The sequence below is a fragment of the Enoplosus armatus genome, chromosome 8 (assembly GCF_043641665.1).
Source record: "Enoplosus armatus isolate fEnoArm2 chromosome 8, fEnoArm2.hap1, whole genome shotgun sequence".
Classification (NCBI taxonomy): Eukaryota; Metazoa; Chordata; class Actinopteri; order Centrarchiformes; family Enoplosidae; genus Enoplosus; species Enoplosus armatus.
This window is the reverse complement of record NC_092187.1, coordinates 23,169,985-23,221,881: the sequence shown is the minus strand read 5'-3', so window position 1 is coordinate 23,221,881 and position 51,897 is coordinate 23,169,985. Positions and strand designations below refer to the sequence as shown.

General features: G+C 40.3%; 4 protein-coding genes across 4 annotated transcripts; all 4 read left to right on the top strand.

The window, feature by feature from the left end:
* Positions 1 to 4,188: 4,188 nt before the first annotated feature.
* On the top strand, positions 4,189 to 14,420 carry marchf9 (membrane-associated ring finger (C3HC4) 9). The gene is made up of 4 exons (XM_070909916.1): positions 4,189 to 4,521; positions 11,462 to 11,617; positions 13,207 to 13,399; positions 14,089 to 14,420. The coding sequence occupies exons 1-4, from the start codon at positions 4,189 to 4,191 to the stop codon at positions 14,418 to 14,420; spliced, it is 1,014 nt and encodes a 337-aa protein (XP_070766017.1).
* Positions 14,421 to 17,558: 3,138 nt separating this feature from the next.
* On the top strand, positions 17,559 to 31,047 carry LOC139288592 (natural resistance-associated macrophage protein 2-like). Its single transcript, XM_070909914.1, has 16 exons — positions 17,559 to 17,643; positions 19,234 to 19,323; positions 19,984 to 20,135; positions 20,337 to 20,459; positions 22,557 to 22,676; positions 23,648 to 23,754; positions 23,853 to 23,923; positions 24,030 to 24,097; positions 25,334 to 25,489; positions 25,597 to 25,755; positions 25,875 to 25,961; positions 26,312 to 26,431; positions 26,769 to 26,918; positions 27,781 to 27,854; positions 27,945 to 28,098; positions 28,918 to 31,047. Exons 1-16 carry the CDS (start codon positions 17,622 to 17,624, stop codon positions 29,023 to 29,025), a joined length of 1,761 nt encoding a protein of 586 aa, XP_070766015.1. The 5' UTR covers positions 17,559 to 17,621; the 3' UTR covers positions 29,026 to 31,047.
* A 2,357-nt stretch (positions 31,048 to 33,404) lies between these two features.
* ctdsp2 (CTD (carboxy-terminal domain, RNA polymerase II, polypeptide A) small phosphatase 2) lies at positions 33,405 to 43,004 on the top strand. Its single transcript, XM_070910324.1, has 7 exons — positions 33,405 to 34,009; positions 36,565 to 36,728; positions 38,017 to 38,118; positions 38,579 to 38,635; positions 39,289 to 39,381; positions 40,258 to 40,443; positions 41,192 to 43,004. Exons 1-7 carry the CDS (start codon positions 33,949 to 33,951, stop codon positions 41,315 to 41,317), a joined length of 789 nt encoding a protein of 262 aa, XP_070766425.1. The 5' UTR covers positions 33,405 to 33,948; the 3' UTR covers positions 41,318 to 43,004.
* Positions 43,005 to 44,324: 1,320 nt separating this feature from the next.
* tegt (testis enhanced gene transcript (BAX inhibitor 1)) lies at positions 44,325 to 51,182 on the top strand. The gene is made up of 10 exons (XM_070910129.1): positions 44,325 to 44,390; positions 45,379 to 45,483; positions 45,586 to 45,694; positions 46,993 to 47,113; positions 47,236 to 47,284; positions 47,484 to 47,581; positions 47,732 to 47,811; positions 47,921 to 48,021; positions 48,222 to 48,297; positions 49,957 to 51,182. The coding sequence occupies exons 2-10, from the start codon at positions 45,428 to 45,430 to the stop codon at positions 49,978 to 49,980; spliced, it is 714 nt and encodes a 237-aa protein (XP_070766230.1). The 5' UTR covers positions 44,325 to 44,390; positions 45,379 to 45,427; the 3' UTR covers positions 49,981 to 51,182.
* The last annotated feature ends 715 nt before the right edge of the window (positions 51,183 to 51,897 follow it).

Genomic DNA, 51,897 nt, shown 5'->3' with positions numbered 1-51,897 from the left:
TGTTCATTTTTTTTTCTGTAAGTACATTTACAAGCGAACTTTGTTAGCAGTGACTTCACACGGTGTAGCCAGGAGCCAGCTGCAGTCAGGTTACCGGTATAGCTCCACCCGCTCGTCCAAATATGGTCACTTCTGGTTCCAAAAGATGGCAACAGCCATCACAGTGGCTACATCCACCTCTTTTATACAGTCTATACATTAGTACATTAAAGGTAATGATTACAGTTGAAATAACAGTTAGCTTAAAGTAATGGATAAACAGTTGAAATCAACTAAACGTAATGTGAACAGTTGAAATATTTAGCTAAAATAATGTACAAACAGTTCAAACTGTTAGCCTTAAGTACAAGATAAACAGCTGAAAGAGACACATAGACTGAAATAAGTAAAAATAACTGATAAATGGTTGAAATGTCCAGCATCTGTAAATCCAACTGCTTAAAATATTGAAACAATATCCACTTATATATAATTAATAGTGTTAAATAACATCCAGCTTTAAATCCATTCAACGGAATATATTTAGAACATGACGGGTGGTGTTCGATAAGGGTTATTTGAGCTCATTTGATAGCGTCGTGGAGGTACGTCAGTGTAGCTGATGAGCAAAATGCTTTTAAAAGAAGAAATGGAGGAAGAGAAAGGGAGAGGACGGGGTGAGATATTCAGCTTTACACAACATTAAACATAAATGTGTCTTCCTGGTGAGCAGACGTGAAATCTTTGTCCTGTAAATCTGGGAGGAAGCAGGATGTTCAGTCCTTTGGATTTTTACCAACATCATTACATACAGACTTTTTTTTTTAATGATCACCTCATTAGCATTTACCACCCCCCCACCCCCCCCCCCCCCACACACACACACACACACACACACACACAGACACACAGAATCATCATAAAATAACCCTCCCACACAATGTACCATCATATATTGCAGAACAGTTTATTCCCAAGGTGTGTACTAATGTATGTTGGTCACATCACGTCTGTTAGTCTTGACAGACAAACAAATTGAGTTGCTGTTTGGTTTTTTTATGTCATTAATTGTTAATGATTTGCATAAGAATGAGGTGAGCAGAATAAGCTTTGTTGCCCTGCTGTTATGATGGTCAAAAGTCTGGGCTGCTCTTATTGCCCCCTGCTTAATCATTACCAACTACATACAGTATATGTATGTACATATATATTTATAAGGGAACGATGGCGTGATATCCGAGGTATGGCACTGCATCTCAAATCAAGTGTTATGCTTAAAATAAATCCATATCTGTAACAAGCAGAGTGTGAAAAATCAATCAAGATCAATGTGACAGGGGATTTTGTGGGAAGTGTTGCTATGGTGGAGTGTGAGAGAGAGAGAGAGAGAGGCAATATGGCAGCTTCTTCTTCTTCTTCTTCTCTGTAAACTGCAGATTAAAGTGACCTCTGGACCTGCGCCTCTGATGTTTCCCTAATTACCTTGTCTCGCCATTCTGATAAACGGCTCCGAGACAGTTTCCTCCTCTGCTGTTTACAGCTTCGTGTACTGACACGGTGACGCTGGCGGAGCTCATGCTGAACTTTTAGTTTTGTTTTTACTGTGCGGACATGTTTTTGGACAGGAACACAGGGGCTTGAGTGATGACTGGAAGACAAGGGGTGCACCGATCTGACACCCCCTCCCCCGCTGTAATATTAGAATGTGAAAATACTCCATTAAGAATTAAAACGCATCAAAATCTGACTTAAGTAAGAGTACACAAGTATATTTAGCAAAGTGTACGTGAAGTATCTGAAGAAAAAGTACTCATTATGCAGAAAAATGGCCCCTGTTTTATTAATTCATGAGTAATAATAATCTAATGATATAATATATGAGTATAACAGTCACAGGGGACTTTTACCTTTGATACTTTTAAGTACTTTTTCCTGATTATATTTATATTTTACTTGTTACAGAGTATTTTACAGTGTGGTATTATAAAAGACCAAGAAAAGACCATTTTAAAGGGTAAGACTTGTAAAGTACAAGTACCTCAAATTTGTGCTTAAGTACAGTAGTTGAGTACTCAGTTACATTCCACCACTGGTTGCTGGTCGAGGTGGAGCTGATGAGGTCCCAATCAGGAATGACCTGATATAAACAATAAGTAAACAAGCCCAAGAATCTGACCAAGTGTATTAAAGGAATTAAAGGAATAGCTTTATATTTTTAGAAAGACACTTATTTCGCTTTCTTGCTGAGAGTTAGATGAGAGAATGATACCACTCTCATATCTGTCCTTTAAACGTGAAGCTACAGCCAGGAGACAGTTAGCTTAGCTTAGCATAAAGACTGGTCTGGACCCCAAACAAACAACATATAATATGTTAACGAGCTGTAGAGGTTCTGGTAGGCTGATGTTGTCGTCTTTAGACAGAGCCAGGCTAGCTGTTTCCCCGTTTCCAGTCTTTATGCTAAGCTAAGCTAAGTGTCTCCTGGCTGTAGCTTCATATAAACCTTACAAAAATGAGAGAAGTATCAATCTCCTCATGTTGCTCTCAGCGAGAATAGAAAGGAGGATTTATTACAGGACTTGTGCGTTTGTACATTGTTGTACTTTAGTAAAAGATCTGAGTACTTCTTCCATCACTGCCTGGAAGCAAAACGTAATTGATAACTGCTCTCACACACAACATCACACAGACATTTTCCTGCACACACACACACACACACACACATTAACAGGGAGGTCCAGTTCGTACTTCGCGGGCTCCCAGTTCATGTGGCCGCAGGGCGCACGTCAGCAGAGGGGAGCTCAGCACCCTGGACAGCGGCGGCTGGTCAATAATAAAGCAGCCAGAGCTCCTTCCCTGCCCAGCTGCTGGGAGCACGGGGAGAGGCACATCAGCCATCGGAGACGGATGGATGAGAAAAATAGCGACTTGTTTACAGGGTCATCTCCTTCTTCTTCTTCTTCTTCTTCTTCTACTTCTCCTTCTCCCTATTCCGGAAGTAGCTGCTGCGTTGGTTCAATCTCCAAGCCGACCATTTCGAGGAGGAAAATCAGCGCCAGCAGTATCATCACCACCATCTATCTGATCCAATAATCAATGCCATTACTGCTGTGTAATTGCTCTCGGATGCGAAGACATCTCCATGCGCCTTCCCCCCGTTTTTTCTCTCTAATTAGAAAAATCGCAGGGTGCCTTTTTTTTCTATTATTCTGCCTCTCTTTGACATTTCAGCGCGCCGTATTTTTTGGCTCACAAATGAAATGCTGATGGACATCGAGCGACGATGGGAAACACGGGGCTTTCGGGTGTTTTGTGTTGCCGCGTTTCCAGCATAGGCTTCTTCTGAAGAAAGAAAAAATGCAAATGAAAAGGATTGTGGTTTTGATCTCGACGTGGATTGTCGGGGTGAGTGGCGCGGATTCTTCGTGGATCAACCAGAGGCTTTTCAAAACGGAGATGAAATAGAGAGAGAGAGGGGGGAAGGAAAAGAAAATGGACCATGATCTGACGCTTGGGATGCTACATTGAGGGACAATAAAAAGAAAAATACAGACATATTATAATCACATCCGAATCAAACTTCCATTTCATCTCCCGCACCCTTTTTTCTTTTTGGATTATGATTCTTGACAAGAGTCCCAGATGTGACTGTATGGATGGCATGTCGTTGTTTTTTACATCCCATCTTCTATTTCCTGGCTCTGTGTTGCTCTCTCTTCCACTCGTCCACTCTCTCGCAGTCTTCTGCTTTGGGTAGCAAAAACATGTAGGCTATTTTTTTTTTTTTTTTTTGCTGCAAGCCCATCTGAAAAAAAAAGAGAGAGAGGTGAAGAAAGAATGGACCGTGGAAATCATAAAAAAACATACAAGTTGTAATGTTTTCTGGGGTGCGGTGGAAGAGGCATCTAGACAGCGTTTGCTGAGTTGTTTTGAGTAATGAATATTGAAAGAGTGTGTCGGCCAGCTAAAAGGGAAAATCTTTCATCCGCATTGGCTTAGACACACATGCCATCAGTGGGGCGAGAGCCTTTATTTCTCTGGATTTCCAATTAATAAGCTGGTTGTGGCATTACTGAAAATACTACAATAAAAAAAGAACATGTATGAATAATAATAATAATAATAATAATAATAATAGAAGGAGAGGAGAAAAGACAAAAACACTTCATTTATTTATTTCAGTCTGGCGGATTCTGTATGTAGCCAAACATGTTCAAATATCGGATCCGCATGTTTTTTAATGAACTGAAAGTCCTGGTGTTTATGCGATCCGATTCGAGACAGTCCGGTTCAGACACAGATAGACGGTCCACCACCATGCGAGGTCTGGGGATGGGCGGCTGCGGTTGGCCGCCTTTCGTCGACTGCCATTCCCGGGATGACGAGGAGGAGTACTACGGCAGCGACCCGCGGCCCCGGAGCCTGGCGTTTGAGGACAAGGAGCCCAAGCTGCAAGTGAGCCTGGACGCCGTGTCTCTGGCCAGCACCGCCAGCAGCCTGCGGACCCCCCAGTGCCGGATCTGTTTCCAAGGCCCAGAGCAGGTAGACATGCAGCAGTGATGCCACGTCCTGTGTGGATGGCAGGCAGGCAGGCAGGCAGACAGACAGACAGACAGCGTGTTTGTTTCTCATTTCTGTGCTTTTAAATGTTCTGCTCAGAGCCTTTGTGGTGCTGTGGAGAGCCATTTCACCATGCATGAATTGTTCCAGCACAGCAGGATTTTAGGATGTTCTTATTTTGGAACAATCACTCTTGGTTCTGTGTTGTAATCTGCCATTTTGATTTTTTTGTTATACAGCAAATCACAAAGGATCTCTGATTCAGTGGAGCTACTACAACCATCCTGTCCTACATCTCTCTCTCTGTCTCTGTCTCCCACCCACCTTCCCCTCAACTGCCTCCCTTGAAAAAAAAAGGCTGAAGCCTAGATTGTAATCATGTAAAGATAGTCAAATCAGTTATTTATATAGTCCAAAATCACAGATTTGCCTCAGAGGGCTACAATCTGCTCAGCATAGGACGCTTTGTCCCTACACCCTCGATTTAGAGGCAAATATTGTCCCTTTTTGTCCTGAAAAGATGTTTGCTCAGTGATCTGGTTGTCTAAATAACACTGTTTTCAAAGCTAAGCTAATCAGCGGTGGAGAGGCAGCAGTTCCCACACAACTGAAATCCGGCCAGCATAGCAACAAAGAAAGTTAGCCAATTAGGTCTGCAGGATGACAAATAGAGTGAGAGGGACTGAATATGCATGAGTCACAATCATTTTGTAAATGTAAATCAAACTGTCCTCCATCTGCATGTGTCACAGAACAGGATGATCGACTATTGATCTTGTGACGATCACTGTTCCTGGCCAGACAATGGTGTTGACTGTGACGATAAATGACAAGTTAAATGAATTTGTCACCCTTTTTTTTATTTTATCTCATTTTTTTTGTCCTATCTATTTTCTCTCTCCGGTGCTTGTTTTTTTTTTTCTTTTTTCCCTCCGGAGCCCAAACAAAACAATAAGTAGTGCATCTCTTTGGTCTGTGGCCAAATGTGGATCTCACCAGATGTGCAGAAACCTGCGCCGCCTGGCTCAGCAGGTAGTCCTGAAGCCTGAGATAATTAGAAACACTGTAAATCCTGTAGGAGCACAGATGGATATTACCATTTAGTCACTTCCCTAAGATAGGCGTATAGTGTTATTACAGCCCATGTGCTAATTTATGACATCTGCCTTAGAGTTTCTATTGTGAGACATAGTAAACTGGAGAGCCACAGGACACAGTATAAAACAGTTCAGGCTTGTTTTGGATACAAAGTCATTTGATGTTACAGACAGGGATCAACCCCAGGTTGCTATCTTGCCCACTCAAACATCTTCCTTTAATAAAAGGTTGATGTTTTGGGCTTTCGGGCTCTCCGGCAAGGTGACTCATCGTGCAACATGGCTCTGAGCTGCCTCTTTTAGCTACAGACAAAGAGCAAGCAAACAAAGCACTGAGGGAAAACCCTGAGACTACACTACTACATCAGCTCCTCACTCTGATATTAGCTTGTTGGTTTTTTTTTTTTTGCCTCCGCAGCACTCAATCTTCTGTGCAAAGGTAAAAGTGCTTTATACCTCCTTGGGTGCAGGGTGGGGGGAGCACGCGTTTGCCATTTTATTGTTATTTCATTATTCAAGCAGGTCACAACAGGGGATGGGATCATGTCGCTGTCAGCGGGCCAATTACCTACAGACATAATCACCTTGCTCTGTGGGCCGCATTGAGTATGAATCCTTATTAACTGTCTGTCAAAGGCGTCAGTGTGTGCCATGGTACAGTAGCTGGGCCACTGATTCCACTTAACACTGTCTGGATTCACAGCGCCTGCTGGAGGGGCTGGCAGTGTTAGGTTTGCGTGGAAATACAGGCATGTTAGAGTGAGGAGTGAGTAGGGGGGGGGGCGGAGGAGGTGGAGGAGGCGGTGGTGATCACCCCTGCCTGCCCTTTTCCCTTGTAGTGCCCAACAGCGTGTTTCCACAGTGACACACAGTCTGGAGATCAGGGGGCACTTCCACACCGAATTTTTTTAATCTAAAGGTTACAGCTGAGGAGGAACACCATTTTCTTAGTCATAGAAGTGACACACCAAATTAACACCTTCATGCTCTGTGAAGTGGCCTTGAGGGACAAACCCACGCCAGATCATCCAAGCAGGAACAGTGTGTGTTTGTGTGTGGTGGGCAGCATTTATGTTTGTTGGAACAGCGCCTACTTGTTGTTAAAGGATACGTATCATTTTCTTATTGTCAACAAATCCCATGAAAACACCAAAAACCAACAATGTGGTTCCTACTGAAGATGTAAATCTTTAAAAAAAGAAAAAAAAAAACGGCTGACAAATGTATAATTTGATTTTTTGAAAAGGCTAAATAATTTCCTTAAACAGCCACTGTAGTTTTTATCAAACGTTACTCACACAGGAGTGAACAGTGAATTTGTTGGGGACTATTTTCAGCTGCGGATTAATACGCGTTGATCCTACTAACAAGTATCTGTAAGTCTGTGTATCCTGATACATCTAACTCCTTTGTGCCATCCAAAAACACAAGTCCTCCAAATGAAACGACAAAACACGTCGTTCTGATCCGATGCAACTATCAACAGGACGACATCATTTGTCTGTGCCTTCAAGAAACGTTACAAGTCACTGTTTTATGATGTGACGACGCTACGGTTGAGGTTAGAAAAACCTTTTGATTTGGGTTCAAACAAGCTCTTCGTTAAGATTAGGGGACTTTCGTTGACTGTCAGTAGGAAACGTTACATGAACAGCGACCTCCAGTGTTAAAGCTGCGACCTCCTCCCTCTGTGGACTTTGTGGCTCTATAATAATGTCGCCTCACTTCCTCCTTTGCTCCCATCATAATTACTACGCCCACTAGAAGGTCTTGTCATATCGTTTTTTGGGGGCATTTGGGAGGACAGCCTCTAAAACCCAGTAAAGAGGCACGCTGTTGCACTGGGTGACGTGTTCCTGGAGAATCTGGAGACTGTAGTTTGCTTTGACTCAATCCCACGTTCACCGTCCTGCTGCTGTAAATACTCACCAGAGCACCAAATGTGTATTAATCCACTGCTTAAAATAGTTCACGGTTTACTCCTGTTTGAGTAATGTTTTATAAAAACTGCAGGGACCAGCTGGAAATGTTTTAGCCTTTTTATTAAAAAAAATAATTAAACTATATATTTGTGAGCTATTTTTAAAGATTTACGTCTCAGTAGGAGCCACATTGTTGTTTTTGTTTTTTTCATAGGATTTGTTAGAAAAACTCCAGCTTCATCCTTGCTAAGGTAACTTAAAAGTGAGATGTTGCTTTACAGTCGACTTCACTGTTTGCTGAAACGCAGTATAACTCTACATGCTCTAGTTTTATTTGAGCGTGAGTACATCCTGCTGGTCCAGATGTGACCTTTATGTCTCTTTCTGTGTTTTTTTTTACTCTGTGTGTTGCCTTCAGGTACAGAGATTGACTCTCAAATGGGAGAACCAGCAAATGTAAAAAGAGACATTACACACGCACACACAAAAATACAAAAAAATATGTTTTACTTACATCTTTATTGATTTATTAAAGTTGGATTTGATCGAGTTAATTTGATTCAGTTAGGTTACTTTTTATTTGCCTCCCAGGATCTTCAATAGGAAGTATTACTGTAAAACATATAATATAAAAACCATATCAATTCATTATTAGTATTACCATCTGTGATAAGCATGCAACACTGATTCTGGTGACTTTCATGTTTCTACTTTATGCTTCTCTTTGCATCGAGAATATTGACCTCATTTTTTTTTTTTTTTTACTGCATCAAACTCAAAACAAGGCTGATTTTCTGAAGGTTTGTTTTGTTCAGTCATTATTAGACTTCCGTACATCAAAAACAACCTGTGATCATGAGCAGGTTGATCAATATTTGTTCACATCAAACAATGTTCCCTCAGAGTTATTATTATTGGGATGAATTCAGGAGTCACTTTGAAGAATTGGGAATGCAAATAACACAAGCTTTTATATATATATATATATATATATACATATATGTATATATGTATATATATATATATACACTATATTTTATTACTTAATAGAGATTATTGGATGCATATGCAGAGAAAATCCTTTGGGTGCCGTGTGGCTCTAAAATATGTGTCTCTCGTTCATCACTAATGGAGCAGCTCTTGATTTTAGCTTGAAATGAGACGTAAATTTGGACAAAATTATCGGCCATCACACGTATCACATTTTCTGCTTTAAACAGCCTCTGTTCCAGGTAATGGTTTAAAATCATAATCACAGCTTTTAAAGGTCTTTGTTTATATTTTGTTCTAGTTGATCATGACATTAACGTTCAAGCCTGGAAATGTTTCCTCGCAACACACACTTCTCAGCAACAGCTTGACATTTTAGAAATGTTTGCTTTCATATGTTTTTTTATTTAGTTTGGCATATGCTTCTGACCTTCTCTGTGTTATCTTTATAATGTCAGCAGGCAAGTTATTTTAAAGTTTATGAGTGGCATGTGGCTCATCTGCTAAACCCAATCTTTTATGCGGTGGGACGCTCACTTGAAGTCTTTTATTATAAGTGGGAAGGTCAAACGAGCCAGATGGGGCAACGACAGAGTGCAGACGGACAGAAAAAAACACTTGAAGCATCACTTGTGTCAACGCAGTTCTCTGGTGCTTAAAACCTTTATTGATCAAACAGGTAAATCTCTGGCACGTTTCTGTGAACGTACTCTGATTCACATCTCTGAGTCACAGTTTGTAACTGAAAGATCTGGAAACCGAGCAAACAGACATCATCTCCTTTTAGTCAAACTACTAATTTTATTCTGAATGATGATTACAGTAACAACACTGCTAGTAAGCTAACAGTTAGTTTTGATTGGTGTTTATGGCAAATTTACGTTTTCCCCCTACTTTCCCCTCATTCATATTCCCTGTTCTGTCACTCTACATTGTCTCTGCTGCATCTGCTGAAGCCTAGCTAAGATACGCTAAGCTAAGCTAAGCTAGCAGTTCAAATGGCTGCATTTGAATTTTGTGTTGGATGAATGTTCAAGCTAAAATAATGTTATAAAATAGGGGCGTTAAGTTGCTCTTTAAAGGAATAGTTTGATATTTTGGAAAATAGTCTTTCATGTCAAGAGATAGATGATAAGTGTGATGCGCAAAATATAAAGCTACAGCCAGCAGCTGGTTAGCTTAGCAAGATTGAATGTGGTATTACTGAGTGTTATGTATTTCTTTGCCGGTCACAGTGACTTCCTGGAGTTTTGTCAAAGCGACAAGATATACAGTAACATAGCGGTGCTGGTAGGCAGGTTTTGATACCTTTGGCACAGTGCCGGGCTAGCTGTTTCCCCCTGCTTTCAGTCTTTATGCTAAGCTAAGCTAACTGTCACCTGGCTCCAGACAGATATGAGAGTGGTATCGATCATCTCATCTAACTCTCATAATTTCCTAAAATATCCAAATTTAAATTTACATTTTCGTCAGGAAATTTGATGCATATTTTATACTGTAGTCCAGTTTACAAACAGTTAATGCTTTTTAAAATCACAACCGTTGAATTTAACACTACTGAAGTGAACTCTCCCACCTACCCGACAGTCAGTATGTATATTTGATGTCTTCCGTGTCTGTTTGGGTCGGCTGAGAGATGTAAGTTTATGATGAGGTCGGCTGAGCTCTCTCGGAGTCTGCATGACTCTTCATCAGGCTTCATCAGCTCATCGCTCCTTCACCTGCCCGCCCTTGAAGCCCCAACGCTCCCTGCAGAGCGCTAACACGCCCCTTCGCCAAATGGCCCCCGCGTCAAGCTGTGCCCATTCATTGATTTACCAGTGATTCATACTGATATTCTTCCCCAACGCTGTTGTTTTAAAAGCTTTCATTCAATTGTGACGCATGTGTTTGGAGGACGTGGCAGGGGTCTGAAGGCTTTTTTAACTTTTTTTTGAGAAATGACATGAGACCTTGGGAGACGTCTGATGCACACATGCAAATTTTAAGCCTTCTGACAAAATGGATGTTTGACGTTGAGTGGTGATGACAGCCTGAATGTGGTCATCCTTAATGTGGCGAATATGCCAACAGGCTTCAGGTGCTGGTGTGGTGCTGAAGAGACAGGTTTGGTCCAAAAGTCACACTGTGAAAATTATTAGGAGGGGAAGGGGTGGTCAGAAAAGAAGGAGGATATTGTAAATTATATTTTTAGTCTGTCTCTTTTGGGAGAACTTGGGAGATTCTCTCTTACCCAGCATTTATATTGTATTTCAACCATCCTTTGTGAGATTTATTTAAACACTCTATATCTCGTTTGTTTAATCCGTACAAAAATCAATCAATAATTATTAATTATAAATTGTGGTTTTTCAGGGGGCTATGTGTCGGGCTATTTCCTTGCAAGATATAACGTCTTAATTAGTGAGCTTTAAAGGTGCTGGTAGGCAAGTTTTTTAACTGGTGGACAGAGCCAGGCTAGCTGTTTCCAGTCTTTATGCTAAGCTAAGCTAACTGCTGGTAGCTTTATTTCACAAAACAATATGAGCGTAATCGATCTTCTCATCTGACTCGACTGAGCGATTAAGCGTATTTCCTAAATGCCTGAACTATTCCTTTAAAGAAGTCGTACCAGTTCAATACTGTTATATTATTTATAACAAAGAAAATATTAATAATTCTGGTGAAACATTAAGTTCAGCCCTCCTCCCCTCTCCAATAATTTCCCTACAGTTCCTCAGGACAAACACAATCTCTTGACCATGTATTTTAAAGCAGCACCAAGGATAAACTCTCTGTTTGTGTTCTTACCTGCGGGTCTCGCTAATAAACACGATCCATGTATTTCACCAGCAGAAATTAGATCAAAATACATTTTTGATGTTGTTTTTCAGTGAATTCATTACGCTGTGTTTTCCCTCGTCTGTCCTGCAGGGTGAGCTGTTGAGCCCCTGCCGCTGTGACGGCTCGGTGCGCTGCACCCACCAGCCCTGCCTCATCCGCTGGATCAGCGAGAGGGGCTCCTGGAGCTGCGAGCTCTGCTACTTCAAGTACCAGGTCCTGGCCATCAGCACCAAGAACCCTCTGCAGGTAACATGGAGGGAATCTGCAGCACAAACACACCAACTAGTCTGACGAGGAGTTACAGGTTTTAGCAAAAAGAAAAACTAATTTTGGGGTAAAACGAGGCTTCAGCACTCCCCTCTTGAATTGCAGAATTTGAAAGCTGCTCCAGCTCTGATACTGTGCCCGATCAGATGGATCTGACTCAAGCTGCTCATGTGATTCAACTTACTAACAGGCCAGCACGGCCTGGCTCAGTTCAGTTTGGTTTGGCTCAGCCTCCTCATCGAGTTCCTTACAAAAAAACGCATGTCCAACTTTTTTGATTCAGGGTATTGGATAAAAAAAACATCACGTAAACAAGACGGAGATAGTATGTGAATACGTAAACCCCTTCTTGACATGCAGGTAAACGCTGTCATGCTCTGTGAGGTGTAGCTTTTAAAATGAGTGAGTCAGGCAGGAAGATGTTACTGCATGAAAATATATATTTATACCGCTGCTGACAACATACAACATACAAACGCTGTTGCATCGGACCCAACACTCTTTGCTAGAACAAATCTTGGGCCGTCGCTGTGGTGTGAGGACTGTTTGCCATATTGTGCTGACACATTTTCCCTCTGCGTCACTGTCCTTCTGCCCTCCTTTTCAGAGGCAGCCAATGGCTCTAAAACCTATTCAGGAGATGCCATATATGTGTGTGTGTGTGTGTGTTTGTTTATCTGACATATTTGTTAATGTGTGTTTACATCATGTACTTTTATATGTAGATTTCTCTCTCTGGTGGAAAGTGGTACATTTACTCAAGTATTTTACTTATGTACAATTTTGAGGAACTCTGACGTCCATTTTATGCTTCTTTACAATTCTACTCCTCTACATTTCAGACAAATGTTGTACTTTTTACTCCACTGCATTTATCAGATATAATTACTACTTACTTTACAGATTAAGATTTTACAATTCATTGTCAAAGATTAAACTAGGTGTTCCCAACCTTTTTTGGCCTATTTTGGCTGCACATTTAAGATCACTTTTGTTTTTTCTTCTTGCCTCTCCCATTAATCATCTCACGACCCCTCAGATTAATCTTGTGGCCCTTTGGAGGGGCCCGACCTCTATGTTGTGAACCACTGGACTGAACTGCCTAACTGCTCATAAAGTAGTTTAAACTAGCTCTACCAAACTAGCTCCAATTACTAATATTTTCAGTGATTTACAGGCGTACATTCAATGAAAAGGCACAAAAATGAGTTGGATAAATAGACTGTATTATACTTTTATTTCTTACATTCTTCTGCTCTATTTGTGTGTATAAATAGTGAAACAATGATTTTTACAACCTTGAACGATTGTAGAATAATATTTTGAGTCATAAGCACAAACGATTTGTACATTTTAATAGGCGCTCGTGTCATTTTTCTTGTATTTTGGGTCCCTGACAGCTTTATACTTTGTTAAATTGACTATAAAAAGATTTATAGGCGAGTTTGTGCTGAAAAATTGAATTGAATGCAACAGAGTATGTTAAATTGTTGTGTTGGTAGTTTTACGTGACTAAAGGATCTCAGTACTTCTTCCACCACTGATTTAGTTGTTTTCCTCCTTCCCAGTGGCAGGCCATCTCTCTGACGGTGATAGAGAAGGTGCAGATAGCAGCCATTATTCTGGGTTCCCTTTTCCTCATCGCCAGCATCTCCTGGCTCATCTGGTCCTCCCTCAGCCCCTCGGCCAAGTGGCAACGTCAGGACCTGCTCTTCCAAATCTGCTACGGCATGTACGGCTTCATGGATATCGTCTGCATAGGTAAAGGACAAAGTGGAGACCAAAATGTGCTGCAGTTAAAGACACATTTTATAAGAATTTCACATGAAAAGATGGACGTAGTAGAAGGCTTAAGAGACAGAGAACAAAGGGATGCATTATGCAACAAGAAGAGTAGCAAAGAAATGAGGATGTGCTCTGCAACAGCACAAAAATATATTAATAAACATAGGTTGCATTATGCAATGACAAACTAACACTGATAAAAAACATGTATTCAGTTCACATTCTGTTGGTGGTTAAGGTCATACATGAAAACACAGAAACTAAACTAAACAAGCAGATGGTGCATAGGTTGGAGAAGACAGCTACACCGAACGCAAAGCAAATTCTGATGATGTCGCAGAGAAGAAGAGATTCTGTTTTCTAGGAGCAACCTGCTCGACTGTTCTTGTGGTAATAGTGAGTTGCCAGTGTAAGACAACGCTGAGAACAGATGGCATCAGATATCTGCACTGTGATTATTGCCAACTGTCTATTCTCATCCACAGGCGAGGAGATAAAAGTTCCTACCTATGATGCTGAGATTGCAGCTCGTGGGGCCTTTTAGCATAATATTTGATGTAAAGCAGTGGGAATTCACTGGCTTTCATGCACTGTCCTTCACCCTGCTTCTTTTTCTTCTTCTTCTTCTTCTTCTTCTTCTTCTTCTTCTTCTTCTTTCTGCCCAGGCCTCATCATCCATGAGGGATCGTCAGTGTATCGAATCTTCAAACGCTGGCAGGCTGTCAATCAGCAGTGGAAAGTACTGAACTATGAGAAATCAAAGGACTTGGGCGACCCGTTGAGTTCGAGCAGCAAGACGGGGGCTCGCGGCTCTCGCGGTAACCCTCACGGTCTGGCCAGCAGCAGCAGTGGGCGACAGAGCAGGAGGTTAAGAACTATTCTGAACCACCACTGTGGATACACCATCTTGCACATCCTGAGCCAACTGCGGCCCAACGACCCGCGGATCAGCGCCGCCGCCAACCGGGAGGTGGTGATGAGGGTCACCACCGTATGAGTCGGCCCAGGCACGTGTGATGGGAGAGACCTCGTCTTTGTGTCCAGATGTAAATGAGAGGACGGACTTATGGACCTAACATTAAACACTAAAGACTCATGTGGGCAGCAGGAGTCCTGCGAGGAGCTGAGAGATGCACCGACAGACAGCACACACTTGAGGATTTCTCCTCTTGTTTCGTACAACGAAAGGAAGCCAGATGCTCCTTTTCAATAATTAAAGAACTGATGAAAATAAACGAAAAAGCATTAAAAGACATCACACATGACATGTGAGGGGTGGGGGGTGGGGTGGGGGGAGTGTAAACACGCTTTATAACCGAATCCAAGACGATGAGACGTTTTTTTCCAGTTCAATATCAGGATGCACAGAGACATTTTCCTTTGATTTGATCCTCTTGGTTTGGTTTGTATCTATTCTTTTTTTGGTTGTTTTTTTTTACTCACTTTGATTTTGTACGGATGTATGATTTTGGAAGAAATCATGTAACTCCATACATGCCAAGCATTTCCAGACAACTATGTATAATGATCTTTAAATTTCTACAAGCTAACCGATGCTGGTAAATAGACCGAAAACTGAAACAAACAAACAAACACGAGGGGAAACACAGAGGTGACAACTGAACAATAAGTCATTACAAGTTAAAAAAGAAAAAAAAGAAAAAGAAAAAAAGAATACAATAAGATTTCAGTGACACTTAACCTTTCTGCAATAAAGAGACATATGTACATTTCACAGGGAATTTTGCATGGGTATATAATTTTATTCTTCATCACATAACATAAGCACATGACAAATTTGCTCTATTTCGAATGGTGCTTGCCAAAATAAACACTTTAAAAACATCTGATTTCATTGCACCAACTTTTTGTCAACATGACAAATGGCAGTGTGTTACAGCTCTTTCAGCTAAAATACAGATTGTTGCTGCTGTGTGCTGATTCAGATTTGATAATAAGTAAACTATTGGATTAAAAACGGGGATCAGATGATCTCTTACTATTCAGTCTCGCTCAGTCTCTTCTTTACCCCACCTGTGGCTTAAAGCATGCATGGCCTCATTGAGTGTGTCGTTGTTTTCTGGTGTAAATGTAGTGACGTAATATTGTTTTAGGGAAATACAACTAGAGATCTTTTATTTTAAATACGTTCTTTCATTTATTAACTTATTTAAACTGGCTGAAACTGATAAGGAATCACAGTCCTGATAGACATTATTTGATCAGAGTAGAGCTGCAAGGAACAGTCAATTCATCAGTTAACACAATTAATTGGTGACTATTTTGATAATCAATGAATCGTCCTTTTCATGCAACAAACTCAAACCATTCTCTGGTTGCAGCTTCTCCAATGTGATGGTTTGCTGCGGTTTCTCTGTTAAATATCTTTGTAAGCTGAATATTTTGGACAAAACAAGATATTTGTAGACGCCATTTTGGGAAACTGTGATGGACTTTTTTCCACTAATTTCTGAAATTTTATAGGAAAATGATTAATCAGTCAATTGGGAAAATATTTGGCCGATAATGAAAATAATCGCAGAACTAGATCGGAGTCACATTTGCAGCTTTTGTAGTTTGGACAGAATATTTTTTAGATTCCTTTTCCCAAAATAATTATTACATTGCTGTGATAACTTACAGGAGGAAGTGACGCAGATACCACAAAGTAAAAATCTGCTGAAAAAGAAGTAGAAGTATCAAATATTGTAGTTTAGCGCGTCGCTAACATTTGCTAGTTAGCACTAAACACAAAGTAGAGCCGAGGCTGATGGGAATGTCATTAGTTTTTCAGGTATTCAGGATCACCAGTTGTTACAGTTCGTCCTCTAACACTATATGAAGGTGTGAACCAGATTTAATGGCGATCCATCCAGTCGTTGTTGAGACATTTCACTCAAAACCACAAATGTTAACCTCATAGTGTCAGATTCATCATCTGGGATTAAAATTAGTGAAAACTTTGACCTCATGGTGGCGCTACAGGAAGATTCACTGGGCATCATCCTGAGGGGAACATGAATGTCTGCACAAAATTTCATGGCAGTCAGTCCAACAGTTGTTTATATATTTCAGTCTGGACGAACTGATGGACGGACACTGACCTCCATAGAGCTGAATTCCATTTAGCTGCTTCAGTTTCAGGGTCCTGTTATTGTGCACGCTGTCACGACTTACTGGGATGCTTTGTTAATCTTATTAGTAACACCTGTGATTTTCCTGCTATGAATGCGTGCTGTGAAAAAGGCATATACATACATCCAGAGTTAGAGGAGGAAGACTGAACTCTACAAGGAGCTGGGAGCCGCAGGTGAAATCCTGCATTTGGTTTGTGGCTTTGTTTAATTTAAACCCTGACAGGAATGTGCATCTGAAGCTCCTCCTGGGTGGAAATCAGTCAGTATTTGTCTCCACCCAGTGGCAGCTCCTGCTCTGGTCACCAACTCCCAATGAAACCATTTTATTTTTTTGTGAGACATAACAACAAAACACACCTTTCTGCTGCTAGAGGGCGGGAAAAACACCTTTCTTTGTAGTTTTTTTAGTTGCATGAATATCTTATTATCTCTCCCTCTGGCCCATATAGAGGGATATATAATATAGATCATATTTGGAACAGCATCTTATCTAGAATGGCTTTTCCCCAGATACAAACTTTATTTTGAAACTTGAAGCCGAAAACTAATCCTGTTTTATATCCTGAGATTTTTATTTGGAAAGAAAAAGACCAAAAACCTTATACAGAACATATAAACATATACTTCCGGTTTTACTAAAAAAAAAAAAAACAACCTGTCTTAAGTGCGTTTTATTTTGATAGTCTGTAACTCTTCAGTCCGGTTTCCTCCGCATCCGGGATCAGCTCTGGCTGTTCCGCTGTAGTTTAACGGGGTCACGTGACAGAAACAGGACCTTCAGCAGGTTCATTTGTTAAACATTAGCTGCCTTTGTCCTCAGGTGGTTTCCCTCCGCCTCCTCCTTCCTTACCGGACCGGTGAGTCAACACCTTCGCGCGGAGGGACGATGTCCAACCTGCCGGATGTTCCTGCTCTCCATAAACTTCACCGGAATCAACAGGGAAGCGAGGAGAGAAGAAAATGAACCATATAATCATATAACCGGGATGTAGCGCACTTCTGCTGCTTGTTTCCTCTCAAGTTTCAGAAGTTTTTACAAAGTTTTTACTGAAGAGAAGAAGATGTTTTCCTTCCTGCTGGCAGGTGAGTTCATTAAAGCAAAGTGATGCAATCTGTTTATCTTCACATGTGTATTATCTAATGTTTCCTCATATGATCCCTGATTCTTTGTTAAAACATTTAAAGTACATTTACTCAGGTAGGCCTACTGTACTCAACGTTAAGTACAAGTATTTCCATTTTCTGCTACTTTATTCTTCTACTCTACAACAATTCAGAGGGAAATGTACTTTTTACTCCACTACCTGTATTTAATACATTCAGTGACTTTGCAGATTCAGATTAATAATACAAAATATAATAAGCAAATAAATGATGATGTATTAATATGGATAAAGATAAAACTTTATTGATCCCTTTGTCACAAGCTGCCCCGCAGACATTAGCTCCTCCTGTAGCAGCTGCATGAACACATGAATGCATCAGTAATTATGATCAGTAATATCATATTTATCATTCTGAAACAGGCCATTCTGCATAATGAGTACTTTTACTTTTGGTGCTTTAAGTATATTTTGATTCTAATACTTTTACATGAGAACTTTATTTAATGCAGGACTTGAAGTTTTTTTTTTTATAGTGAAACAAAGTTCATACTGACCTCATCATGCTTAATGGCATTTATCATTTACTGTGTTATGATAATATAATACCCTCATAAAAGTCTCACAGGAACCTGTGGTGGAATGTAACAAAGTACATTTACCCAAGCATGGTACTTCAGTACAAATTTGAGGTAGTTGTATTTAACTTTAGTATACTTCTACTTCACGACATCTCTGAGGGAAATATTGTTGTATTGTTATATTATTGTATTTTTTACTTCACTACGTTTATTTAACAGCTTTAGTTACTTTACAAATCAAGATTTTTGTTTGTAAGATGATGTTTGTTATAAATTAAACGACCCGACAGTTTATACAAGAACAGCTGACACAGTTGGTCGATTGACAGAAAATTAATTGGCCACTATTTAGATAATTTAGTCATTTTTCATGCAAACTTCACAAATATGAGGATTTGCTGTTTTTCCTTTTAATTATTTTAATTTACTTTTAATATTTTTGAGTTTTGAAGTGTTGGTTGGATAAAACAAACATTGTGAAGGAATTTGTAAAGTACTCATTATGCAGAACGGCCCTTTTCAGAATCATATATATTATATTATCGGGTTATGATTAGTGACGCATTAATGTGTACATCACTTTATATACTGCTGGGTGGCTTAATGCATAAAAATACATTTATCTGGTGAATATCTGTTCTATTAATAATCTGAATCTGCAAAGTTACCAGTAACTAAAGCTGCCAAATGAATATAAAACAACATCAAATGGAAATACTCAAGTAAAGTACAAGTGCTTTAAAATTGTACACTGTCATCGCATGTGGAATTAAAAGACACCAAATATTGCAGAGGTTAAACATGAACAGGACTACTTACATATAACATTACTTTGCAACTAACAAACTGTTCACTGTTCATTTTCCATTAATCTGCTGATTGTTTTCCCTATTAATTAATCGATTAATCTGGTTTGTGTCCAGAGAAATGTGTGCTTTGTGATCATGTAAGTGGCTGTGATCCCTGTATAATTACTGTTTTGCTTCCAGTCAGAGACCCCCCTCCTGAGAGCATCCGCATCTCCTCTCTGCCTCCCAGTGTTCCCACAGATCAGGAGCCACAACAAACTGGAGGACAAGGTGACGATGTTTGTTTTGTACACAGTTTTCTGTACGACGAATGTGTCGGGGGACAGTGAAGCAACACGCTCGTCTTTTTCCTTTAAAACAGGACAAGCCGACATTCATTATCTTACTAATAAATCATCAGTCTGCTCTCACTCAGCGGCTGCTCAACAACTATCAGATGGATTTCCATGAAATGTTGCGTATATGTTAACAGGGACCAGAGGATGAATCCTGATGTTTCCTCTAGCGCCACCAGCAGCTCAAAGTGTTCTGCTTTGTTTTGATTAGCACAACAGTTTTATACAGTAATTCGTGGTTCCCAGATATCTTGACAACTATCGGATAGACTGCCGAGAAATTCTTTACATTTTTGTGCCATCATCAGGTCAATATTTTAGTTTATGACAAATACCTTTAAAAATCTATCTATCTATCTGCAAATTAGCTCAACTGTGCAGGAAAAATCATTTAGACATCTAGACGGGAGCTTTTCTTGCAGACACATCATTTCAGCATTAAAACAAGTGTTTAAATGAGTGACTTTGACTGCAAGTGAACAGTTTACAATGCGGTCGCTGTCATCAGATGTAGTCTATACCTGTCAGGAACTGTGTGACTTTACCGCAGCATATGATTCCAATGACCGTCTCCATGTTTGTGTCATATGTTCAGCAGGTGACGTGGTGGAAGAGAAAGCGGTGATCTCGACCACACACACACACAGAGTCTCAGCTCCTTCGGTCTTCCTCCAGAAACAGGATAATGAACCTGTTTCTAGTACTTACTTTGACCAGAGGGTCCCTGTTCCCGAGGAGGACAGTGAGGTAATCCATGAGTCCATGAGAAGTGGAAAAACCTATACTGACATTTCCAAAAATTGTATACAGTGAAAGTGTATCGCTGTGAAACTGAGAGTGTTTCCAGTATAGACCACTGTTTGTTTTTTGTTGAACTGGTAACCAGCAGCATGCAGTCCATTATGTCTGACATTATTATGTTACAGCTTGTATTTCTCTCTCCTGTAGAGGGGGTTTAGTCTCCGTAAGCTGTGGGCCTTCACTGGGCCGGGGTTTCTGATGAGCATAGCCTACCTGGACCCAGGTAACATTGAGTCTGACCTGCAGTCTGGTGCTAAGGCTGGCTTCAAGGTAACTATTACTTTCATTACTGATTACTTTCTCGCTTAATCGAGTCATTGTTTGAACGACAAAATGTCAAAAGGTGACGTCTTCAGATAGCTTGTTTTGCCCGACCAACAGTCCAAAACCAAGAGGTTTAGTTTATGATCACAAAGAAGTAGAAAATCATCACAACTAAGAAGCTGGAACTGTTTTTATCCAAAAAATGAGTTAAACAAACTATCGATTTTCAAAATAGTTGTCATCTCTTTACTGGCAGACATGCAGCATCCATCTTACTCTGCCGTTTGTACTCTTTTTCACCACGAAGTCAACTCTACACTCTCTCAAAATGTCTGGACACTAGAGAGTCTCACTGTGCTGCAGGTCAAAGTTTAACAAGGCTGAACTTTGACTGCAAAAACCGGTAACACATTCTTTAATTCGTTAGTCTTAAGGGCTTCAAATGAAGTGAATGAGAGGTGGAGTGAATATTCACAGAGCGTGACCGAGCCCTGAGCCTGAAGCCCGACTGTCGATCCAGTGTGCTGTAATTATTTTCAGGTTTTTGATACACGCATCCTGCTGCCAGTCAGAAACACGCTGAAATACCTGATATTCATAATATATTGTTAGGATGGATTTTGGAACAATAAAAGCATATTTACAAACCAGAAAATTTTGGAGATAAAAATTATATTAATGTGGATGTGACGAGCAAACAGAAACATTTATGGTTGATTTCATTCAGCTAAAGCAGTCTGGTTTGAAAAGATAGTAAAAGAAACTGTTCCAGAGAATATCTAGTCTTATATTGATGTATCATCGAGCTCAGCAGACAAACAGAGAGACGAGCATGTGGGTGGAAGCATAACCTCCCTGGCAGCATGATATAAGAATAAAACTGCACTTCCTTTATCATTTTTAGATTTTCCACAAAAAAAAGCTCTGAAGTGTGTTGTAAAAGGGGAAGTAGATGCAGCATCAGATTTTCAGTTTGTGAAACGATGATCGCAAATTAATGCAACGTCTGAAATTGTAAATCAGAGTCCGTAAACCTGCGAAAAAGCTCTGTGAGAAGTGAACATTCGTGAATGTGTAGAAGAAGTTTGAGTAAATTTACGTAAATTATATTGACGGTTACACAAAGACTCTGATTTTTAAATCGTCTTTGTGTGAAAATGATTTATGTTGAACAAGCTATTATGTCATGGTTGCGACGTCGTATGACAAAATCAACATAAATACAAGTCAATGAGCTGTATGATTGGATATATCAGCGTTTAAAATGATCAATCACAGGGAGTCCTTTCAGTCTCCTCCAGTTCTTCTTATTTACATATTTTTTCTTTTTCTGGTGTCGGACAACAGATTGAGTGTGAAATAGTGATTTGATTGCGTTTCATAAACACGACATGTGAACCAGCAGTAAAATCATTATTTTAAAATCACAGTCAACAGAGATCCAAGTTAATGACAGCAGCTCTTTGTGACACAGAGATGTGGACTCAACAGCAGGACTCAGGAGGGGGAGCAGTTGAAAGCAATCAATCGTTTACCTGGTAACAAGTTCAAGGCAACAGGTAATCAGTGAGTGAGGGGAAACAAAGCAGGCACGGAGGCTAATGGCAAACGAAGACTAATGAGGGAATGGGGAACTGGTGACTGGAATGGCGGGAACACACTGAGGGCACCTGCAGGGCATCTTCAAGTATCTTTAATAACAGGCGATGTTAATGACTGGAAGAACAGACTGTGACTATGAACAGGGGGCGGCGTCGTGACTCTCTTCTGTGCATTTGGCTATATTTACATTTAAAACTCCCTCACTGAGCAAGTTACATCATTGTTTTGTAAAACACCAAACTGGCATTTTAGGATTTATTCACCCTGTAAACTGTTTTGTAAACTCTCGTCTTTTGGATGAACAAAAAAAAACAAGCACTATTTCAGTCTGGATGGAGGGCTGAAACAGAGAGAAAGGGAGGTTTGTAAGGGATGATTTACAACCACAAATGTTGAAACTCTTTGTGAACATCATTTCATAATCTCAAAGTCATACTGACCCTTATTCGGGCTCATGGAACGGCTGATTAACAGATGATGCCTCTGTTCTCGTCCCGTCAGCTCCTCTGGGTGCTGCTGGGAGCCACCATCATCGGCCTGCTGCTGCAGCGGCTGGCGGCTCGGCTGGGCGTCGTCACGGGGATGCACCTGGCTGAAGTCTGCAACCGCCAGTACCACACTGTGAGATAACAGTGATGAATTATCTACACTGACACTCACTGTGTTCCCTGTTTTCATCGGCGATTGGCTCTCGCTTCCCAAACACAGAGTGCGGCGAGAGTTGTCTCAGCAGCTGTGGAGAAGTGGTCGCCCTTTTGCTGTCTCAGTAGCTGTAATCTTGGATTATATGGTCAGAAAATTTAATTATGAGCCTCTGATAGTTATCAGAACTGGGAGGAAATGTGGAATAATCATGTTTCTGCTTCCCTGATGCCTAAAGAGGAAAAGCAACTGTTAACCACATGGCTAAAAATCATGTGTCCTTTTGTTCTCTGAAGCATGCCTACTGTGTTTCTGCTGGACACATTTTAAGAGGCTGCAGTACATGTGAGATGAAAATATGTAGGGAGCTGCATGAATGAAAGAATTTCTTAAAGCCGGAGAACGTAACTTTGTCTCCCCCTTCTGGCGCTTGGCTCCAGGTTTTTCCCCTTTTTTCACACCACAGTATATCCCTATAACTGGGATAGAGATAAGGTTGAAAAACGGCGAAATGGTTCTGTAAGTTTGCACCTGTTCACTTAATTTCATGTGTTTAAAGGGCCCAGAGGTGCAGGCACAAGGATTCAGATGTTTGTCTTTTGGACTGCCAGTCAGTGTTTAAAGTCATGGGTCAAGTTTCTTAAAGGTTAGACTTTGGGGACTAATGCAGTGCACGTGTGGACTATAATATCTCAATGATTATTATCTAATGTCAGTACTGATACTTCAGAGCTAGAATGGGCCTGTATCCTCAAACAGTCGTCATTGATACAGTTATCAATACACAGTAAAATGTGCCAAAAGTTCAGTGGACCTTCTTATGGAAACCCAGTATTCATGTTAAACTCAGATGTCATTCTCCGGCCCTGAAAATGCGTGTTTTAATTTCCATCTAAACACTTCCACCACACCACTGAGCAGTCGTAAACTGACCTGTGTCGTCTGTCCAGGTGCCTCGTATCATCCTGTGGTTGATGGTGGAGCTGGCGATCATCGGCTCAGACATGCAGGAGGTCATCGGCTGTGCCATCGCTTTCAACCTTCTCTCCTCTGGCAGGTGAACAGACACGACATCCATTTAATGGCCGCTCGGGCGGAATCACTGTTTGATGAGTGCTTTAAAATGTGTGTGTGTGTGTGTGTGTTCACCCATAGGATCCCACTGTGGGGTGGTGTCCTCATCACCATCATCGACACGTTTGTCTTCCTCTTCTTAGACAAGTATGGTAGGTTGTGGCCTCCTCACGTGTTTTACATTAAAGTTTTCAAATTACAGTGAAATATGTCACCACAACAACAATGAATAAAACCTCCTCATTTCTTTCTCTGCAGGTCTGAGGAAGCTGGAAGCCTTCTTTGGTTTGCTCATCACCATCATGGCCATCACCTTTGGATATGAGGTACATACATTTACGTGACTGAGTATTTGTAAAACATGTTTCCTAGACGTTTCTCCCACTCGTCAGTCAGCTTGTTATAACATCTAACTGAATAAAAACAACACAATATGACAGACAGTGTAAAGATCCTATTTGCGCTCCCATAATGTACAAAAATCAGACATGTTGGAAATAAAATGGTGTGCATCTCTATATCTGAGCTCACTGCTGAACTACAACATGCTGCCAAAAGTAATAATGATAAAAATAAACTTAAAGCACTATAAAAGCACTTTTCTTAATAAGGTTATAAAGTGCTTTACAGAAGAAGAAAAAAACAGCAGATTAGAACAAAAAAACAACACAGAGATCATAAAACACGGCGGATAAAATAAAGTTAATTAAATGTAAAGAGTGTTGAGTGTTAAGAGTGGGATGATAAAACCCAACAACAAATTAAATATTCATAAACACTTTCCTATAAAAGAAAGGTTTAAGAAGGGATTTAAAAGACGCTGATGATGTAGCTCAGTAGAGTCCTCCACAGTCTGGGGGCTCTAACAGCGAAGGCCCCGTCACCTCCGCTCTCTGTCTAGGAACAACCAGCAGAGCCACATCCACCGATCTGAGGGAACGCCCAGGCACTTAGGGAGTCAATAAATCTTTTTATGTAATTTGGAGCAAGGCCATTTAATGCTTTAAAAGGGATCAGTAGAATTTTTAAAATCATCGTCAATACTGAACATACAGGCAGCCGGTCACGTGTTCACATCTCTGCACCAGATGGAGTCGGTGAAGGGAGCTCTGCCTGATACCAATATAAAGTGCATAAATAAACAAATGCATGTATGTAACATGCTGTGCAGGCTAAAATAATCCTGCTCATTCTCATGCAGCTAATTTGGTTCTTTGAAAGCAGCTTGAGGATTGATTTAATAATCCTGGATGAAGTTATATTGAATAACAGTGCGCCCTTATTTTGAAGTAAAGGCAAAATGAAGAGAGAGTTGTCATCATTCATATGATTGGCTGATCGTGTGATTGCAGTTACATGAGGTATGTGTGTTGGGAAGCCTCCCAGCATGCACTGGGGCAACAGATTCACGGACATAAGTCTCATGTTATGTGTTCCTGCATTGTTACAGGTGTCATTTTGTTCTACACTGTGACTCCTGGTTACGCTGATTGATTCCTTATTGATTCCTTCTCATTTGCATATCATAAATGTCTGCCCATGCACCGCCTCCTCTCTGCCAGTATGTGACGGTGAGTCCAGACCAAGGCCAGCTGCTGAAGGGGATGTTCGTGCCGTACTGCGAGGGCTGCGGCCCTGTTCAGCTGACTCAGGCCGTCGGCATCGTGGGAGCCGTCATCATGCCTCACAACATTTACCTCCACTCTGCTCTTGTCAAGGTGCGTTCAACTGCTGGATCAATAGATAATAATAAAACATTTAAATCAGCCGCATGAAACGGTACGATTGTATCAGCAAGTCATAACGTGTCCAAATGTTCCCTCAGTCTCGAGAAGTGGACCGGTCGAACAGGAAAGAAGTAAAAGAGGCCAACAAATATTTCTTCATTGAGGCGAGCGTGGCGCTGTTCGTCTCTTTCCTCATCAATGTGTTTGTGGTGGCTGTTTTCGCCGAGGCTTTCTACGGACGCTCAAACAAAGAGGTGGTGAGTATCTCTGCAGCCGCTCTGATAATATTAACGAGGAGGCATCTTTTGGAAGCGGGGAAATGTGTGTTTTCGTCGGCTGCTGTGCTACAGATGTGTGTGTTTTATTTTTATTCCAGCACAACGTCTGCAATCAGACAGGAAGTCCTCATTCACATCTATTCCCTCTGAACAATGAAACTCTAGAGGTGGACATCTACATAGGGGTACGTTTAAAGCCGTTACTCCGCCACTATTACTACAGCACTGTTGTTATCGAGGGGTACGTTCACCGCAGCAAGTTCACCGCAGCACTTGAAGTAAAATTTTGTTGATTGAGAGATATCAATTTAATAGATTTAATAGAAAGGGTACAGACCACAGAGACGGAGAGACAACCTGACTCTCGAGTCTACACTTCCCCATGTCTTACGTTTTAGAATATTAAACACATTACAAGACAAAATGATAAAAATGTATATTTCTCCATCTCCACTTATCCAGTCAAGTCCCTCTCAGGGGGTCGTACTTGTTCTCCGGTGACGGTAACGCTGCTGACATTGCGTGTGTGTTGCAGGGAGTGGTGCTGGGCTGTTTCTTTGGCCCCGCGGCGCTCTACATCTGGGCCGTGGGGATCCTCGCAGCTGGTCAGAGCTCCACCATGACTGGAACGTACTCCGGCCAGTTTGTCATGGAGGTCAGTGGAGGAAGCAGTGCACAAAAACACAAACAAGCTGTGGAAATGCAAGAAGTACAATATTTCCCTCTGAGATGTAGTGAAGTAGACGTAGAAAGTGGCATGAAAAGAAAAGACTCAAGTAAAGTACAAGTACCTCAAATTTGTACAATTTGTGAGTAAATGAACACCACTAAATGTCACATTCAGTTTTGGTATCTTCTGTGTGGAATCAGGCTTCATTTATTTAAGTGAGGTAATTATAGCAGCAGTGCTCAGTTTGCTTTGCTGAAACAGTCGTAAAACAAGTGCTGCTTTCTCGTAAATGTCACAGACTGACGCGTTTTCCCGCCCTCAGGGCTTCTTGAACCTGCGCTGGTCACGTTTCGCTCGGGTGTTGTTGACCCGCTCCCTCGCCATCACTCCCACCCTGCTGGTGGCCGTCTTCCAGGATGTGCAGCACCTGACAGGCATGAACGACTTCCTCAATGTGCTGCAGAGCATGCAGGTCAGGCAGCGGTGAAAACTGGTTCACTGGCAGCGTCAACGAGGCATTCGCCAACATTCACCAACATATCACCTTTTAGATCACCATTATCTCATAGCACTTTATCTGTGAAGTGCTTTTCAATCCATTCTTATAACCTGCAGTACAAAAAGGATAATATAATTAAAATGTACAAACAAGTAGGATTGGGTTTCAATGCCTATTGTAAATTCCAAGTTGGTAAAATAGCCAAATTCTTATTTTTAATTTTTTAAATCTAATCTCTCATTTTTTATGAGCTAAGAGCACAAAACATAAGGTAGTCATTTAGCTGGATAAAAAACGTGTTATCTATCTGGCAAACTGTAATCGTTTAGTTCTAGTTCTTATAACTTTTATTCCTTAAGATTGTTGAAAGCTTAAACTTAAACAGATTTAGTTTGAAAATATCCAGATTCAATGCTGGATTCTGATTCTATAAAATGCTGTTTAACCGACATCCTTCAAGCAAGTCGCAGTAATGCAAAGCAGTTAAATAAATATCCAAATGATAAAAATGTGACAGAAATTGAGTAAGAAAAAGATCTCATAGGAAAAAGGGAGGAAGCGATGTAACACAAACTCCCCCAAAACATCAAGGCACATTACTCTGTGTATAAGTTACAAGGCCTTTATTATCGTGGCTACATGATTAAAAACAAGATGCTCTCACACACAAGACAAGTGAAGACTATAAGCTCAAGTTTTAATCACACGGGTGAGAATTCAATACTGAAAATTTGGTAAAAACGGTATCTTCTACCCGGTCATCGCGGATTTCTCATGAAATGGTACAAACTACATTGGCATCTATGACATGTTCATTACTTTTCTTCTCTTTCAGTTGCCATTTGCCCTCATTCCCATCCTCACTTTCACCAGTTTGCCATCCCTCATGAATGAGTTTGCGAATGGATTGTAAGTTCATAACCATGAGACACAAAGACAATCCTGAATGTTGTTGTTTCTCCTTTAAACATGCTTATTCCCTTCTTCTTCTTCCCACAGAGGGTTTAAGATCATAGGAGGACTGGTGATCTTGTTAGTGTGTGGCATCAACATGTACTTCGTCGTGGTCTACGTGACTGCACTCGACAGTGTGTGGCTGTATGTGCTGTCAGCGTTCCTCTCCATAGCATACCTGACATTCGTGGGATATTTGGTAAGTAACATCAGGTTGTATGGGAGCGGATCCAGCAGCACAGATTCTGCTGTGGTTGAACTTTGTTCCACTGAAATCTAAAACTTGTTCCAGCAACTTCATCTTCAGCCACTCTGGCAGTTCAGAATCTAAACTAACAGTGTTAGTCCGTCGTCTTATACTAATTCATCGGATAAAGTCGCTGCCAGGTGGTTAAAAGATGCTTTCAAATTTACCGGGCAAGAAAGTCTGATCCTTTTAGGGACACATGGACCTTTTATAGCTTGTTTTTCCATCATCACTGGGATAAAATATTGGATTAGTCAATCCACATTTTGATAATCCCTAAAATGTACTGCTTCCAGGCTCTCAAATGTCCATATTTGTTGGTTTTCTTCCCTTCTGTCACAGTAAAATGAATATCTTTGGGGTTTTGGACTGTTGGTTGGACAAAACAGCTCTGGGAAACTATGATGATGATGTATTTTTCACTCTTTTCTGACATTTTATTGAACAAACGTGAAAATAATCAGCAGATTAATTGAAAACAAGTTGGTTAGTTGCAGCCCTAAATTGGAGTGACTTATGTGCTTGTTTATGAGTTGTGTTAGAACGTATTCCTTCTATGTGTGAGAGTAATTTGTCCTATCATTTATTATTTTACATGTTAAATGTATTGTCGCAGCGTGTCGGGGTGGGTGGTTCTATATAAAGACAAAGAAAGTCACGTCACACAGCAGCAGAGTTCGCTGCTGCTCCTCATCCTGAACACGTGATCGTCGTCTGTTACAGCAGTCCACTGATTCATTGTTAACCTGTCTGTGTCCGTCTGTGCTGCAGGGGTGGTTATGTCTGATAGCTCTGGGAGTGTCCTGCCTGGATCCGAGCACCAGGAGAGAGAACGACACGACCATCCTGATCGAGCAGCAGCCAGAGTTCGACTCCTGAATCAAACGTGTGTTCATTTCACAGGAGCAGCTGTGAGGGACCCGACTGGCGTCTTACTGTTTTCTTCCAGCACATTTAGTCTCCTTAAGTGCTGATTTAGTTATAATAGAGGTCTCAGATGGGCATTGTGTATGAATGGTGCCATAGATATGTTTAGTAGTCTTTAGTCACACCCCAATTACTGATTACACAAAACAATCTAGATGCGTTTTGCCAACCGGAGGTGTTTTACAGGTTAATTTCACAGGATGACACACAACATAAAACACTACTGTATCTCAGGGTTTCTGCAGGCGTCACCAAGTTCAATTTAAGACTTTTTAATACCACATAGAATACAATTTAATATCAAAGTATGATGGAAAACGAGGAGAGACGATGTGACCTAGAATTATTTATTATTATATCACATTTTTTTCAGCACTTCCCAGCTGTACATAAAGATAATTCCTAATGATATAATTAATGCAACCTGGACTTGAATAACCAATTAAAAACTATTAATATTTTACATGAGTTTTCACTAAAAGCCTCCTGCAGCACAATCCACCGAGGCAACAATCCCACCTTTAGTTTGTGTGACGTCTCCCGACGCCTTGCAAGAGAAAATATTTAAGATAAATTAAAAGCAAGACTTTTTAAAGCCCTCTGAGGCCTTTTTGAGGAAACTGAGTTCAGTGTTTTTGCTGATACCTTACTTCTCCGTGTGCAGTTTGTCTTTTGGCCACAGGGAGGCAGTGCAGGCCAGAAAAGAGACTCCTCAGATACAGTAAATGTCTCCCCACCAGAGCTGTGCAACACAACACAACACTTTAAATGACATGCTGTGTTACATCACGTTTTATGTGTTGTTACGGCTACACGGAAACAGTATTCTTCTGTGAAACAAGCCAAAATGAAATGAGCAGCGGTGGTAAGATTTGGCTGTGATACTCCTGTACATTCAGATGTGACTGGTGTGTGACGCGCCTGCGGTGGTGGTATGTCTGAAGAGTTGCAACTATTGTGTAACTGCAAGCGAGCACTGCTGGTTTCAGTGTTGCTCGAATTCCAGTCCTGAAGTGCTTCAGCCTTTGCGACCCGAGGAAAGGCGGATGGACAGGTTTTTCTTTGCATTGTGGCGGGGAACTTTTTTTTTTCCCCTGTCATGGAGGGAGAGTTATGTAAGAGGGGAGAGTCTTCCCACCGCCCCTCTCTGTTTTTGTTTTTCTCAATGAGCCAATGTCTCCCTGCCTAGGCCTCACAGCCTGTCCAGTAGGCCCCTTTCCTGGAAACATAGCCTAGCAGAGGCCACTCAGGGGCAGGCCTGCGAGGTGGGAGGGTAGGGGAGGAGAGGAGGAGGAGGAGGAGGAGGAGGAGGGGGACTCTTCCAGCAAATCACATGATTGTAGACCCTACAGTCCCAGCCCTACATGAGGCTCAGATGCTGCACATTTCAACAGCTAGTTTGTCATCAACATGATTGGATGTAGCTAATGCATGGCAGAGTGCATGAGGCTGTAAGTAGACGCTGTGGATTCCCAGGTGTGAAATGTAGAAATAGAAACACAACGCCTGATGGATGGAGTGAATGTGTGTGTTTGTGTGTGTGTTAGAGGGGGGCTGTATAGTGTTTTTTTTTCTCTCCATGAATGTCAACATCACCACAGATTTCTACTATGCAGTGAACCTTGATGAGCAGTTTTGTGTAGCTTTTTGTGACATGTTAATGTTTGATCTATCGTGTGGCCTCAGTAATATGATCACAGCTATTTTTAACAGTGTTGTATTTGTATATTTGCTATAATGTGTCAGTTGATGACATGTAACAGATTAACAGACTAAGTCGCTGATTTATTTTTTGCAGAAGATATCCTTCAAACATTTGTAATAGCAGAAAGCACCATGTTGTTTTATTACTTGCGGCTTACCAGAACTGACAGATTTAATGAGTTGTAATTATAAAAATCATTAAATGCCGTATTGGATTGTAAACAATCAGTTCCACTGAACAAACACAATAAACCAAAACGTGGAATTACAGGAATTGTGATTATTTTCAAATAATCACATTTGCATTACGTCTTGTTTTCATATCTTTTCCTTTCACTCTCTTGTTTCACTATGACGAATTTCAGGTGTCAGGTTTGAAACGTGCTACACTTGTGATTTATTTCTCCTTTCGCCTCATGTTGTTTTTACATGCCTGTGCATTAGTTCTGTTGACCGATGAAAGATGGATGTAGCTTTAACTCGTATCTGATGTTTGAAGTCACATGTTTTGGAAGGATTTTCCAGGGGTACGACTGCAGCACCCTTTAAAGCTCAACCCAGGGCCTCAGCACCAGTTGGCCCCTTTGCTCTTTCTATGTGTCTCCTCAGAGGAATGCACATGCAATGTTACCAGAAGAAAAGGGGCAAGACGTACCAGAGAGCAGGCAAAGATAATGAATTTCAAGTTGATTCAGTAAACAGTGGCATCAGCTGTAAACCACATGACTTTTTCCAGCTGTGCGGTCCATACTTATTTCGTATATATTTTTACACAGATCTGTCAGTGCTGCCTTAAAATGTCCGACACCAGGAATGCAAACAGCGGGGCCATTCTTGTTTATGTCTTGCATTGTGGCCACTGTGGGCACTGGCTGAGCTTGTGGTGTAATGGGCCCACATGTGTTTGGAATGGGGAGACTTGACTATTTCAGCTGTGCAGTTATTCCTTTATTAACAAGCTTGTTTTATTGTTTGTCTCTGCTTTTCTTCAGCTAATCAGTCTAATGGATGGAGGCAGTTTGTGTTGTCTGCATCGGTCATATGTGTGTTTTAGGTGCTTAAATATAGCAAATATCTGCTGTTGTTAAATTCCACATCACAGTTGCTCATTGCAGCAAAGGGATCACTGTGATTTACTCAGAGGTTTCTTAACTTTCAGAGGATAATTAGGAGGCGCTGCAGAGCCTCCATGTTGTAAATATAAATATCTGGGGACACGCTGGTTGACCACATTGCCTAACATGATGTCCAACCCTCTTCTATTTATTTGAACAAGGTAAAATAAATGTATTTTAGTTCTGGCTGCTCAGAAAGTCACTATACTCAGTACAGTGAAAAATGAGTATAAAATATACAGGATTTCTCTGCAGCTGAGTACACCTTATTTTAATTAAAAACAAGAGAGACAGCAACTGTTTATGTATTGTTTTTCTAATTAATCACTGGAATTAGACCTAAATAGTTACAAGTTTAAGTCTTAACAGGGTTGATTAAATATTATGATGCAAACATCATATAATGTTTATGACCAGCGGTCTTCTGGTAAATAACTGCATTACAGTCTGGGTGCATTGTTGCACACATGTGTGGTGATTGCCACAACACAGCCGTTCCCAGAATAAAGTCCCCCAGCAGTTTTCAGGCATAACAAGTTAGTTTCATTTTACTGTTGTGTCAGTAAGGGGAAGCAAAAGGAGAGAGAAAATGAAAGGAGCCTGGGTCATTGGTTTCACTCTGCCCTCTGTTACCTCCACTCATAAAGTGCTACTGAGGGACAGTTACCATGTAGTCCTGCATGGAGTTCTGTCTTCTGACATGGAGACTATGGGGGTCCATCAGATGAAGAAAACCTGGAAACATCTGTTACATGCATTATAGGTATAGTATAACTATAGTTTTAGTTTTATTTAAGTATCAGCTCGTCTGTAATGCACTATATACTGTATGTTTAGTGTTTTTAATTGAATATAGCCTTTAATAAGCCTGTTATTGATGTTGTTTTTGCTTTCCCTAATAACCAGAGGTTACGATATCGCGATTTCACACGTAAAAACCGCGAATTTTAGGCTTGTAAAATAAACAGTCGCGGGAATAGAGATAATTGCAATATTTTGGCTTATTATAATTCATAATATCACAATCTCCACCTCCTCTGACACATTTATTGATGTTGAATGCGATTTAAAAACACACAAGACTACAAACAATACGTAAATATTGTATAAAATAAAATAAATAAAGGCATAAATAAAAGAGAACAAACATATTAAACTACAAAATGACGTCCTGGCGTACGATTTAAGAGGGGAAAAAAATGCCCAACACGCAGTCTGCCTTGGTGTATATGTTAATGAAGTTGCAGAAATTAGTATTTATTTGTTTATTTTTTGATAATAATTCACAAACAACGTGATCTCATTTGTACGAGCAGCGCTGGAATGTGTTCGGTGCGGAGCGTGCAGGACAGGGAGGAATGCCTTGGCCACGCCCCCCCCCCTCCGCCCGGACCAATCCGGGAGCAGAGACGGTTTCAAGGCGCCCGCGGAGTCCCAACCGTAGAAAAACAAAGCGTCGGATAACAACAAAACTCATATTTTACGTTTAACTACACGCGGGAATCCATTTTCTTGTATCGAAACTGGCCGTGGCGACCGATTCCCGGTGTTTTTCGTCGCTCTTAACGGCCTTTCGGGCGATGTTGTTTATCTGTAGTAAGGGGGGGCTTGAAACCGCCCTCCCTTGCCCCATTTCCTCGGTTGTTTTCCTTCTCGCGCCTGGATTCTCCATGTTGTTGGTGCAAGAGTGAAGACTTCGCAGCGACGGGAGAGGGGGGCTGCTCGGCGATATTACCAGTAATAGTAGCGGTAAACCCGAGACGACGGAGCTGACAGAGTCTCAAATAGCCTCCAAAAAAACATATCCGAAGTGCCTTGCCCCCTCCCCAGGCGGACCTCCGAAAGAAGAAGAAGAAGAAGAGCGGCGGCGGCGGCGGGGGAATAAAGAAACCCAGGAACAAGATAAATCCTACTCTCATCGAGGATTTGTAACTGAGGCGGATGACAAGTTACCTCGGCCAATAATTGAGTCAATTTGTCAATAAAAGCCAATGAGGGATGCCCGTCAGTGCTCGGGGACAGGATTTGAGGATTTTGAGGTCTCCGTGATTGTCAGATGGAAAGTTCTGTTATCACCCAAGTGCAGAAAGAAGACGTTCAAGTGTCACCGAAAACAGGTGAGCGGGGCCCGTGTTATGTGCGCCTCTGAAGTGTTTATTATGTTTGCAACGTGTTCTGTGGTGTTATTGATTATTGTCTGAATAATGATCCGTGTATTGAGAAAGCCTGTAGTGCGCCCATTTGACAGTTGAGCGCTGCGGACGCTGGTTGAGCGCGCGGGTTGAGGCGCATTGGCCCCCTTTTTTTTTTTTTTTCTTCTCCTTTTTTTTTTTTTTTGTTGTTTTTTTTTTTTTACATTTACCAAGCAAATCTGTAATATTTACATCTAATCACAATAAAACACACAGCGATGGAGCTACTACAGATATTTTGCCCAGAAGCTGTAACATTAGTTGTTTTTCACCTGCAGATCATAAAGCATACAACTGTTAGAATAAAAGACTGAATAACATCCAGCTCTCAGGGGCGAGATTATTGTGCAGCTCGCTCTGCTTTAACTTGTTCTTATGGTATTGAATATAAGGCCAAGTATTAAGTTCACAGTCTCCATTACGCACTAGGTTTGCCATCCAGAGCTTAGCTATTGTTGATCCTGTTTTTGTCTCTCTTTTTTTTTTGCAGTGGGTGCTTTTATTGTGCAAAATGTCGCTTTTTAACATGTGGTGTTGTGATTATCGCTGAGTTCTTCTTTAGTGGTGTGCTGCTGTTTGATCGCGGCCAGCTCTCCAAAACCTAAAAGCTGCCGTGTATTTATGTCGATCAGGTTCCAGCTTGTTTGGCACCATCCCATATCCTACTACTACCAGGTACAGCATGAGGAGCCCGTCTGCCACCACAGGCAGCACTATAGCACAGTGTAAACCAAGCTGTTTTGCTGGTTTATAAACTATGGTGTGGTGTTTTGTTCATATTTTGGAGGAGGGGGGGTTGCTGGTCACAGATGAGTGCGCGGCAGCAGCATTAAAGGGAGTCTGCTGCACTGTTCCCACATGTATTTAATCAGACAAACAAACAGCACAGGTTCTGTTTTAAATCTTAATATATGTTATAGGCTGGTGGGTGTGAGGGGGTGTAGGGTGGCTGTTGATTAACAGGGGGGCTGTATAGAAATACCAGGTGCCGCGGTGTTGACAGCGGAATGCACAAACACACCCCTCTGCACACGCCCATTGTAGCGCCGTTTCAAAGATTTCGTTGTTTGCATGCTTTCCTTGGGCTTGAAAGAGGCTTTGCTCATTGATTCTGGCTCCCTACTTGGGTGTTAATATCGTGCATATTGCATGATTGCAGGTACTGCTGCGGTGCGTTTAGCCTCCAGTCATGTTTTGGGGTTTAGAATATAATTCACAGAGCCTACAGTGTATTGTTTTTTTGGCTTTGCATGTTTTGTTAGATTGACTGGGTTAAAGTGATATACTGCAAACTGGATGTGTAGGATTAATCTGCTGCTGTCTGTCTGTCCTTTTACATGCAGGGGAGATATAATGTGTGTGTTATGTCATACATGGCCAATGCTGTCTTCCTGTGGGAAATCAATAGGCTGACTTACACTGACTTGATTCTCGTTAATGGGATACAAATCATGTGGATTGTATTGATTATTGTATCTTAGTATTTTCAGGGGAAAGAAGTGTGCTGGACTAATGAAGGACATCTGAGGAATTACAGTGTCCTTTGTCTCTTAAACATGGTGTTGTGTAACATGGTCATTATTGGTGTGTCTGCATTATGTCTTCAGAGCACTGAGGGTCAGTGCTGATTATAAGAAAAATAATGCATAAATCTGTGAGCATACGGTTGGCTGGCACACTTTTATGACTGTTTATCCACAGTTCTTATTTTTAGTAAGGAGTGTGTTTATCTGTGATGACAGTGTATTGATGGGTATAAATTCTGCATCTGTTTGCAAGTCCTCACACGAAACACACCGGAGGGGACTTGCAGGAATGTTTTTTCTCCCTCTTGTCTCGTATGGGGCCGGGACACTCGTGGTTACAGTGGCTGATCAAAGACCTGCAAAGAGCACTGAGGTGTGACTGCTTGTCCGGCTCACTGACTGACTTGACTGACTGCCTGACTGTCTTGTCAGGCTGTTCTGGCTCGCTTCAGGCAGCCCTGAAATGTCTTGGCGTTTAAAATGGTTGGAATGTTTTCTGTCTGTGTTTTCTGTTGAAGGTACTGCCGAAAAGTGTGGGTTTTCCCGCCCTCTGTGATTATATAACGTGTACCAGCCATTTCCAGCAGCAGCAGCAGCAGAGGCAGGCGCATTAAAAACAGATTTCATGTGCGGGCCGTGCCATCCCTGTAGACAGATGGATGGTGCCTTTAGGAAAGGGGAAGCTCATTCTATACACGTAGCTCACAGCTAATTATGCTGAATTTCCTTTATAGATTAACATGTGATTTGATTTTAATAATATTTTTCATACCTGTATTGTTTGTAGAAGATTTGTTTTGTGTTTGTAATAAAAAAAAAAGATTAGATTAGATTACGTGTATCTGACGTGAGTTGTGGCGTGTAACTCAAGCCTCCACTTAGCATTTCCATGTTGACTACATGCAGCTTTGCTTGGTTTTCTCATGAAAGTCTCTCTTTCTCTGCCCTACACAGGCCAGGTGAGCCGGTCTGCCCTGAAACAGCCTCGGAGTTGTAACATCTTCAAAGCACTCTTCTGTTGCCTCCAAGCTCAGGATGGCCCCAAACCACCACCACCAACACCACCACCTTCCCAGCAGGCCTTGCTGGAGTCACAGGAAAATGGGACGGTTGTCAAGGTAACACTATTCTTATTCCAGCAATATTTCACACCACTGAAAACAATTTGAAGACCTCAGTTCAGTCCTGCCTTTATTTTTGTTTATTTGAGATTTTACTTCCTTGTCGCGCCCCCCACACACATACACACACACACACACACACACACACACACACACACACACACACACACTGCCTGCCATAAAAGAGGAGGTGTTTGAATAGTTTGGCCATCTGTAGGAATAAACCTAACATGCTGTCGTAAAAATGTGCTTATTATTGTCTTCAGGCATTATTATTTTTTTTACAACTGCGCACTAAAACCACTACTGCACCTGCTCTGAACATCTTGAAAGCTCACCGCAACTGTCTGTCGATATGGAATCACTTTGATGTTCACACTTGATCCTCCAAGGAAGATAAGAATGACAGAGCAACTATCAACCCTTTAGGCAGACGGAGAGAGCGAGCAGAGAATGGTGTATTGTGTGCCTTGTAATTGCTGAGGTGGAGAAAAAAAATAAAGCCTTGAGGGCCTGCTGCACACGACTGGCCACGCTGGTGAACGCTGTCAGCCTGATTAGAGCTTCAGTACCATGTAAGGGGCATTTTAATGAGATGCCATGTTTGTTCACATTGAAGAGCGTCCTCCAGCATCAGGAGCAAACAGGAAGCAGCATCTGTAAGGCCTGGTTATTGTCTTGCAGGCCCCCGCTGGAATGAAACCGAATTATTTGTTTGCGTCGATGGGGTCGGGGTGCATTGGGTTTATTGTTTAGTTGATGAAAGGCGTTTGTTGTTGCTCATGGATATTATGTTTCTCAATCTTAATTTGCCTTCCTCAATGGATAAGCTATTTACGTTATGTAATATATTAATAATTAAAGTCAGTTTGACTGTGCTCATAAAGAGCCGAGAATTAAACAACATTAATAAAGGAGGAAAAGTGGATTTCAAAAAATTAGATCATATCAAGGTAATGCGCTCTCCCTGCAGGTGAATGCCTGTAGAGATGCGTTTGGGAAGTATAATGAAAGAATAAATATGCTAATCCTAAAGATATTCAACCCAGAAGCTGTTACAGTAAATAATGAAGCCCACTCCTTCAGCCACCCCCACATACATGCCCCTCTAAAGAGTCTTATCTAATTTCCCAGAGGGAAAATCAAGAGGTCTTATTTTCATATGAATCGCTGCACTATTGGGACTAATCATACTCCTTAGCTTTAAACACAGCACAGACAAGACAAATGATATAGGTGAGTGTGGGACAGTGCCATTACAACAAGTCTTTGTGTGTCTCCTCAGCAATATGAACCCAGCCTCCTGCCTGAGGTGGAGGCCGAGGACCAAGGGAAGATATGCGTTGTCATAGACCTGGATGAGACCCTGGTGCACAGCTCATTCAAGGTACCAACGCCATCATTCACTTGATCTCCAAATAAGCGTGTTTTTCTTTATGTCAACGGTAGCATCTGCCTCATTTTAATATATCTGGTATTGCTGTTTGACCACGCAGCTTGTGATGTTACTTCAGTTTGAGTGAAAGCTTCTTCTGATTCACTAGAAATAACAAACATCAAGTAAATACATATACATAATGGCAGCTTGTAGCAGTGGTGCACCAGTCAGGTTCTGCTGTGATCTTTATGATTCTGTATCAGAGTTTCTTCACTAAAACCGTCACATGTGTTTGGGGAACATCAAGTGGATTATATTCTGTTTGTGTAGGCGCTTCACTGTGATTTATGGCAGCGATGTGGAGTCTGTTGCTAAGTGTTCAGTTGTTATGTAATGCCATTTGAATGTACACAGCGCGACTCATGTGAATGAGCATGCCAACCATCTCCCCCTGTGTTCTTCCCTCCAGCCTATTAGTAATGCAGACTTCATCGTGCCTGTGGAGATAGAGGGGACCACACACCAGGTAAACTACTGTGTGCTGTGTGTGAGTGTGTTTGCTGTGGAGGAGGGAGGGGGGGGTCGTGTTTGTGTATGTATGTTGATGTGTTTGCAGCGGTTGCTGAGCTGAAAAGGGATGGGTCTTGTAACTGATCAGCCAGGTTTTGCTATGATGGGCGAACGGAGCCCTCTACTGACCAGATGTTGAACAAGGAGTCGCAAGGAAGTGGAAGTGGATGCATCAGCAAGAAAATGAGTCATTTCTGCACAGTTCATCTAAAATTTCATTAATAAGTGATACAGTACATATCACTGCCTCTGTGAAGATGTTGAGAAAGAAATGCTCAACTAGCACAGTGTGCTGGACCGTTTGTTCAACTTGGGCACAGAGCGTCTCACTACTGGACATGTGGAAATGTAATTAACTGAGAAATGTGATTCCCTGGACCCCATGTGCTGGTACGCGATCCTCATGTGGGCCTCTGCCTGGTTCAAGTAATCCAGGATAGGCTGGTTAACACTGGCACGGCCTATTCTTGATTACTTGTTTCAGGAACTGGCTATTAGCAGCAAACGGATGGAAATTATATGTTGATGGTACAAATGTAAAGACATTTAAATGAGAGTTAAATAGTCCTGTAGGGTGGACTGCTTCCTGATGGTCTATTTGTTTCACAGGTGTATGTACTGAAGAGGCCGTATGTGGATGAGTTCCTGCAGAGAATGGGAGAGTTGTTTGAATGTGTGCTGTTTACAGCCAGTCTCGCAAAGGTACTTTACATCAGATACTGAAATAGATCTTCATATTTTATTCAGCACCAAGTATCTTTTCTTTGATGTTTGATGTAATGTCTGATCTATCAGATGTTGTCCTGCTTTCTTTCGCCTTTTAGTTCTCCTTTTCCTGTGATAGCAGCTGCTTAACATGCTGTTAGTCACCTTTGTAGACGCCGTCCTCATGTTTAAAGCCGTAGTTTGTCTCTGTGCTCATCTGGAGCCGGTTACATCAGCTCTTTGTAAGTTCCAACGCAGCCTAGTGATAACATAAGTGATAGTAAGTGGTGATTAAATGGGTTCACCACACACACACTGGATAGTTGTTACTAAATATTTACACAGACAGGTGTAGCTGCTACGCAGCTAACTGAACCAAATAACAAAGCTAACACTAGCGTGCTGACTTATGATCCGTTTGGATTGAAAATAAAGAGGTAATATTGGATGATTGACACTTGATATAACAATATTTTAACACTGGGGAGATTTTAAAGATTTTAAATTACTTTCGCAAAAAACATCACACAGTATACCTCAGATTATTAAATATTGTGCTAATAACAGTTTGTGATACTACAGTGACTTTGTTAAGTTTTATTGGTGTAACCCAGTTAAGGAAAGTTTAGTTTGACAAGCTACTAGTTACTAAGAACTAAGGGATGACTTGACTACACAGATTTATGAATGGATTTATGGATAGCTGGTGCAGCCCAATCCAGATGAGTAGATTTTGGATGTGTGCTGCTATCTCTTAGCTATTTGCTGTTAAAGTTAATATCCATTAGTAGAAAATGCTTAATTAGTCCAACCTTACACATCCTTGCTTTTTCCTCACCTGCTCCCCTACACCCCCCCACCCACCTCCATCAGTATGCAGACCCAGTGACGGACCTGCTGGATCAATGTGGTGTATTCCGGACCCGGTTATTCCGGGAATCTTGTGTATTCCACCAGGGCTGCTATGTCAAAGATTTGAGCCGCCTGGGTAGAGACCTCCACAAAACCCTCATCCTGGATAACTCTCCTGCCTCCTACATCTTCCACCCTAATAATGCTGTGAGTTTTGCTTCTGTCAGCTATAGTGTGACCTCCCTGTGTTGAAAATGTTTTGTGAATAATATTGATATCCATCATTCAAAAGTCGGCGCCTGCTCTTAGACCTCTCTGTTGTCGAGCTCACAGAGGCCTGGAAAACTTGATAAAACTATGCAAAGGATAACTTGTTTGTACTAAAACCTAGATCATATTTTCCAAAAGGTTTTGATGAGATTTTCTCCAGACCTCAAGCTTAAGTTGTTGGCAATTTTCTAAAAATAGCAAGTTTAGTCCATGATGTTTTGAGAGATGTTCAAAGTGTGTTCCTAATTTCATCCTGATTATGGGTGGCAACATTGATTAATCTGCATATTCAAGGTCCAAGGTGACGCTATTGAATGTCTTGTTTTGTCCAACCAACTGTCCATCCTCTCACATATGACAAAGAAAAGCAATAAATCCTCACTTTGAGAAGTTAAACCAACCAGAGAAGTTCTGACATTTGTGCTTGAAAAACAACTAAAATAATTAATAGATTATCATAATAGTTGCCGATTAATTGTCTGTCTGTCTATGGACTCATTGTTTCAGTTCTAATTCTGATTTATAGAAATGTACGCTGGTTAGATTTATATTAATTTAAATTTAAACACTGTTTTGGTTCAGAACTGTATATACCAGTTGCAGTTTATGCAGAATGAGATTTTTTTTTTTTAATCTAAGGTGCATAAAAGCCAGCAGTTTGTGAGTGACAGTTTGTTTTCGTCAGGTTCCCGTGGTGTCATGGTTTGACGACGTGGACGACGCTGAGCTGCTCAACCTTCTGCCTGTGTTTGAAGAACTTAGTCAAGCTGATAATGTTTACACCCGGCTGGACCAGCTTCGTGGACATTAAGCTCTCAGTGGACCTGCTCAGCTCCTGTTAGAGCTCCAGCTTGAAACTTCTTCAACTACAATAGAACCGCATATATTGAGAATAGATACTAGAGTTTTCTGACGCTGTTCTCCTGGCCTCTGCACAAAATCCTCTGTTTAGAAAATTGTATTATCGTGGGGTTAAGGAAATTCCAACCCTGGAAAACACAATGTGTTTGGCTCAAGCGAAACTATAGATTGCAATCTGAGGCCTTTCCTCTGAACCTCAGTGCTGACATTTTTGACAACCACTATGAGAAAGAGCGAGAAACAACAACCAAAGCAGTCCCATCACAATCACTCCAGTTAATATGAATATTAAAGGGGTTCTTTTGCCAAAGCAGAAGCCTGCCTGCCCTGACTTGACTTTTGGACATTGTTTTTTTAATGATTGTGCCTTTTAAGGAACAACAAAACAAATCAGCTCTTTTTTTAAATTTCCACCAGATTTTATACATTTATTGATTTCTTTTTTTATAGGTTGTTTTATAAGGAAATCTATTTTTAAACAGTGAACATGGTTCTTCTATGCAACCCAGTTCTGTAATTACATGGACAGTACCTCCTAAGTAGCCAGCCAATAATTGCATTCAGCAGATGTAAACATTACTGTAGCCTTATTTACCTGTAAATGAGCAGCAAAACAAAAGTGTATTTTACATATTTGTACAATTTCTACAATACATGCAAATATACATCATTAACAGTCAGATTGATATTTGATATATTGGTTATAAGTTAAGTAAACAGGGTGAAATCTTGTCTTTGATGGTCCGTTGAAAGCAGACACACTGGAATATGTTGGCACATAGGACGACCATAAATGCCACCGTTTTCAGTCAAGGTTTAATAATAGTTCATTTGTTACTATGTTTTTCTTTTATTACTATATGACAAACAACTTGCACTTGTTTTATATTGACAGTGCTGAAAGTAAAAACTGTGCCTTTGAAATTCGGACAGAGAATGGTGTTCTGCCTGAAAAGAGATTTGTAGGCCTACACAGTCTGATGTGTCATGCTGAGCGTGAGAAAACACTGTCAAGAGCAAGTGTAAAGCCATGTGGCTGTGGTACTTGCAGTGCAACACTTGAAAATATCAAATTTGATTTTTTTTTTTAGCATGTGTGAGCGTTTTGTCTATATTTATTGGCCAAAAACCTGTATTGTCCAGTACTTCTTAATGCTTAACATTTTGTATCATAATCCACTTGCCTACTTTGAGGCTGGCCTTGTGTTTAACTGTTTTATCTGTGCCTAACATACATTTTGCTGTCAAAGTTCATGGGTAATTCAAAACCTTAAGCAGTTCAATCAAATAAACAAATATGTGTAAATCCAAGATTCAATCAAGCAAGAAAACATCTTTTTTTCATTTTTAATTCAGTACAACAGATATTTTGTGGGGGTATGTTTCCTGGGTAATATGGTTTTTCTATGATGTTTAATTTCTGATGCAATTATTGCCTGCATGTTAACTAGTAAAATATGACAATGAAATTGTACCAGTTGTGATGACCAAAAGTATTTGTTTAGACAGTCACAATTTGTCTTTGTGTATCAGAATAAATTGAAAACTCATTTTGTCTACCTGATCTGACCAAAACTCTAAAAGACAAGGTGCTACTAGTTTTTATTTTAAAATTAAAAAATGGTTATATAACACTGTATTTGTGAGTTTTTCTCCCCCATGACACTGAAGGACACATCTCTTCATTAGTCTGAAAGTATGCTGTATGTCCTCTTATACAACAATGAAATCTTTTTAAATCTTCAAATATTTTGGTTTCAAAGATGTACTGCAAGATCAAGTTCCACTCACAGCTCTGCGTTACTACAGTACATGTTAGTATTTATTTTTATTTAGGAATATTTTTATTCATCTCAGTGCTACTCGCACACATGATCGTATCCGCTCAAAATATATTTTACACATTTTATATTTTTAACAGGTACAGTGGTGGTATTAAACTACATACATTTACTCAAGTACTTTACATTTTATGCTACTTTATACTTCTGGGAACAATTATACCTTTTACTCCACTACATTTATGTTTATGGTATAGTTACAAGTTACTTTTCAAATTATTTGACTTTAGAAAGCCCATGAAACTACCCAACTGTTAATTAAGTAGTTTAATTAAAGTATTATTGTGATTAAATATGACCATTCTGCATAATTACTTTTACTTTGGATGCATTTCGTTGCTTATACTTTTGTACATAATTAAAGTTTGTAGGCTATAACATATTTACATTGTGTTATAGCTACTTTTATTCAATAATACTTCCACCATTGACAGAGTATTAGCAGATACTAACCAACTAACGCGCATTTATTCCTCATAAGCAACATTATAAGTCTAAACATGAAGATAAGTTTGTGTAAAATGTATTCTTCTAATGAAAACATGGTCTCCCGATCAAAACATGTCGCATGTAGTTGCACCCTGCGTCATAATGAATATCAAGCTCCACACTCCCTTGCACTTCTACGTATGAATTTGCATCAGTCAGGGATTTATTTCAGTTTGATCAGAAACATGTTAAGGTGGAGGCAGCCGAGTCTTTGTTTCATGTTGTTTATTAAACGCTATGGTCGTAGCTTCAAACTTCAAACGTTAAGGCTACGGACTAACAAGGAAATTGTTGTTTTGCCTGTGAGCGTTCATAATGGTGCAGCTAAATTTATGAGTCGGCCATTTTAGGTGTACCGGGGACATTACTCGGTGACACCAGGAAGTGCCTTTTAATATTAATCTTCTATGGCAATGGCTCTCCCTAAAGAATAAAAAAAAATGTTTTTACGTACAGTAATTACAGAATAGACGACTTGTGTCTTTATGTCGATTAGCGACGTGGGAAATCGCTGTATTTTCTATTTTAACTCCGGGAATCGGGACTACAAATATCTGGGCGTTTCCATAGTGACGTCATGTGAGCTGACTGACACGTACTGTTTTGTTAAAAAAAAAAAAAAAAAAAGTACCAGAAAAGCAGGAAGAAGAAAGACACTTAGACAGACAGCTAGGAGCAGAGGAGAGCTTAGAAGTAAGTACCTTATGTTAGCATATCGTGCTTATTCCCGCGGTGTATCGTGCTAATAGTAGCTGTAACATTACCAACGTTATCTACTGGAGAATGATCGAGACGTCGAATTGTGTTGACAGACGAGCAAACGTTAGCTAGCCAGGCTGCTCGTTTTTTAACGCTTACTCGTTAGCAACGTTAGCTATTAATATGATCAGTCTCATGCGTCAAACACAGTTTTTGGCCGTCTGACAGTTGCACTACTGCCCTTTCTCTATTTCAAGCAACGTATTTATTCATGATTTTGCTACGCGAATTGGTTTCGATTTTGTTGCCAGCTAACCGCTAGCTATATCGTCAACACGAATTGATAGCATGTTATCTGAAAGCTTGTTAGCTTGCTACGCGTGATTGTGTGCTAGTTATGGCACTCAACGCTTGGCATTTAACATAGCGTTAACCTGTTGTGTAATTTAAAGCTTAAGGAAAAATAGTGATATCACATTATTTTAATACTCCAAGTAGAAGTCCTCCAATGACAAATTTACTTAAGTTAAGAGTACAGAAATATTAGCAACCAAATAAATATTAACTAGTCCTTATGTAGAATGGCCCCTGTCAGTGTTATGTTATTAGATTAATGGATCATTGATGCTATGTTGTTGGGTAGCTTTATCTATAGCAGCAGTATATCATATTTTATAAACTGATCATGTGTTTTGTTTATAAAATCTTAAATCTGAGAAGTAGTTTTAGCTGTTGATTAAGTGTTGTAGATTAAAAAGTGCAATAGAGTAGAAGTATAAAACTGCATACAATGAAAATGTTCAAGTAAAGTACCTCAAAATTGTATTAAAGTAGAGTACTTGAGTAAATGTACTTAGTTGCTTTCTGCTACTGCTCATTAACAACTGGTTGTACCTGTGAATGCAGCAGCCCAACAGTTATGGTTGTAAAATGGTTTTGATTCTGACCTGTTGAAGTGTAATCATGTGCTGTTTCTGTTCAGAGGAGACTTCGTTCAGCAATCCCTTCAGATCTCTATTCCTGGTTCCATCATGAACGTGTTTGACCGCAATATCAACTTTGACTCCCTCTTCAAGTTCTCCCAAATGTACGTAAGGATGCAATAGATTGCCATGTCAGTCGTGTACTTTATCCAATATAAATCAAGTTTCCGTCTCCCAGCCCTGTTCATTGTAATCTTTTTTTGCAGATCTCATTCCACCCAGGTGCACTTGAAGAATGTGTACTCCAGCCTGGCAATGTGTATGTTTGTGGCTGCAGCTGGCTCCTACGTCCATGTCGTCACACGCTTCTTTCAGGTAATAATAATAATAATGATAATGATGATGCTGATGATAATACTGAGTCAAAAACAGAGTCTACCTATCAAGATTTATCCTGTACATCAGTGCAAATGGTGCCTTTAAGCAAAGTACTGGCAAGAATATTTTATCCTACCTAATCAAACCTAATTGCGCCTGGTAGTTTAAACAATTTACTGCAATAAATATGTCAGTATTCACAATAGTAAAATTACGTAACATAGGGAACCTGGTAGATAATTTAACTTTGAAGTCTAACTAAGTCCAGTGTTTGTGGTAAACTGCTCCGATTCTAATGCATCTCTTTCCAAGATTCCTTTAGTTACTAGTTGACTTGAACAATAGCCACACCAACTAAATAAATGGTATTTGCTGTGAAATATAGTGTCTCTTCTTCCCTGAAGGTTAGTGTTGTATTTCAGAAAAGTGTCTTTATTTGTTTTATGATTTTAGTGGAGGTAGTCTTTATTTTAGGTCAGATGGACCGCCTCCACTATAAAACGCTGTGGGAAACCCTGAAGTCAGTGTCTTCTGTGAAGTTTAAATTCTGTGGTCATTTACAGTGAGAATTGTCACCACTCAGACTTTGTTGCTCATTCACTTCTATCCATGTTTGATGTGACAACAGCGCACGTAGAAGACAGTGAAACTGACCAGCATTCCCTGTTGTTATTTTGGGATTAACAGTTTTAGAAGATACTGAATGTATTATAGATAAAAGACTGATGATGAAATTCCTGTTTTCATGGTCTCAACATGGAAGCATACAGCCAAAAAGGAATATCATACTTGGAAAAACTTTGGTTAGAAGACAAAGCGTTTACATATGAAGCAACAAAAAGCAACTTAAGAACTGCTCTCATCTGGGCCTTTGTCTGCTACACCAGTGCCAGTACTACGTACCAGTACGTGCTCCTGTATACCAGGGCACTGTGGGCACATTTAAGCTATTACAAGTACCACAAGTCAAAGTACAGGTTTGTAATTTGAATGAGAATCGCCACAAGATAAAAAAGTGGAGATAAGGCAGAACTTTATTTGTCTAGAGGGACGTTTTGTTATCTTAACATCTTATTGTGGTCCTGTTGCTTCAGTGATAATAAACCTGTTGCTGTGAGAAACACATTTTTAAAAGGACAGGAGAAAATGTTTCACCCTTTTGAAAGAATTCAAAGGTAAAACATTTTGATTGGGACAGTTATTGGGATTTTGCTGTATCCAACACAATAAATGAGTGGTTGGTATCACAGTCATGATCTTCCTGCCCTATCGTTACACTGTGCCCTTGTTCTCAGGGCGGTGTGCTGTCTGTGCTCGGCTCCCTGGGGATGATGTTTTGGCTCGCCATGACACCACACAACTCGGAGACAGAGAAGAAGAGACTGGCTATCCTTGCAGGATTTGCCTTCCTCACAGGTAAAGTGATGATGTTTTGGGCATGCTACAAGTGACTTTGCATGTGAACAGATCTGCCTTTGTTAATTTAAGGTTATGTAAGAGTCTGAACGCAGTGTTTGCCTTCCTCTCTCCCTCTCCAGGTGTCGGGCTCGGCCCCACGCTGGACTTTGTCATCGCTGTCAATCCAAGGTATGTGAAAGGTTACTCAATGTTTAACGTCTGCACAAAAGCAGCTGAAAGCTAGCTGAATAAAAGTTAAACAATATAACCCTGAAACCAAACGGCAATGAGATGATATGTAGCCATCTGTCTGTGGGCCTGTACACATCTGTGTGAAAGTGTGTATTTACTGTAAACTTATCGTTTGTTCTGGTTTGTTTCTCCTCAGCATCATTGTGACGGCTTTCATGGGAACCTCTGCGATTTTCATTTGCTTCACTCTCAGCGCTGTCTATGCCAAACGCAGGAGCTACCTGTTCCTTGGAGGTAACGGCAGTTTGTTAATGTCGTGACCTGTTACGCTGTATACTTGTACGACACAAACACAAGACCTTTTTTGGCCATTATGCAGAATTTCTCAGATTTAATTAACTCATATCTGCCGTTTCCCTTAACTTAACTGCTTCTTCTTCTCAGGCACCCTGATGTCTGGCCTTTCCCTCCTGTTCCTGATGTCTGTGATGAACATGTTCTTTGGATCCGTGATGCTGTTTAAGGTAGCTGGCACCATTCCTCACTAAAGGTTTCATCAGCTGCGTGTCATAATGTGCCGTGTGAATTATGTTTTTTATTTATTTATTTGTGTATCTTTATCTTTTCTGACAGGCCCACATGTACCTCGGGCTGCTCATCATGTGCGGCTTTGTCCTGTTTGACACTCAGCTCATCATTGAGAAAGCAGAGAACGGAGACAAGGACTATGTCTGGTGAGGCAAACTCCACGTGAGCCCTTATCAGTTGGCTCACACCTTCTCATAACCAAACACCATGAAAATGCATCATCCCACAGTGAGGCGCACAGAAGAAAGACTCAAATACATTTTACTCTTTCAGAGGTGCTTCATAAACTCAGCCAGTAGATGCTTTTTATTTTAGACATATTAACAACAAACTTTGTTTTTTGAAGGCACTGCGTGGACTTGTTCCTTGACTTCATCACCATCTTCAGGAAACTGATGGTCATCCTCGCCATGAACGATAAGGTACAGAGTATTGATTAATCCTTCTCTTTTTAAAAGTCTGGTTTTAAATGTGTTTTTTTCTTATTGTCAACAAATCACTAAAACTATTAAACACATTAATGTTCCCAACAGATGCATTATTTACTCCTGTTGGATATTTGTAGGATATTACTGAACCTATTTTAAAAATGAAACTATATGTTTGTAACATTTTGTTTAAAGATTTACATCTTAAGTAGGAACCAGCTGAGTGCCACAGACAGGAAGTACTAACACATCGTTGGTTTTGACAATAACTCAATATAGGATATCACAGCCTCAACCTTTAATGTTCCTACAAGAAAGACTGGTTCAAATAAATGGTTCTTTTTCAGAGGTGCTGCAGAAGTTCAGTCTTTAATGCATTTTACTGTTTGTTTAACAAGTAACATATTTTCTCATTCAGCTCTAGTAGAAGCCAGCCATGCAGATAGTTTTGGTTTTATTTGCTGAGGTTTTGAGATATCTGAGACTTCTGCCGTCCCCCAAGCACAACGGTGGCGAGGGGGATTTAGTTTGTGGTGCACAAAACAATGAGAAAGCAAATGACATTTGAATAACCCGACAGCAACACATGTTTTCAGAAACCTTGTTCTGGTTACTGTGGATATTAATAATAATGATGATCAACAGACATCTGTGAATCATTTTTTATTGGAACTACTTTTTTACCAAAGAAATGGTTCCTAATGAAAACTGTTCTGTTTATTAAAATGAGATTTATCACGTTTTGTGCAGCAAAAACGGGAGATTCATTCACCCCTGTTGCATTTTGTGGTGGAATGTAACTAAGTACATTTAGTCACGTGCTGCACTACATTTGTTTGACAGATAAAGTTACTAGTTACTTTTCAGATTAAGATTTCCCTTTTAAAAACATAAGATACGAAATACAAAGCTTTGTTAAAGGTTAAACTGGTGCTTCTCAACCTTTTGGCTTGAGGCGTCTTACAGAAAGTCAGCATGTAGTCGGCTCCTCCAAAGAGACATTTCCCCTCTAAACTTCTCAGATGGTTTTGTTTAATAACAGTCGAGCCCCAAAGAGGTAAAATGTTCCAATATTTAACAACAAAAAAAAGAAACTATCAGAGAAAAGTCCAAAAAATGAATACAGATTTGTGTATAAGAACTTTATTTTTCTTCTTTCCTCTTCCATTAATCATCTTCATCTTCAGATTTCTCTGGTGACCCTCTGAAGGGGGCCTGACCCCCAGTTTGAGAACTACTGAATTCAACTAGCTAATTTTATATAAAGCAGATAAATTAGCCACTCAACAGCTACAACAGTGAAATGCTATTCAGTATTAATAATCTAATAATGTCACATAATCATTTGACAGTGAGTGCTTTTAACTTTTGATACTTAAAGTATGTTTTTATGATAATATTGAAGTACTTTTACTTAAGTAAGATTGTGAATGCAGGAATAATTTTTACTGTGCTGTGTTGGTACTTTTACTTACTGAGTACTTCAACCACTGATCTTACTGGACCTTTTTAGAGGGAAAAATCTCAAAACTATCAGCACAAACTGTTGGACCACATTTATCTGCATGGCTTGATACATCTACCGTCATTATTGTATTCATAACCTTTATGATCTTGCTTCATAATTCTGATTTTTTTGTCTCTGTCTTTCAGGACAAGAAGAAGGAAAAGAAGTAAAGAAAGTTTGAGTATCTGAAAATGAAAAACAATCTGTCAGATGAGGCACAATTTGCAACGCACTTGGTGCTTTTCACTTTCTGTCTTCATTTATTGAATTAACTCCTATGTGGTCTTATTATATTATTGACAATTTCTTTGATTTATTTTTTAAAACTTACAACAAGGGTTGAATGTAAGTTTATAGTAAACTAATGCTAGTCCCATCATGGCTGTGAATGGAGAATAGACTAATGCTGCAGTGAATATGCTTGGCCTGTAGAGGGGAGCGTTGCCCTATGAAGACTCCCAGAAGCTGAGCAACACTTAATGAGGATTTTCATATTACTGTTATTTAGTGCCATAAATTAATGACATGATAGGCTCCTTTTTTAGTGGGTCATGTGAGCTTCTGAGACCGATTGTTGTTTTATTTGAAGTTACGTAATTTCAGTCGTTGATTTGCTTATTTATAGTTTCCCTCAGTTCTCTTTAGTGGAGTGTCACAAGATGTGGTGTCCCATGATTTTGACAACAGACCCCCCCCCCCCCCCCCTTTTGAGAAACCTCCCTGTAATTGTTTTGTTCCCACAAATCTTGTTTTGTGACCAACATTTTGAGTAAGATTGGTGGAGCCTGGTAACACTGACACTAACCGTGAAAGCCTGTCGTGATCCACACTAACTGATTCAGACGGACTTGTAGCCACTCGGTGGTCAGGATTTTGGACTTTTGGCTGGTGGAGGAGGAAGAGTGGGAGCCATCTGTCCACACCTTCAACTCGGAGAGCAGGCGAGTTCATCCAGACCTCTCCCAGTGTACATTTCTCTAAATATCTGTTGTCTAGAAATTAGTTTGCCAAACGATATGATGTTAACCTTACGATTTTTTGAAGGTGTATACTGTGAAGAATTTATTTTATTGATGTAAAATTTAAACTAATAATTTGATACATTTGCTCAAATAAATGTGTTGAACGTATTGAAACAAGTTGATCTTTGCTGCCTTCAGTGGAGACACCTCTAGTAGAAGTACTAAGAGCTGTAAAAATACTCAATCACAGGTCATGTGTTTAGACCTGAAATGATGACTAATCGATTAATCGATCAGAAAAATAATCACACCTATTTCAATAATTAATCAATTCAGTCATTTTTCAAACAAAACTCCATTTGCTTTTCTTTGTTATGTATCATAATAAAACTACATAAATAAAAGTACTACATCATAGGGTTATTATTATTATTACCGATGCAGTAATGTGTAAGTTGCTTGTTAATGTAGTTGGTCATTGTCTGGTCATCTTAATCTATAACAATGGATTATATTTTGGATGTAAAATCTTAATCTGTAAAGTAACTATACTGTAATATTTTCAGTGGTGGAAAGTAACTAAGTACATTTACTCAAGTACTGCATTTATCTGACAGCTATAGTTAGTTACTTTGTTAATACAAAATGTGAATCAATTAAAATCATAATGTATTATTATGGGTTAAACTATCCAGAAGTGTGTAAAGTAGTTTAAATTAGCTGCAACATTGAATTAATGCATCAGTGATTATAATCCAATAATATACGTTATTCTGAAAAGGGACATTCTGCATGAGAACTTTTACTTTTGAGTATATTTTGATGCCAATATCTTTGTAATTTTACATTAGTAACGGGTTGTAACAGTATTTTTACACTGTAGTATTGCTACTTTTACATGGGTAAAAGATCTGAGTATTTCCCTCTGAAATGTGGTAAAAGGGGAACTGTTTACAGAGTTCTGCTGCATTATGTGAAGAAAGTTGGGTAAATGCTCTTTCCACGTACTGTGTGACTAATTGATTCTACGGGCCAAAATAAGTACTTAACACAAAGAACTAAATCAAAACATTTTAATTAGAAAGTTGTAAAACGGCAGTAGGTACATAGGACCTCTATTGGCTA

Excerpts from the sequence above, each read along its gene's own strand:
- marchf9 (XM_070909916.1), top strand. The coding sequence starts at position 4,189 with ATGTTCAAATATCGGATCCGCATGTTTTTTAATGAACTGAAAGTCCTG. Across the intron at positions 4,522-11,461 it reads GTTTCCAAGGCCCAGAGCAG|GGTGAGCTGTTGAGCCCCTG; the intron begins GTAGACATGCAG and ends TCTGTCCTGCAG. Across the intron at positions 13,400-14,088 it reads CATGGATATCGTCTGCATAG|GCCTCATCATCCATGAGGGA; the intron begins GTAAAGGACAAA and ends CTTTCTGCCCAG.
- LOC139288592 (XM_070909914.1), top strand. The coding sequence starts at position 17,622 with ATGTTTTCCTTCCTGCTGGCAG. Across the intron at positions 25,490-25,596 it reads TCCACTCTGCTCTTGTCAAG|TCTCGAGAAGTGGACCGGTC; the intron begins GTGCGTTCAACT and ends ATGTTCCCTCAG. Across the intron at positions 26,432-26,768 it reads CCGGCCAGTTTGTCATGGAG|GGCTTCTTGAACCTGCGCTG; the intron begins GTCAGTGGAGGA and ends TCCCGCCCTCAG.
- ctdsp2 (XM_070910324.1), top strand. The coding sequence starts at position 33,949 with ATGGAAAGTTCTGTTATCACCCAAGTGCAGAAAGAAGACGTTCAAGTG. Across the intron at positions 34,010-36,564 it reads TCAAGTGTCACCGAAAACAG|GCCAGGTGAGCCGGTCTGCC; the intron begins GTGAGCGGGGCC and ends TGCCCTACACAG. Across the intron at positions 38,636-39,288 it reads TAGAGGGGACCACACACCAG|GTGTATGTACTGAAGAGGCC; the intron begins GTAAACTACTGT and ends TTTGTTTCACAG.
- tegt (XM_070910129.1), top strand. The coding sequence starts at position 45,428 with ATGAACGTGTTTGACCGCAATATCAACTTTGACTCCCTCTTCAAGTTC. Across the intron at positions 47,114-47,235 it reads AGGATTTGCCTTCCTCACAG|GTGTCGGGCTCGGCCCCACG; the intron begins GTAAAGTGATGA and ends CTCCCTCTCCAG. Across the intron at positions 47,582-47,731 it reads GAGCTACCTGTTCCTTGGAG|GCACCCTGATGTCTGGCCTT; the intron begins GTAACGGCAGTT and ends TCTTCTTCTCAG.